The following is a 60,948-nucleotide window of genomic DNA, read 5'->3' on the forward strand; positions in this document are numbered from 1 at the left end:
ATGTGCATGAAAAAGACACCACTCAACATCTCGCCAAAAGCGGAGTGCAAACCCGGCGAAGTGATCTGACCAGAAAATGCACCAGAGAATTGGGGTGAATGATCCCAACCCCTCGCAGCTGCTTAGCTCATTGTCAATTTATATTGGAGGGAAGATATACGACACTTGAGAAGAATTAGCAACGTTCGGCAAGTCTCGATCAGCCCTTTTCTACCTTAAAACTTCTATTGCCTGAAATCAATAGCGGGGCGCCAGACATTCAAGTGGGCATTGTGTATAGTCCAAACTCTTCACAGACAGACAGACAGACAGAAGATACACAGACAGACAGACGCACAGACACAGACAGACGCACAGACAGACAGACGCACAGACAGACAGACAACAGACACAGACCCTCACTCTCAAACCGTCTCCGAAGTTAGCTCCATGCTCAAACAAACACTTCACATTTTCTCTTGATTTCTCCTTCTCTGCCTCTTTGTAATGGATCTATCCTCATCTCGATGTGCTGTTCAAAGCCCAGACATTTTACTCAATCATCGGTATAATATCATGTTTACGAAAGTGGTCAATAAGTTATGACCTTGAAATTGAGGGCACATAATATGACTGTTTGATTTTTCTGTAGCTTTTCACATCAATAAATCATATGAAATAATTCATATTAGCTTGCGTGTGACCTACAAAACACTTGCCGTACGTGAGCCCCGTGAAATTTAAGCTTTAGATGAAACTATCCTTGGTTTTCTATTTGCAGTTTTAAAATGTTTTCGCACTTATGCCATTACTGTTTGCCGTGGTTGCGAGTCTGTGTGCGCAAATCGTTCATTAAGACACGTTCGCTACACACGTTTAGGTGGAACCAGTGTGGCGCCGCAGCAGAGAAACCGAAAAGACAGATAGAGATAAAAGAAAGAGAGGGAGGGAGAGATAGATCTAGGGGACACACACACACACACACACACACACACAGATTGAGAGACAGTACTGGAGAGACTAAGGATGAGTCATCTTCTAACTTTGGAATGCTGCTATATGCGACAGAGCTACGCCCACGTAATCCGGAGCCACGTGGCAGGGGCTTTCCCTCCGCTCACCCCGCCATCAGCTAGAGAACCCATCTCTTCATTAGCATTCTGCGATGGTAATATGCGACGACTCTCTCTCTCTCCTTCGCTTCCATTCCAAAAAAGCATCATTACAGCAGGGACCTATACCAGCGCTACCCGGCTACGGACAAGTACTCAAGTAGATCCTAGTACGACACTCGTGCTTTATTAGCGTGCGTAATTAAATGCTCAGTGCCTTGTTGCGTAAACAACTGAAGGAGTCCACACACGTCGTGCATTCATGGTATGAAAGCGCAGGCCTGTCGTTGTCTCTGCGAATGACCACGAGAAGATAATGAGGTTCTCTTGGGAGGATGACCAGAGAGAAGGCATTATCAAATTTAGGCAGAAAATGCCATCCTCCATACCAAGTAAATGTATTGAAATATCTCCTTTTTTTTAGACAAAAAAAGAAGAAGAAGAAAGAAATGTACAGGCTTCTTGATCAGTTTCCTCGATTTTCATCAGTTTCAATTTCTCATCGTATAGAGCTCAGAAATACCAGTGTCAATCATTGTGATGAATATAATATTATGGTACAAAAATTGCACAACTATGACAAGCTTAAAAAAACACTCACAGCATTCTTCACTGAAAACACTGAAGTGGTAACTTTCCACAATGCATGGTGGAAAACGAAATCTTGAGTTTGGGCGTTCGTCTGATGAACATGAAGGTCTCCTCCAGCTTTCTTGATAGCGGAGGATATAGACGGAGGGCACTATTTTGGGCAAAATATCGGGCAAAGAGTGTGTATTGTGTGTTTTGATGAGCTGTTGATTAAAACTATATAAAAGAAAGAAGAAACTACATAAAACTACATGATTCTCTGTCACCACGCCGATAAGGTGTGTGTGTGTGTGTGAGTGTGTGTGTGTGTTTAAAGACGAAACACGGAGGATACTTAGACCTGGGTCTATCAGAGTACGGAGGAGACTGTGCACAACTGCAATCATTGCTCAATGCAGGCATTTGTTTGTGTATGTAAGCATAAAATAGTGTCCGTATGTGTTATTTTGTTGTGCGTGTGTGTGTGCTTGTGTGTATATGTTATCTTATATGTAATATGTTGACGTTAGTGAAGATCAAATGTACTAACACATAAAGAACAATAGTCAATCGCAATACTATACATTTAAAACCTTTGATTCCATGCGCGGATGATCGCAAATTTGTTTGATAAGAATTGGATATAACAATTTTGTTCTCATTAATTCGCGGAAGAAAGACTTGACCAACAACTTTTACATAAATCACACTTAATCACCATTTTGTTTTAAATGACAGCCTTGAGCACGATTATCTTATTAGCACTGATCTGATTGTTCAGACTGCCTGACCCACGATATGTACTGATTTTTTTTTTTGAGAGAGAGAGAGAAAGAGAGATCAATTATAGAACTATAGAACTAAATATTGGTATATACTCGGCTCGACCCCAACAATATTGTCCTCGAGGCGCCGTTTTGTTAATTGCATCCACGTGTAAGTCAATATCGCTGTATACCGTCGAGGTAGATGTATTGTATCTTAAATAATCTGTCGAACATCGATGGAATGTATACAAGTCTGACCTTTGCTTACACATCTGACATATCTACCATACCAACAATCACATCCAGGCTTCTCTCTCTCTCCCTCTCTCTCCCCTCTCCCTCTCCCACCTCCAGCTCTTTCTCTTCCTCTCTCTCCCTCGTCCTCTCTCCTATAATATATACATAAACCTTTTTGTTGTTGTTGTTGTTCAACATTCTTTAGTCAATAGACAATTTAACGTGCAAAGCCTAGGTTATCACCTAGAATAAGCAGGAGACAGAAGGCACAGACACAGACAGACAGACAGACAGACAGACAGACAGACAGACACACACATACACACACACATACACACAAATATATAACAGACTCATCATAGTATCGTCAAAAGATGTTACAGAATAACATCTGAATATACGCGTAGGCCTATTACCTTTACATGGTGAAATGTATGTATATATATATATATATATATATATATATATATATATATATTTATGTATATGTGTACGTGCGTGCGTGTGTGTGTGTGTGTGTGTGTGTGCGTGTGTGTGTGCGTGTGTGTGTGTACGTGTGTCTGTGTGTGTGTGCGTGTGTCTGTGTGTGTGTGAATGAGTGTGTTTAGAAGTCTTGATATCAGGAATTAGATAGACCTAATTATATTCGGATTCAATCTGTGAAGCACACTTGACATTTTTTTTTCCTACCCAGGTTGGGGGACAATCCTGAGCTGTGTGTTCACGCAGAAATACGCCACGACTTATCGCGACTGTAATAGCACAATCCAGTGACTTGTAAAATTCACAAGCTGAAAGCATTTTTGATATAATGGTTGGTGAGTGTGCAGGATGGAGGATTCGCCTCAAGGACAGATTCGAAATTAGCTTTACGCGGAAAGCTCATATTGGCAAGGCATTTCAATAAATACACACTGACCTCCTCAGCGATCGATCTCTGAAATGGCTGTCGTACACTTGGATGCTTTTTAAAACCAGTATAGACAGGGTTTTGCTCTTCCCATTTGGTTAGTCTGACTTTCAGGAGATTGTATGACTTTCTGTCCTCTGATTTAAGCAGAGGGAATGTGGAGAACCTGGCCAAATTTGCATGAGTCAAAACTATAGCTCTGCGAATTATTTCTCCAAAGAAATGTTATACATGTTGTCTGATTTATTTCATAAGAATTTGGAGGTAGTCGAGGTCGAGGTCAAGGGATTTTTTTTTTTTTTGTATTCTTTGGACTTGCCTCGTTTCTGTTTTGTCTTGATACCAGGGCTGGTATAGTTGCAGTTCTGCATAACAGAAATAACCCTACCACTCAATATGCTTTGAGTCAGACTATTTTCGATCACCGTTGGGGTGCCCCGGGATCGCTGGGGGAGACGGTCGGAACTCTCAAGTACATTGACCCCCGTGTGCCTGGATAAGGGTTTCTCCCGGGTGCTGAGTTGCAGCGGAGTCACTTCTCACGATGAAATGTCGTGTCCGGGGGCATACCAGAGCCAGTAGATCATATTAGATTGGAGATTGCAGCGTTCTTTACCACGTGCATGCCATCAACCGATCTAAAAAGGCCCTCTCTATGCGTTGCGTGTCCGTCCGAATTAGATTATCGGCATCAAGACAACGTTAAGCTCTTCCCGCCGAGGAAAAGTGCAGGCGGGTCGGACAGTGACATGTATTCCGCCCGTCAGCATGCATGGAACTCCGCTTGCTCCTGCCTGGCTTGTTAAACGACATGCTTTGAAGGGAGGAATCATGAATGCATGTAGATGCGCCATTTTCGGCACAATTTTCCAACATGAAGTTGCCGGCAGAAGCCGTGTAATTGAAACGTTGACAGAAACTGTGTCCCCCCCCCCCCCCAAAAAAAAAAAAAAAAAAAACCACAACAACAACAACAAACACACACAAAAAACAAGTATACGTTGCAAATTAACGAGCGACATGCACTAGTTCCTTGATTGCTTTGAAACAGAACATCGATTAGATATGTATCACAGCCCGTCCGTCGGTTTAATCGACGCTTAAGAGCTATACCTATATGAAAAACAAAAACTGTAGTAAAATTGACAGGACAATGACCTGAAAAGGATAGCTTTAGAGAGAAAGCGAGGGGAAAAGAGAGAGAAAGAGAGAAGGAGAGGGAGAAGGGAGATGGAGGGAGCAGGATGGAACTGACGTCCACTGTTCTGGAAGCACCTGGGCAGATTATGACGACATAAGATGGCTAATACGTAATGTAACCCACCCAGGTCCCAGCAAACCGCCAACAAATTTTCGCGAAAACTCCCGATTGTGAAACGCTTATCACAACAGATCTATCATCAAGCGTCTCCCGACAATTTTGGAGGGCCTCGACTTCATTCGTGTTTACATTTTCATAACTAGCAATTTCGAAATAATATATTCTCAAAATGATGTGTACAAAAGACGCACCAGACCTATTGCCAATAGTTTGCAAATATGCCTCTCGCGGAAACTGCCTGGTTCAGTGGATATGACCGTGGGCTATCAGTCAAAAGGTCCCTGATTCATGTCCCCTGGCTGCAGTGGTTACGCCCCTAGGCAAGGCACTCAATCCTGATACCTATAGTCCTTCGGTAATGGGGACGTCTAGCCCTGGGCGCTTGCTCACAATTATCGTTCACTGCTTCCTCTCGCGGCCACAACAAAAAACAACAAGACATAGTTGCGCTCATTCAATATCCGTCTTTCCTCTTGGATGTCATGACAAGAGATGATTAATAGGGGCCATATCAGAACCGGAGGGGATGTTGGGGACAGTTTCCCCGTTCACACTATACAATAAGAAAAAAAGAATAGGTTCAACTTTGCACCTTTAAAGTGCTGACTAATGTCACACTCTTTACCACTTTTACAGGTGCAACTTCGTACATTTCAGACATTTTTCAAAATGCTTTTCTTAATCAGCCTAATTCAAAGTCATCTAACTGTGTTATTTTTGTAAAGGAAACTTGAACATAATACTTTTAGCTCAACATAAGAAATGCGCTCCTAGTAATTGCATATCAAGATATAAATGCAATCAGAATACCTTGTTTTCTTCTGCATATAAGAATGTACCCACAATCATCGAATAAATATAATTTCCAACCACTATGCTTCTTACTTCATTGTCGTTTTACTAAAATCAAATCACAACTCAAATTTCATTCTGACAAACCGTGTTTGAATACAACAACAAAAGACAAACAAACGAACAAATAACATTTGCTGAATTTCATAGTAAAAGTGGATCAGTTAAAAATCGCTTCATATAATACAATGATAACACACACTTCCGAATTATGATTAGGCTCTAGCTTCTCTGATAAAAATGTCTTAAGTGGAATCAACCATCTGATATGCATTTTTACACCCCCCCCCCCATACAGTACAGATTTTTTTTACAAGTTGAAAGATATTTTCCCCTTATAGATAGGCTTTCTTGTCTCTGTCGTTCTGTGATTATCTTCACTTATTTCGTTGGAAATATAACAGAGCTTTAAAATTGTGTATAATATGCATATATATATATATATATATATATATATATATATATATGTGTGTGTGTGTGTGTGTGTGTGTGTGTGTGTGTTCCCTTTGTACGTTTATATATATGTTTACATTACCCAATCATCACCAAAATCAAAGCGGTTACCCCAGAATCACATTATACTCCACATAAACCTAGTGTTTTAACATCTACAGTAGCTAAGGGCTCAAAATTAACATCCACTTACTGTTAATTTACATTAACAGTAACATGCTGATGCCATATGTTACTGTTTTGTTTTTGTTTTGTTTGTTTTTTTTTTTGCTTTTACTTCTCTTTTCGATAAGTGTACAATATGTATATTTTTCTCTTTCAAGGCTGTCATATCTTCAAGCTATATGTTCATTTGACGACAGTCTTCTGCATTTACACTCCCAACACATGTACCATAATTCAGTCTGATCATTTGATTCCCTTTATCCCGATTGGTTCCCAATTGACGTGTTATCTTATTCTTTTCTTTAACCTGTACCCGTATATATCTCAGTTTTATATTCGCATGTACACACTGTACTATATGTTCTATTGTCTTGTAAACAAAAAGAAATGACTGTATTTCATTTGTTATATAAATGTTCGATGCAGAAAATTCCTAATAAATTCATTTGAATTTGAAAAAAAAAAATGGCAATTGCATAATTTTGTATAAAATCTGGGATTTTTGTAGATCAATGTTTACAGTTTTGCATCGACTCATTGTGACTCAAACAGTGTGTGTAATGTATAAAATCGATGTGCAATAAGTATTTTCAATGGGCTCTAACTTACCGATGCCAGGTAAAAAGGTCAAGCGTAAATAGACCATAGTAACAGTGTAAAACGAAGTTTTAATAGCGTGAGAAATGTCGGAAATACAAATGCCAAAAGTTAAAACACAAGGAGTGAACATGTCAGAGGAACAAAAAAGAACAAAAAAGGTCAAGGGTAAAATGTCAGGGGTCAAAATAGCCAAAGGTAAAAATGTCGCAGGCATACGTGTCGGGGGTAAAGGGTAAGAGGTAAACATGTCAGAAGTATACAATGTAATGGGAAAGGGTCAGAGGTAAAAATGTCAAGGTATACATGGCAGGGATAAAGGGTCAGAGTTGAACATGTCAGAGGTAGTCATGTCTGAGGTAAAGAGCCAGAGGTAGACATCAGAAGTAAATATGTCAGAGTAAAAGTGTCAGATTTAGCAATGTCACAGGAAAAATTTTCCTACGTAAAAATGCAAAATTTAAAAATTCCAGAGATAAAAGTGCCGGCGAGATTATTGTTTTTGCTTTTGTTTTTATCATTTTATTTAAATGATTTGTCTTTTCTTATCTAACACGAGAAGTAAACATGTCAGAAGAAAAATAAGTTCTGGGGTGAAATGTCAGGGGTGAAATGTCAGGGGTCGAAATTGCCAGAGGTAAACTTGTCAGAAGTATACACGTCAGGGGTAAAGGGTCAGAGGTAAAAATGTCAGAGATACACATGTCAGGGGTAAAGGGTCAGAGGTAAACATCAGAAGTGAATATGTCGGAGTGAAAGTGTCAGACTTAGCCATAATAGGCAAAACTTTCAAACGTAAAAATGCAAAAGGTAAAAATTTCAGAGCTAAAAGCACCGGCTGTATTATGTTTCTGTATTTGTTTACATCAGCTTATTTCTATGTCATTTAGACATGCCAGTGGGTAGAGTTTAGCAACATCTCTCTCTCTCTCTCTCTCTCTCTCTCTCTCTGTAGACGACAATTTCTGAGGTCAAATTTTCTTCATCAAGCGTTGGTCTCCTGTATTTCTGTTATGATTATATAGATTTGCTTTATTTGTTTCTTGAACGGCAGGTACGTGTGATTCTTAAATTTGCATATGCATGAAATGACACCTGGTCTTCTTCATTTTGCATAATTATGGAATAATGTATACTATATAATCACTAACCTGTTTCAACTGTTAGATTCAAATAATATTGCACTCAATTAGTTTGTTCTAAAAGGAATGCAGACATAAAATCAATCAATTTCGGACTACCTCTTCTGTATACGTCTCTTGGCCGCTTCTCTTGTCTACGTCTTTGTTTCATTTGTGTGCCTGTGTGTGTGTGTGTGTGTGTGTGTGCATGTGTGTATGTGTGTCTGTCTGTGTGTGCGCTTCTGTGTGCCTTATATTCATTTTTTAACTTTTCTCCTATGTAATTCAGTGAATGGCACATATATATCTCTACAGGCTAACATAGGACCCTCTTTTCCAATAACGTATTGATTTCGGACAAATAGTCTCATATTATACATTATGCACTATTTGCTCATTTTCTTTGTTTATATGCTTCAAATGTATGTTTAAACCATTATTTGGCATTACATCGACTTGTTACAGTAATATATCGGAAACAAATTTGATGATTATGAATAAAATTTGAATATATTGATGGAATGTCAGAATGAAAGTCATAATATGATTTGAATAATTAATAATATCACTTCATATATTAGAATATAAAACAATTCTCTATAAGATATATAAAATACATTGTAATACATTTTAATGTCTGTACAGGCCTGTTACAGCTTATATCATGACGTTGTGTCCTATGGTGTCATTTTTGGGAGCTGCATCTGCATGGATGTCTTAAGTCTTTGTTTAGAAGAAACTTCTACGATTTATCTATTCCGTACCCGCAGCAAAGCATCTGTTCTATTTTTTTTTTTTTTTTTTTTTGGTGATTTACAGTCTTGGAATATCTTCACAAACTACTCTTCTATATGTCAGATTGTGTAAAATGTGCTATTCCATATTTACTATGGTTATCATGCATACCCGAAATGAAAGTCAAATTTTGGTAAAAGAAAAATACATCACAAAACAAAAAACACAAACAAAGAAATCCAGTCATAACCTTAAAATTAGAAGCACAACAAAGAGAAGGGATTAGTGATATAGTCAGCATACAGGTGTAAGAATTTGGAATTCCTTGACTGTGGCATGAAAGAGACTTACTCAATTTTCGAAATTTTGTGAATAGTCTACATGTATACGATCTGTTTACTCTATTTCGCCTGTGATGTAAATATATGTACAGATGCAACAGACTCCGAACAATTATTCAACAAAAAGAGTACACGAAGGGAATGATTCCGCTCACATTGAAGCTCTATACAATGTTTATAGAACCATACTTAATTGCATATCCCTCTCCCATGTATAAATCATTTATTTTTCTCTCGCGATGTATTATTCAAAGAGGAAAAGGGTAATGAATTACAACTGAACAGTAATTTTCATCACGTTGCAGCGGTAAGGTACTGAGGCATCGTCTGCACCAAGGTCGTTGCTCTCGAGATAAACTCTATATAGCATGCGCTCTCCTCTTTCGATTTAAGAAAGCTTCGCGTGAAGCTCTTTCCGGTTGTTTACTTGGCAACGGCATGCGCGGAAGACATATGTATACGTATATATAATCTGAGGGGGAAAAACACGACTAAAGAAAGAACTCCAAAGGAAAAAAAAAATCCCCACCACAATCTCCAGTTTCGTCTAGCTTGGAACTGCTTTGCGATCATCCGTTCCACCATAACATTATACCGATAAAATTGCTTTGTGGTTATCAAGTTACATTCCTAAAGAAATCAAAAAGAAAGAAAAAAGGAACAAGGTAGATTCAAACATCGAAAGTAAAAAAAAAAATAAATAAATAAAAAAAGGAAAGAGAGTGAGATATAACACAGGTATTGGATTACAAGCTTTGTTTTGACCGCGATGAGGTGCTACACGAGCTTTTGTTTTATGATCTTTTATCTGTTATGCTAAGAAAAAAAAAACAAAGTTGAAATGTAAACGCAAAAACAGTATATTATTGTCTGTGTCTGTTTTTTTTTTCAATCTTTTTTGTTTACTCATTTTTGGAGGCAAATTTCATGAGAAATATAGTTGTGTTTACCTCTCATTTTGTGTTCCGCTTTACAATCTTTACAACAAAATTAAAAACACTATTCTTGCCTTACCACGATTCTTTAGTTGTTGTAATCCGATATTAACAATTTTTAATTGATTACAACAGTCCAACAAGAACAGTGTCAAGTTTACTGCACATAATGATAATCCAAATAAATAATCCTTCATTTTTAAAGTTACTGTATCTTTATATCATTGATATTTTTGCGGAGAAGGATCACTTTCCAGACATCAACAATATTTATTGTAACAAAGGCATGATATTGGCATTAAATCATAATATAATTATACACAGATAAGTCAGGAGGAATGCGTGCGTAACGAACGGAAAAAGAGGTTAATGATGAATATAACGTTTACCAAAGTGTTAATGAATAACCATGCTATTGCACGATGAAAATATGCTATGAAAACGAAGAAAATAAATCAGTCTATGTACGTCAGTTTGTTTTGGTGCATTCTTCTGTAGTACAAAATGGCAGTCTGGTGAGATGATAATAATAGATTTATGATATGAAGCAAAGGGGCAAATCAGTATCTGTGCGTTTAAGCGAGACGAATTTATCAGGGTCAATCGGTTGTTTGAGAGGTTAAGGTGAGAGTTAGAAATCGCGATTGCTTGCTGTAATTAACAATATAACGGGGCAAGGTTGTCATCATCATAGTGCCATAAACTATGATCCTTTATCTTTAGTTTGTTTTCTTGACTGATCCGTCCTTGCTTTCGTTCTTGTCCTTGTCATAGTCTTCTTTTTTTTCTTTCTGTTTGTTTACCTGACGTCAGGATATCAAAATTTTCATACATGGAGTTCTTGACGGATCTTGAGATGCCCTCATCTCCTAGAGTAATTCACAAATTTTACAAGCTATGCTTTTCTTGTGAATTCCTCTTTCCACATACAGAGTTACAAAATAAGATTGTATCGCTTATTATACTTGTTTATTTATCTAAAAGCCAAAGTTGATATCATAATGATATTCTATCCATGTTTTGTTGAAACTTATATGATTCAAACATGTAAGCGTTATGTATATTGCTTCGTATTACTTTATATGGAATGTAAAATCATTTGAATTGAATTGAATTTAAAACACCACCATCAAATTTCTTGTAAGATTATGAAATGCAGTTGATTAATTTTGATTACGAAAAGAGCAATAACAAATGAATAAAAAGATAGATAGATAGATAAATGAATGAATAAATAGATAGATAAATAAATAAATCAATCAATAGATAGATAAATAAATAAATAAATAAATAAATAAATAAATAAATAGATAAATAAAATGCAAATGCAAATACAATTGCGACTTAATATCTGCAGAAATGTCCGCGTCTCAATTTCAGTTCAAGTTAAGTTTAATTGTTATTCAGTTTTTTTTTCCATTGAACATACAAACTTTAATGAAATACATCTTTTTTTTTCGAAAACAATAAGGCGTACTATTAGTACATTCGAACATTACTAACATTTTACACGTACAATATATACTGATAACTGAATGAAAAAAAAATACATGTTGGTATGGAGCTGTTCGGGATAAAGGAACAAGCAGTGATCTCACTAAATCGTGGTAAAATGTATTGTGGGATAAGAATGCAGAAGGCTTTCGTTAAATAAGCTAATAGCTTGAAGATACAACCTGAAAAAAAAAAAGAAGATGAAGAAGAAGAAAAAAAAAATAAGGGTATATAGTCTCATGCGGGTCGTCTAGAGTCTTCGGGAATCTTGGTTTAAAAAGTGACTTGAAATTGACACTCCTATCGGCGTCAAATGCGAGATGGAAATATGAATAAAATTAATGTTATTAACACGATAGAACACAATGTTAAGGGCCCATTGTTCTCTATTATAGATCAGTGATGGTAGGAGGGAGGAGGTCGCGGTGTAACGACTTCAACGATGAGGGCGTTCTGCGAGGCGCCAGTGTTTGAACGAATGAATGAACATAGCAGACCTGTCAGCACAACCACAACAACTGTCTCGCTGTTATACTGTTATCATTCTTTCAGGAAATCCCGAATCAGTCTGAAGTGGAAAGCGACAATATTGCTGATCTTCTAAAATGGTCAAAGCAACAATACATCATGAGCAGAATCCATGTTGACCTCTTTCAAACACACATGCAGTGGTAACGGTGTTTGTCATAGTACATGCAGCAATGCAACAATTGTGTTTCGCATTCATGTATCATATTTCTGTACGTTGAACCTGAGGCCAATGCAGCAACCATAAAGATTTGTTACGGTTTGTCTGAGGCATACCCAACACAGAAATATAGCCATCTGAATTTCACCCATGAATTACAAATGTTGTGACAGCAAGTTCATTGCATTGGTCGTCACTCGTCACCACTTGGAAAAATGAAAGAAAGAAAAAAAAAAGGGAGGGAACAAGAAGGGGGACACAACAATATCGATTCAGTATAATTCACTCTGACATTGCCTTTTGAATTGATTTTCCAAACATTTGTTAGTTATTATTTTTTTAATCTTGTTTGTGTTCATGGGCATATTCTTAATTTGAAGGTAACAGTGCATGTTATATTATCAGGGTATTATGTTGTTGATATACATGACGCTGCAGCATTTTGTTTATCGTAATATCAATTTCCTTCATGTTACCAAAAAAGGAAATGGATATAGTTTGAATAATAGAACATGTAATAGAATGTTGGTACTGGTGTAGCAGCAGCAGCAGCAGTAGTATAGTAGTAGTAGTAGTAGTAGTAGTAGTAGTAGTAGTAGTAGTAGTAGTAGTAGTAGTAGTAGTAGTAGTAGTAGTAGTAGTAGTATAGTAGTAATAGCAGTACGAGCAGTAGCATAGTAGTAGTAGTAGTACGAGTAGAAGTAGTAGCAGATGTATAGTTATGAGTGGATATTTTCGCGTGAGTAATTATTATTTCGCGCTCGGTAGGGAAAATAAAAGCGCGCGAATACTTTTATGGCAAGCAAAAATATTCGCGCGCTTTTATTTTCGGGCTATAATAGTTTATGACTGCGCGAAATGCGTCAAAATTTCCACTTTTTCAGTAGGCCAACCTTTTATACGTACTAGATTATTTGTAATTTGATAAATTCATATCTATAGATACGAGGGTTGTTTGATTCAGGGAAAACCGTATGATGCAAGCGAATTAAGCTTATACACATACCTCACATTGAAAATTACTTTTTTCCTGTGCTCAAGAAAATAAGAAGCAAAAAGAAAAAGAGGAGTACAGTTGTAATGACAGACATGTTTGGACATGCAGTATATAGCCACATGCAAAGGCCTATAACGCTCTGAGTGCAAAATGTCCATGTTAAAGCTTTGTGTATGTACTTTTTTTCTATTGCTTGGATTGTTTGGTTTATCTCTTTCCAATGATAAAGGGGAATATTTCAAGTCCGATCTCTTACGATGTGATTAGGTATAGCTATCAGGGTCCCATTGCATAAGACAATTGTAACTTGACAATCACTGGTTACTATACCATTAGCTACATTATCAATTAGCCAATCAAAGCCAAGAATTCACTGATGGTTAATCGATAAAAACTCTGAGTTACTATCAATTGTAGAAATACTATAATTTCACGCAACAACGCCCAGAAAAATAATCAAGTCCCAAGTAAAAAAAAAAAAAAAAAAAAAAAAAAAAAGGAATTTTCCATCTCTCACAAAATTAAGACAAAGCAAAAAAATAATAATAATAATGATAAACGAACGAATTAAGGGAGTCCAGGTTGTGATACATATTGTTCTGCGGTTCTATCAACATTGAGAGATCAGCGCACAAGATCAATGAAAAAAAAATGATAGGAGCACGTAAATACGTAAGAAAATACCTTCGGAGAACCCAGTATAAAGACCCCAGGCAGTGGGGGAAAAAAAAAGGGGGGGGGGGAGAGAAAAGTGGTGATTTTCAGAGTTACGTATAGAATATGCACACGACTGCATGTTTGCTTGCCAGGAAATGGCGACCTTTGAATGATCGTCTTGGTCACATTTTGCCTTTTTTGTATGAGTTAATTCAGCTCCTACTACTTTTTTTTAGACAGTAAATTGTACTCTTATTATAAAAGTCCATATGGAGTGAAATTGCGTTGTGAGATCCTGTCACGTCGCTTGCTCTGAAATCCTTGGTGCATACAGATGGGTGATGCAGTGTTTTTCTTGATGCTGAATTTAGAGCAGACGTTTTCTCGGATGATTAGCAACAACAGATTGGGATCGTTCCCGTATCTTCGGTTCGAGTCGTCGCCTTTCAAGAAAACCTAGGAATTGGCGACATCGTCCTTTATGAGGGATGGTTTCATCTACTGACGAAGACGCTAAAAATCACCACATTAAATTGACCTACTAAAATCTATTAGTCAATGGTTGGAACACATACAATACTAGTATTTGATTTTGCCCAAACTCTGCTGCTTTCGGGGATTTGATTAAAACATACAAACACACACAAGCACACAGACAGACAGACAGACAGACAGACGCACACTCACACAAAGGAAGCAAACCCAGAGAGATTCATTTATGAACAACAGTGTCTCCATTAGGCCTATGTGAGTGTGTGTATGTGTTCGTGTGTAGAACATTCTCTCTCCTTCCTGAGTGTTCATTTAATAAAGAATTATAATTTGAACAGTGTTGGGCGAGTCATTCTTTAAACTTGATGAAAGGGAAAATAGTTGTGTATTTTCCATGCGTAGTTGAAATATTCCTAAACGACCGTTATTTGCATGGTGTCATCCTTGGACAGGTGGTCCAAGAGAAGGGGCTTTTTGTTGCACACCAGCAACCCATTTTGGTCCCCACCATTATAACGATTGAACCACATCTCTCCTTCATCCAGAATTTCACTTTGCACGCATTGTGCTTTTCGCATACCACTGTGTTCGTTTCTCCGGATGGCAGTCAATTTTCTTTATTCTCGCAACCAACACGAGGACACTCGCTGGGCTGGCACGATTTGCACGCACGTGTCACTAGGCCCCGCCCCTCGCGTGGCAAGAGGTCATTACCATGACGCAATTTGCGGACAGTCCAATGAAAAGCCTTGTTTCATGTGCCGTCTAGTGCTTGTTTACTACGGTAGTCGTGTGAATTATGCCTTTCGGACTGGTCGAATGCACAATTTCTCGTGTTCGTTCTTGCGCTCCCTGGCCCCCTGTACTCGTACAGTACTTCCTCCGTGCGTGTGTGTCACCCTTGCTCGCTGTGTGTAGCTAGCGCGCTAGTAGCAGGAGGAATAGCATGCAACAAAGACATTACTCCGATCCGATCTGTTGTCGTTCTTAGCTGTGCCGCCTGTCGTCCACACGCATATCGGAGGAGCATCTCCGCCGAAGACGAGCTGAACTGCCTTCTGACAGTGAATGTGGCCGTGTAAATTTCTATAGTCTGCTGCTGCTGTTCATGTTGCAGCTAGCAGGAGGAGTACACGGGATCGGAGGAGTAACATTAGATGCACAGTGGTTTGTACATGATTGAGCGGAAGTTGACCACTGTACTGATGTCTCAGAAATATCCAGATAAGAGCAAAACAAACTCTGTGTCTGAGCAAAATCAGGCACATGAACGCTCAAAATGAAATAGAAAGAGGATCAAGAGGAAAGGAGTCTTTCGGGAGTACGTGACCAAGCCAGAAGTGCGGGCCACATCCACACGATTATAATCTCTGATCAGCTGAGTTCAGCGGACCTGTTGTTCATGCACGGTCCTCACTTGGTAGCTTGGAGGATATAAAACAGGGTTTAACGATTCTCTGGTCAGCAGCTCATCATCACTCTCTGGAAATGATGATTAGATTTTTAACCCAAAAATTTCGAGCTCAATCTCTGAATGACGTTCAACCGTTTGAAGCGAAGGTAAGTTTACAAATTCAGTTTCAGTTCCTTTTGTGACTGAGTTGTCACTCATGTGACTAAACACTTTGTCTTGTTGGAAAAGGTTTTTTTTTTTAACTTTTAACCTGGTTACATTTTTTTTTTTTTTTTTTACTGGAGAGGAAGAAAGGATGCATAACACCGTTCGAGGGGTCTCGTCTAACGTTAGACAAAAATACCTCTAATTTTTCCATCTTTTAACCATAGGGTAATGACAAAATTTGGCTACAAAATTAAACACCATAATTTAAAGCACATATTTACGTAGATGCTCTAGATGTAAGTTACATATTAGTACATCTGTGATCATAAACACCAGAGTCCAAGAAACCACTAACCAATGGCAGTGCTACCAGGCAGTGGCTGTGCAGTGGGCATTGCAGCATCCTGTGGAAAACATGCTGATCATGGTGATGATGGAGTCGGGATCTAACTACTAATGAATGCTATGAATGATAATGTCATTTCCATCATGGTGGTTGCATTTTTAGGAATCATTGACCTATGGATTCTAATTATTGTGTTAAGTGTTAACTAACATGGATTACATGTAATTGTGCTACTTGCCATCATACCTTCTTCCCTGTTTTTAGAGGTGTAAAACAGTATACCAAGCATATTGTGCAGCAGCAATGTTTGTAGTCTAACAATAATAATATTCATGGGTAAACTCCTGGGCCCTATGATCTCATTACATTGAGGCTGAGTTTACCCGTAAGTACGGTACCGGTACTGCAATTTCTATAAATCAAATGTCTCCCCTTCACTAGCACCAAATAGTTCGCTATAACTTTGCGTGCACAAACACAAGGTAGACCCATCCCACCCCCCTCTCTGGGCTGGATTAACAATACACTGTACCAACAGCTGTCAGAGATGGCTTGCTTCCAGAAAATTTAGATATTTGAGACTGGGAATCATTTGTGTGTACGAGTTTTCATATCTGACCTTGACATTCCCATTGTATCATATTCACATATTGGGGCAGTCGGAAACTACAGTGTACATACATGTATGTACAATCCTAGCGATGGTTCAGTAAGCCTCCTGCTACTAGACCCTATACTGTACTCTATAGCAATAAAGGCATGCCAGGGCCAGGAATGACAGCCATTTACATGTGTGCAAAGGCAGACTGGAGAAACAACCACCTGCCCGATCCCCGATTCAAAAGGAATCAGTTTATGGAACAGCGGAGAGGCCCATGACGTGTGAGCCATCTACCAACAAAGACCTGTGGTCGTGAAATGTGTGTCTGTGTGTTGACTTTGGAAAATTGGTCAGCAAACATGCGGCTTTTCATCATGTTTTGTGTTCATCATCAAATATTGCCCTTTCTATTTTTTTTTTCTTTTACTAGTTGTGGGGTACACATACAATGTAATGTAGGCATACGTAGATGTACAATGTATTCATGTATATTGTGGTAGATTTTAATGCTGAGTTTTGATCATTTAAATCACAATTCTTGTTCTGTTCTTCATTTTTACTTCAATTTTACTTCAATTAAGGTAAAATCAGAATTGTGTGGGTAGCCAACATGAACCAACACTTCTATACCTGTAGAGCCTATCTGTAAGGCCATAATACAGTGCTGAAATTTTCCAAAGAAATTTTATCTTGCTTTGTATTAGTATTCATAACCTACATGTAAGGAGAGCTCATATTAGAAGTGCTGTAGTGATGTGTTGAATTTTGTCAGTTTTTGTTTTTTTTTATGTAATATCCTGTTTTTTCTATACCTCACCTGTCTTTCATTGAATGTGTGGAAGGACTAAGATATTACCTATGATGCCATAAAGCAAAGGCTGTTCAATGCTGTTCCTATTAATTTCTACCAGTTGCCATGAACGGCTTGGTGTTTGCTCCCACTGGGATGCTATGTAAATGAGATCTACTGTAGTACAATGGTATGCAGCTACAATGCATTGTTAGCATGCAGCCTAGATACCCGAGACTTCGACTTGTCTATTGATTTTTTTCCCCCCTCCTCTTTCAACATGCTCACTGTTCATGCAAACCCATGTAGTGTGGCTTGAATGCACCCAGTGAAGCTTTTCTGCAAGGGTTTTGGTTTTAGGGACCTATTGTATGGTACTCGATCAATGTTTTCTTTTTTCTTTTTTTTTTCTTTTTATAGAAACTGGTAAATTACTGTATGCATTCAATCACTATCATCTACACAACTTAGAGTGCATGAATGCCATCACCAACTATGAAAGACTTTTGCAAATTAATATGCAACAAAAGTGTGTGACATTTGCCTTTAATAGTTAAAAAGAAAGATTTGCATGGTGCAGAGGTCATCTGGATTAGGAACTGCTGAATAACATTTCCTGTTTAACAAAGCTGCAGCGGAATATCATCTTACCAACAATATCATTCAAAAGACAAACGCATTACATTGAGAATGATGATAGAGAATCAGTGCCTACAAACTCCCTGTGAAGCTTGAAACATCAGTGATTTAAAATAGCATTGTAATTATTGATAGCAGGAAGTATGCTCACAACCAAGGGTAAATTTTGTCTCCATGCCTGAGATGCCAAGGAGCTCTATCTCAGAGAAGAGGCCTGTTTTGATCTCTTTTCATCAGCAGTTGATTTACAGAGGTCAGATCTTGGCAAGGAAAGAGACTTTTACTTCAGCCCCATCAAAAAACAAGTGCCATGGACCTCGAAGTTATTCATTCAGTCCATGCTTCATGCAATCCACAGAGCTACTATAAATCTGCAATAAGCTGCTCTTCGGAGATAGAGTGGGGAAAGCGGAAAACGGGAGTGTATATTGTAGACATGAAAAGCTGCCACACTTTCCACAGTGCCATTAAATCCCTTTGCATCGGCTTGAGTTAAGGGGGAATTGTATGCAGTCGCTGAATTTAAAGCGAGGGAGTAATATTATGCATACAAACTCATCACTTGGGAATTTTGTATTGTTGTTTTGTTCTATGTAGGGCTTGGTATCCACTTTGAGAGTATTAAAGCTTATGAAACAGACAATAGTTTGTACCCCATTCTCTATCCTTTTCTTTTGTACAAAAGTATACCCCTCTTGGTCTGTTTATTTCTTCATAAAGATCGCAGTTGTTAGGGCTGTGACTTGTTTACAAGACAGGTACAAGCTGCTTGGCATCCTGTAATTTGCCTCTGTTGGCAAAGGCCTTTAAAATTGCTCCTTGGCCCCATAATGGACCTACGGTGCTGTTACTCTAGGGCAGTTGATGCCTCTCAAAAAAAGTGACCCTTTTGATCACGTCCTTTGTTGTGAGGTTGATGGGAGGGAAGGCGGGCAGGCGCTGGTGGTGCCATTGCCACTGTGGTCAGAAAAGCATTTCCTTGTATTGTGAAACTGGTGATTATGATGCTCTAATGCTGAATAAATTCCCCACAAATGATGCAGGTAGTGATGCGTGGTTCTCTATTACCCTACGTGCACAATTTTTCGGATCCGGAGGGCATGACAACTCCTCCACAGTGTTATGCTGTAATTAGTATAAAACTTGCTGTTGTAACTTCAACATTTAATTTTACAGACTTTTATGGTTTCTAATGATTGACCTAATATTACTGTTTTTGTTATCGTTTTTCTGCCCAAACAGATCCCAGCAGAAGAGACGGAAAATACTGATTCTGAAGAGGAAAACCAAGAAGTTGAACAACTTTTCAAAGGTACATTATCTGTTCCTCTGCATTGTAATCTAGATTGACAAGTGATCTTACTATTTTAAACTAGACAAAATGATGTGCACATTCACGATCATTCATCATTTCCTCCTAGTTATTGTAAATTGATTAATCCCAAATTTTGCTGACAATATCATGATTGAGGTTCAGGGCCACAGTGGCATGTATTGCTGCATTTGGCACAGCCCCCTGTTGTTTCGAGCAAATGATGTACTATACACACTGGATCCATGAGGCTCACTGTTCTTCCAGCCAATTGAATGTGTATTCAATGATGAGAGTTTACTGATTAAAGGGTGAAATTCCATACAGTGTTTCAAATTGGCATTAATGAATTATAGAAGTATTAAATTAGACATGTATATGGAATAGCAGAAATTCCATCAACATTTGGAAAAAACAAACAGTCGTCTTGATGGATTGTGTGTGTGACTGCTGAGTGTTGTCAATATCACTGTTGAGGGAAGATTGAACTATATAAGAACTTTCTGACTGTAAGACCAGTTGTGGTGAAACCTCAACCATTTGGGGGTTTTCTTTTGTTTTTGTTTTGTTTGTTTTTTGTTTATTTTACTCTGGTCATCAAAACCAAATTGAACTGGTGTGGAATTGCTCTCATAACCAAATTTCAGCGGCCATGAAGCTTCAATAAGTGTTTGACACGCCCACTCACTCATAGAATCTGTAATACATAGAAGCTGTATGTCCTTTCAAAAGATATGTGCTTTTTCCTAATTCTTTTGTGTAGAGAGAAGAACGTGCATTGGCACCATGGCCCCGAACTCCGGCCTCCTGCACCACCAGTACCCATCGCTTGCCACAAAACCGAGACCGCTGGAGGACAATTCCTCAGAGAACATCCTCGTTTCTGCACCAGACAGGCACAGCTCGGAGGAGGAGCTGGCCTGCATAGAGAGACAGTTGCCGGAGAAACGGAAGTGGTCTCAGGTGAACCACTGGAACAGGAACGGGGAAGTGTCCAGCTCCAGTGACGAGGAGGTTAAGGAGTTATTCACAAAGGCGTCGTCGCCTCTACAGTTTAGTACTTCACCGCCAAAGCACCTCTGCAGACTCTCCCCAAAGAGAATAGACAATAAAATCCACTTTGTTGCCAACGTTGGCCCCGCCGGGGACTATACGTCGCCTCGGAAGAGGCACAGGCACGTTCACTACGACGGTCACATCCAGAGCGGGAGGCGAATAGACTTCGAGAAGATGCAGCAGGTAAATTATGCACATTTCCTTGTTTATCTCTGTGAACCACTAAAGGGCCTGAGAATGGAATACTGTAGGACCTACGTGTACTTAGGGGTTACGCAGTGCAAATTGCCAAAACAGCATCTGGCCTCAGTTGTAAGTTTGTGCTGGCAGCGGAGAACAAGAGCAAGGAGAAAAGTAACAAAACAAACAAAGAACCGACATGTGTATGGGGGTGGTAAGCCTATATTTTAGGAATCAGAACTTGTAAAGCAGTTTTGCAAATGTTTCAATTCACAGTCGAGAACCTCAGTGATGGAAGGAGAGATAAGTATCATTTCTTTCAGAGAAGCAAACTGATTTGCCACTTACAAGCATGTGGGATATGTTATCCACTGCATAGACAGTATCTTAGCATGTTGAAAGTTTGCAAATATAACATTATCAGTTGACTCTTGGCTTTAAAAAAATAAAAAATAAAAAAATAAAACCCCCTTTAAATGCATAATGTATACATTACCCGGTACCATGAATAGATGAAGTGTCTTTAATGTCCAAAGTGTCATAAAATGGGTATCAAAAATAAAAGGCTTAAAAAAAAAGGAAAGGATGTGGTCTCATTATATGGACAGTATGGTGAGATATTACTGACCAGAGTTATAAATAGCTGCTTACAGTTCAAGAGACTACTGGTACAGTTGTAAGTGTGTACGGTGTAACCCTCCCATGCTGTGCTGTGGGCTATACAGCAATGTCCATTTTGTCCCTGTGCCTAGCTGAACACAGGAAATAACTGATAGGTGGGGCAGGAACATTGCCATAAATTCGAGCTGTTTCATATTATTGCCAGAGATTGCCATTTTGATGCGATAATGCCTTTGACATAAACCAGCCCTCTGCCTGTTTTTTACCCATGTGGCAATGTGAGGGATTGACAGATATTGCAGTCTAGATGTAATATACACACAGTATTTACTGCTGTATGTGTGTGTGTGTTTTGCATAGGCTTAAAAGAGAATTATTCAGAGAGAACTGCTGCTTATTTTTTCTTGCAAAGCAAAGAAACACATACCAAAGCAACTGAATGTGAGCGTGATTTATCAGCAGATCCATGAAAACGTAGGTAAAAGTTGACTGCAGTACACTGTCCCAATAAAAGCCGAATACCAGTACTGTGATTTATCTTCACCACATTGGAATGTGTGGTAATTAAGGACACAGAAAAAAAAAATTGTTCCATAAGACTGTTACCTCAGCATACAGTATGCACAGCACCTTTAAGGCCTTTAGACTGAGGACAGAATGCAGAAAATTTTCCTGATACCACCCTTTCCTTAGAATCTGATTATTTTATTGTAACACTCCTCCAGTGCCCAAACAATGAATTTATAATTATATGTCTCTAAGTTTGTTTGATCATTTGGCGCCATATCATTGGGCGCAGTACGAAACCACAGAATGCATCGTAGGATGGGAGGTTTTGTGCCTCTACAGTACATATAAGGACAAAGCCATGTTTATTGTTGTGTGTTTATCGATACTCACGTACTTGCGTCATTTTGGAATATAGATAAGGTATATTATGTGTATGTGTATGTGTATGTAAATTTGTGTGTTTGTTTGCTCAGGGAGGTGAGCCTGCAAACCTCTGAGGGGGAATTAAGTACTAGTACCTTACTTTTTGCTGCTTGGGCAGTGAAGCATTTTCCCCTGGGTGGCCAGTGCTTGCTCACCATGGCAAGATTTCAGATGAAAACACATGAGAACCATGAAAGGGGGGGGGGGGGGTGGGAGTTTAGAATTCCTAAAAAATTCAATGGGAAGGTCATGCATGCTTGACCAATTAGATCAATTTACCTATGACCTACTTGCGTCCTTGCTTCTTGCAAAACTTTGATATTCAGTGCTAGTTCTGGTGTCATGCTATTCTTTTAGCCTTTTGTCATGATTTGTTCATTTAACTTTTCTTTTGGACCCAAAATGAATTTAAGAGAACTTTTCAATGTTTGTGTAGGAAAAAAAAAAGGGGGGGGGGGGGGAAAGGGAATTACCAGTAAAGTCATACTGATCTACAGTGTATGAAGGTTTCTATGAATTTTGTTTTTCTTCTATAATACAAGTAAAATTTAAGAGCATCAGTTCAGGAGAAGCTCCATTGTAGAATAAAAAAACAAACAGATCAAAGTATTGGAGTAATGGAAACATTTGTTAATGCTATGGCCTTCATTTGAGAGCTTTTTTAACCTAATAAGATCTGAACTACAGTGAGGGTTGTTACACCCACACTAGCAGCTGTAATGTAGGCCACCAATGCAGATTGTCATTTTTATACCCAACTCATTTGTTTTTTTCTACCAGGTACACATGTATTTGTATGACTGTTTTTTTTTTTTTTTCATTCAAGTGTTTTAATTTATTAAAATTTCCAATTTCAACTCAGAGAGAGAGAGAGAGAGAGAGCTTTTCAAGTAAAAAAAAAAAAAAGAAAAAAAAATTGTTTGCAGTGTACCAATGCTGATCACCACTGGATACTGCTGCTAATTCAAAATGTATGCCTACATTTTAGTATGCTACCATACGTAGCTGTAGCTTGTCATTATAAAGCACAAATGTGTATATTTTCATCTGTAGGCCTACTAAAGTTGTCTACTCGGTCATCATGCAGGTTTTTTGACAGTTTTTATTTGCCACTTGCTGGGAGTTACATTGGTAGTGTTCAAAACAAATTCAGGCCCTTCCATTCGTATGATATTTAACGGTCACATTAAAAAAAAAAAATGCCCCCCAATGCCACGTGTACCTTCCTTTCTAATTGCGTCCCAAGAGCCACTTCCCTGTGGTGATAATGTCATAAAGTTGAGAACGCATGTACTGTAACTCACAGTGGCAGGGAAACCCAGTTTGTACATTGCGCAGGATGTGGGTTTAATGTTAGAAATTCCCATTCGCACAACTGTAGCTTGCAATGCAAGTCAGTGCCGTGTTGACTGTGGTGCTTTGTACACTGTGGTTTGTGGTTTGTACAGTTTTTGCCATTGTACACACCTACAAGCTTAATAATATGTAGGAATGTGCATTCTGGTTTTTTGTTTTTTGTACATTGTGTGCACTACCATTCAATTAGGCTGACATAATACACAAGTAGAATATGTAGGGCCTATGATTTGTATTACGCAAAATGTATGTGTGTTGTTGGAAAAGATCAAATCAATTTGTTTGTGATGTTCTTGCATCATTGATTACTTAGCAACAATGTTGTTTCCACATTTATTATCCTCAGCAAATGTGCATTGTCAGATAGTGGGCTACTGATCACACCTTGGTGTGTATTTGCTGCAATTTATAGTGATAGCCCAAGGCAAGCAGTGGAAATATGAAGTGTGCAATTTACCTTGTACATCATTGTGTATCATTCATATTCCTATTAATGTACAAGAAACAGCATGCTTTCTCCCCACCGGGGTGTCACCTTCAACTCTTACTGTAGGAGTCGATGAACAGTCTGTCCCGTTTGAAATAATTTCCATTTATATTTCTGTTCTCTATGTTTGTGTATTTTGAATGCAATATATGCATTTAACATACTAAAGTATTGGTACATACAAGTATGTAGGCCTACATTTGGATGATATTCCCTCCAATCTCCTATTGTAACTGTGATTTAAACTGCATGCTCTGAAGACATAATTGGTATGTTTACAAAGCCTTCACTTGTGTCGGCTAATAGCATGAAGACACAAACACACTCTCTCTCTTCCCGAAATGACACAGAATTTTCTTCTAAGGGGCATATTTGACTAGTGCATTTGACAATCCAATTCTCACTTCCTGAATTTCATACCCTGGCCGTTCTGCATGGCAACGTCCGTCCGTGTAGAGGCATTCCTTTGTTTGGTCCGTGAGGATGAAGGTGGTGGTGTGGGGGGGGGGGGGGGGGTGGATGGGATCACTGAAGTGCCCTGTGACGTTGACCTGGGTCATAGAAAATGGGTCTTCCCTTATATCCTAAGCAGCCAGCCCCCCTAGATGCACAAGTGGGAGTCAGGGTGAGGGAGTATAATCACATTGCACTGCGTGCATGCAGGGTAGTGGACAATGGGTTCCAAACTAGAGAGGATATATGATAATGTACAGAGAGAGAGACGGACTGACGGACAGACATTCGGATAAAGATAGAGTGTGACAGAGAAGGAGGGAGGAGAAAGAGAAAGATGCAGTATACTTACAAAGAGACAGAGAAACATGTGGAGGCAAAAACAGACACAAGGGGGGGGGGGGGGAGAAGAGGGAGGGTGAGATGGAAAGGCCCGCCAGTGGCATGAGCGCAAGTATTGTCAAAATCAATTTCACTTACAATGTACTTCCCTTCTCTCACTGATAGAGATGAATAAGAAAGGTGGTTCATTGCACCCGAGTACAAGGGGTTGTTTGTGAGAAGAAACCTGGAGGCATGCTGCAATTTTACAGCAATTTCACCTTCAAGTACAGAGTGGAGAGAGCAGTGAACTTCATGCAGTAATTTGTTTACACGACGTTTAAGCAATTATCTACAAGCTGTTAATGTATCCTTACCCCATCTGAGTTATTCCTGATGGAACTTAGAGATGTAAGAAGTGGTCTGGTAATAGACGGCCGTGGGCAGATGTACACTACTTATACTGGTCCCTGAAATTGTTATGGCGCAAGAGCTGCAATGATTTATTACTGCTTGTCTTAGTGAGGTGTGAGGTGTAGATGCACGTACATAAACTTCATTTAGAATGCTATTTCATCTATAGATGAGTACACATGTGCATGAATTATTACCAGGGACATGGAAGTATAAATAGCTTCTAGTTTTGATTACATAATTTACTTTAGTCCCTCATTATCATATGTTTCCATTTTTAGAATCCAACAGAATCAACAGTACCGTACCCAATCAGTTATATGAATTTGTTCAGTTGTATGAATGTTTTCTACGCATGATATGATGAAAATGAATGTACAGTGACATCCAGATTTAACAATCTACTGATACAGTCTATTACAGAGGGGTAATCTGGTTTTGTTGAATGGAAATCCAATGTGTTAGTCAGCTCTTAGTGCACACTTCCTGTTTTGCAAATACAATGTACACTGTAGCTGCAATCCCATTTTTAGAGCTTGAAACGTCTGTATTTGTACATATTCATACAAGATAGAATTGTTGATCAATAAAACGCTATCTGCATACATGTAGGCCTTCATAGAGATACATGTCTGTTCCAATGCAACACACATTGTAAATATTATGGATATTTTTTGTTTTGTGTTTGTTTGTTTGTTTGGGTTTTTTTTTAACAAAGTATGGATTAGGCAACATGTACTATTAGGCCTACAATTCATGAACTGTAGATAATGCTACACAGAAAAAGCAGTATTGATGAAGCAAATGTTGTTCCTGGATGATACAGTTTAAATAATTACTTTTCAAACCACATATAATAGCCCTCTGAAGATGTGCTACAGCTAAGGGTGCTTTGAGTACCGTAATGCACATTAAGAAGGAATTAGGTACCGGTACTGTATTTGTACACGATATGACACTGTTCAAAACCAGAGATATACATGTGTATTACCGGTACACATTCTACGTATAGACAGTAGGACCTACAATGTATGTGAGAGCCAGTATTGATAAAAACATGGTGGAATACAAACTCGGTGAAAAATGTGTGTTCCATGTACACAGATACCTGTCCCATTAGTTCATGTTTACAGTGTGGCGCTTGGCACATCTGCGAGTGTTATTAATTGTGACACACCACAACTTTGCCACTACTGGGATCAGTGCCAAGCACTGTCCTTTACTCTCTCGCTATAAAGGAAGTGTGCAGTATTAATGACCTGCTTGGCGCAAAGCCAAGCTGTACCCTGCCGTACACCCCCTACGAGTAGCATACATATATAGTAGATTGATATTGACGACTATACTTTCTCCTCTCCTCTGGCATAATTTCTGCTGGAGGTTTTGGCAGCAGCATTGTCTTTGAGCAGCTTCCATAGTTGTATCCACATGTGCTGTGTGTTGTTTGCAATTGTGGGTGTACAATTGTATAATGATTCATCGCAGGAGCAAAATGGTTAGGACAACTGCAGAAGAAAGTGTTTTCTCTGTCAACTGTAACATGCAGCCGTCACTGTCTATGGATTTTTAGTTATTGTGGTTGTTGGACATATTAAAAAAAAACACCAAACTTTGCGCAAACAATTAGTTTCAAATGAGAATTTGAGGGTTGTATGCACCCATGCAGCAGCATGGCTTGTCCAATGTTTTCGATGTGTGAAATAACCTACACAACACATCGTCGAATTTCCTCATTCTTGTATCGTGAGGGGAATTTCTGTGCCAAAGCCTACAAACCCTCCTCGGTGGCCCATTTGACGAGGGTGTGAACTTCAGCGGGAGAGTTTTTCAAGCAGATTTAGTGGAGTGAAAACAGATTACCAGTGCAGATTCTAAACCAAGATTTGTCCATTAACATGTGTACACGAAGACTGCATTTGGCATAATACTGTAGAACTGTATTCTGCATTGTGAAGGCACTTGGTAGATGTTATGTGGAGAAAGTGCCTGATATAAGCTCTTTATAGATAGTTTAAAACAGAAAATCACCATTTCTTGTTGTGAACAAAATAAACTGAGGCATGCTACAGACTTTGAGTGTACAGCATGAGTTCATGTCCAGAAAAAAAGTGGACAATACGAGTTCGCACGTACAGTACATAATTGTATGCAGTAACAGAAAGCCCCAGGCAATGAAATCACATGGAATAGGATTTTGATATCCTAATTTTTGCGCCATTGTATTGACTAAATATTAAAGAAGAGGATGTGTCATTCTGCTGGGAAATTTACATCATTCAAGATCATAAGTTTGACTTCCAAGTTGCAGATAAGAAAACAAAATCAACACAAAAACAATGATACAATATAGTCCTCACATGTACACACTATGATGGTACTCTTTAATTGTTTAGTAGGCCTACATGCATGCATAGTGTAGTCATGTAGAAGAAGAAAGTGGAATTGTTACATTATGTTCTTGTAATAAATCAATTTCTGTAATTCCATAATTTTGTGATATCACAGTAAATTGCAATAGTGAATCATTCAGAACGAACAAGTCAGAACTTTCCTATTTAGAAACAAATCGCTAGGTAATGAAAGGGTTGTTTGATAATTTGATTGGATATGCATTATGGGTATATATTTGATTGTAGCAATTATAAATTGTTGTTTGTCCATTCTTGCCACCCACCCCCTGTTAATCTGTCCCTCTTAATCAGATTAATGTATATTAAAACATACACGTACACTGTAACCTTTCAAACTGTGGAGGATAGCTGTAGTTTGGCATTTGTTATTCAGTAGGCTATCGCTCTCACTACACTGTATGATTATTAGCCTGATTGAATGAAAATGGGCTAATGTTACGGAAGAGTAGTTTGTCCTTTTTGTAATCATTGCAGAAAGCATTTTGTATCCTCTGTCATATTTCAGTGGCGCTTGCCATCATACGGCGAGACTATGCGATGTGCATCGAAAGTACTGTGGATGCATAAATTTACAGACCAAATGTTTGATTTGTAACCCTGTCTGGACTGTGGAGCTCTTGGAAAAAATAACTGTCCTTGTTTATGCTGAACACTCAAGGTTTGATGCATGGCCATGACAAGCTCATGTTACTTGGGATCGTTGACTTTTAGAGAAGTACTTCAGCTTAAGTGTGACAAAGCTGTTTTTCTAATGTGAGCTTTTTCCTCTTTTATTTTCCCTTCCTCCCTTTGCAGAAAATGTTGGCGAAGCGGCATTCAATGCACGGGCGAGGAATGAAGTCAGCCAAGCTGGTGAGAATAAAGGTAAAAAAAAACCGATTGGATTGGACTACACTCTCATCATAATTTGTTTGCTCATGCATTTCTTGGAGATTCAGTCTCTCTTCTCACGATGGCTGGGGGAAATTACTTTGTTATTTCTCCCAGGCTGTTCATCTGAGTATTTATGCAGATGAAAAAAAAAAAAGAAAAAAAGAATTAGGGAAGCATTACTGTAAAAGCTGTGTGAAAATTCAAGCTGTGAGGCAAAAATGGCGATGGAAACGAACTGGATGTGTAAAATTCAACATTTGCACTGAAGTGAAAGAGGAGATTAAACTGCAAGGGTGATAGTTGTAGGTATTTCCAACTGATTGATATCAAAAAAATAGCATTGCCAACCTGATTTTTATTTAGGGCATTTGCCAGATATCAAAGCCACTGATTAGTATTTGGAATGTTTAGAAAAGAGATATGTTGAAAGAAAGGCCCAAGATGTGTTTTGTGTGGTATTGTGTGCTTACGCTATCAAAATGCTTCCATCTGTATACTGTATTGTGTGTTGGAGATGGGGACAATTTGAGTCGGGGACTTCAAGGCTGGAATGCCAACCTCAGGTTCACAACGAGGGCAACGAGCATGAAGGCCGAGAAATGAGCGCCACTTTTGTGGAGCGCCATTCTTAAACATGAAAGCCAGACAGGCGTTAAATGATGATATTTATAGCAATGCTGGGGTTAGTGCCCGGTTGTGATTTCCAGACGGCCAATCACATCATATTGATGAGACCAAGGCTTTGTGAATGTTGGTCCATGATAGTAGGACAAGGACCGGGTGCTCAATATGGCTGTCTGGCCTGTCAGACACCCCAACATGAGGACGACTTTGTGTGAATGAGTTGTCACATGCAATATGTGAGAGCTGATGAGCAGTTCATCCAAGAACTGAAAGTAAATGAATCATATAAATATTTATTCTATTCTCTCTGCTGTGTCTGTGCAGTGCACCAACATATTCTCTCTGTGGACTTAATGTGCACATCCTCTTTAAAGTATGCCTGTGAACACCTGACTATTTTCCGTTGGCTCATTTTTCTGCCCATGTGAAGGCTGTGAATTTGGCAATAAAAGCATTCCTGGGCATCTGCTGCTGCCAAATGAATGAACCAACATGTCAAGTGCCCGAAAAGAGTGAAATGGGCTTGTATGGATTTTGGAAAAATGCAAACGCATACAAAAAACAAACAAACAACAAAAACAGCGACAAAGAGTGGGCGGGGACCCTGACCTCCCGAGCTCCATGCAGTTTGCATCAGATGTCTTTCTTCCTCCTCCCGTGATTGACAAACAAGTTGATGTTGCCCTTGTGACACCATCCCCTGTCATCAGGGGTGATGGATATAGTTGTGCGGGTGCCTGGCTCTGGGGGTCTCTTGCCAGGTTCATGATATTCCATCCCAACTAACAGGAGGCAGCTGGCGAGGAGGCCCAAGTGATACACGCTGCTCACTCACAAACAAAGTCTTAAAGACCCTATGGTGTTGGGATCCGTGGAGCAGGAAGGCTGGCCCGACTTTGATATGTATTCGAGAATCCCCCGTACAAAACTGTGTACAGCTTTATCACTTATCTTTTCCGAAGTACTCACACAGTCAAAGAATCTCCACTGGAGTGGACCGTTACCAATGAGTGTATAAAGCTTTGGTGCACGTATTTGCTGACCAGTGCTATTCATAGTTTTCTAATGTACCCCAGTGAGCAGCGAATGAATCGGGCCACCCATGAATCCCCACACTATCGGGTCTTTATAAGAACCAATAGTGTGGGGAGAGAAAGGTGGTCCGGCTGAAATTGATCTTCTTTCGCTGCCCTCTGGGCACATTCGAAGACCATTAATAATGCAGATCTGCTAGAATAGAATTGCCCATCAGCGAATAGGCCCATATGCATTGAAGCATATATGCTCATTGGTAAAGTTTGACTCCAGTCAATATTCTTAGGCTGTGTATGTACCTGCATAAAGATCAATGATATGGCTGTACACAATTTGTTATGGGGATTCCCGAATGTATCCGAGTCAGGCCAGCCTTCCAATTGCATGGTATCACCATGGACCTACTAGGTCCGTGGTATCACCATGTAGCTTCCAGGTCTTTAATTCAAAGGGAGGAGGGAGCGAGGGGGGGGGGGGGGGGTTGGTGGAGATGGAGTGGGAACAGGAATAATGGAGCAGATATTTGAGTGAAAGAAGGTCAAAGCTATGATACCATACTACAGACTGATGAAAGCCGGCAATATTTTTTTCAGAGATGCAGTAAGTTGTGCATCTGCTAGAGGGGCTTTAACTCATTGAGGACGAGTCCCCCCCCCCCCCCCCCCCCCCCATACTCCGGCATGTGTCTATGCGAAATGCATGTTGTTGCAAAAACAGCTTGTCCTCAACGGGTTAATGTGTGCTCGAGTAAAGCTGAAGATTGGATGACATTCATTACTATAAAATGTGTTGGGAAACTGGGATAGAATATGGAAAAAACTTGATTTGAATGAAACTGATTAAAGCATACAGTGTAGTAACAAATTTATCAGTGAAGGTATATAATCAGAGTGACTCTCTATACTGGTGACAGTAGTAGAAAAGTCCCTGCATCATTTTAGTGAGCATCCATAGGGATCTTGGAATAGCGGTCTCACTCGGTATGACCTTGACGTCACTTGTAAGGAAGGAATTTACCACTTGATGCATGCACAAAAGATACCAGCCTTCATGTATGCTCCTGCATGAATTTTCATGAAGGAATCATGTCAGTTAGTGTGGAGAAGGTATGATAATGTATCTTCGGTGATATAGGACTTATATTTTATGTTGTGAAAGAGTCACCATTTTGAAGAATGGATGTCTTCTATAGAACATGGACAGTAGTGGTACCAAAGGTACTTCATAAGCAAAGCAAAATGTACATAGCCATTATGCATTATGTTTGTGAGACTCTCTATATACTACTAAAGTAGACTCTTTTGAGGGCCCCAATTAAAGCCTCATTACAAATGTACAGAGGACTTATTGTCGTAAGTAACAATCAAATCGACAAACTGTTGTCTGTGTTTTTGCCTGTTTGCTTGAATTTTTTTTTTTTGGCCCTTCCTGTGCTATTCTCTTCGCTGCATTTCCATTCTTGATTTCCTCTTCTCTGTCATACTCTCCCATTGCTGAGGGAAGTTGGTTGTGCAGGTCAAGCTTTTCAACCTCTTGTTATTGTAGCAAGAAGCATTCTCCTGTGTGCAAAACAGCATATCCAGAAGCCCACTTTGATATGCCCCCATTTCATAAATTTGAGTTTCGAGCGTTTTTCGTTGCTCTGTGTGCGTGAATGAATAGGTCTGCGCTTCCGTCAGTCCATGGGCTTCCCCTTTAAGGGAGTTAGAAATGGATAATTTTCCTTTTATTTCCTAGGTGACTGTTTTTAAAAATACCCTCCAGTAGTCTCGAGAGAAGGATGTATTTTTCAAAATGGAATTGTCGAGTGATGATCACGGCTCTTTAGGTTGAATATATGTATTACATATATGAGTCATCAATTTTGGGCGGCAATTCTGGCTATGTCATATCATTTTGTGGTAGAAGTTTCCATGGCTGTATTGCCTTAGGTACCCTATCATTCCATCAAGTGTGCAAAGGGATAAATGTATGATGATTGCTTTGTGATGATTGCTTTTGGAATTTCTTGCTGTGTCAGATTTCAGAGCTGTATAACAGTTCAGTCAACTACCAGACAGATGAAAAAGAAAAAAATGTTTCCGCACATGATTAAGTGCCTACATTACCGGTTTATTTGTTTGCCTGTGTCGGCATCCATTTCCTTCCTGCATCATTGCACAGTGTTCCTTGGGCCCTCAATTTACATGTACTAGACAGAGGACATGTGGATATACAAATTATATGTGGATTGTTGTGCACAAAGTACTGAGAGTTTATAGGATCAGGTATGGTACACATGTACATATGGAAGAAACAGGTACAGGGAAATGCTTTGCAGAAATGATTGATTCAGAACACTCAAAAGTATGTAATAAATCAGGATTTAATTGCTGGTTGACTATCTTTTGTATTAACCACGTGGTAGCCTTTGAAGACATGAACTTTACAGAGTGTAAACATACTTTTAAGTTTGCAGAATATATTTACATTCTGATTTAGTTGCCTGGTTTATAGTATTCATTCTCTTGTATCGTCTTATTTATCAACATATTGCCTGGCATGTGTCAGGGCTGTGTGATATCATGATAGCCACTCTACTCTCCCATACATGAATTTCTCTGGAATTTGTTGCTGTTGTTTTTTGTTCTTTTAACTTGGATTTTCTCCCTCATAAAAATTACTCATGGAATTTTTTTATATGATAGTTCTGTGATATTGCATCAGGAAAAAGTAGGGGAAATTGTGGAGATACAAAGTTGCGGATAAGAAAATACTACACACACACGAAAAAAAAAAACCAACAACAAACCCAGTAATTTGTCGCAGTCACATTCAGAGATATCCAATTCTGGCTCCCACTGTGCACAACAGTGCTCAATTCAGTACTAGCAAGAAATCACCCACGCAGAACCATATCATCATATCCTGTATGTATCCATTCTCCTTTGCTGCCATGCCTTTTAATTGATTTTTTTTTTTTATTAAAGTAGTAGAGGCTACATTGATGCATGACGTATTACACACACACACACACACACACACACAAAGAAAAAAACATTTACACTGTATGTAATGAGTGAACACCTTCTTGTCAAATAAAGGAGCGTTCAATAGGTAGACGGTCAAATTGTGTTGAATGTTTCTAAAGGAAATCGGGCAAACATTAGTAGAAGGAGGCAGTGCTCTTGTAGAAGTGATGGTTTAAAAAAAAAAAAAGTATAAGAAATAATAAAACACGCTGGTATGCCACATTCTGCTAGACGTGACTGGCCAGGCACTGAAAACGGATGTTCAGACGTGACTAAAGCTCGCTTTTGACAGCCCACGGTTTGTGCCTTTTGAGTGGAAATGTGCTTCCAGGAGAATGTACAACCGCATGCCAAGACCCTTTGACCCTGTTCACACCAGAAAATTGATCTTGCAGATCTTTGTCACCAAAACTGACTGGGCATGGTAAGACTGCATTTGTAATGAGTCTATGATCTATACAAAACATTGCTCTCTTCTCCTTGCCAAAGAGTTTAGGTCAGAATGCCTCATAGCAGTGAACTCCAAGAAAAGTGTTGATCCTGTACAGACCACCCTTTGTCAGTGTGAATGGGGTATTGGGTATCTTGGTTCAATAGGAAAGGAGGAGATGGGAGGGGGGCTTGCTGTAACCCTTCCTGTCAAGATAACGCCTCCCAATGAGCTCTTTCACATCATCATAACAATATGTCTGTCAACGTGAAGATTTGCTTGTAGGCCTGTGCAGTTTCTCAGTAGCTCATTTCACGCTACATATAGCTAATGAAGTAGTTTTTGCCTCAAAGTCTGAAAGTGAACTTGCATGATGAATGTCGTTTGCACTTATTGGTCAGTGTGGGGACTCCTGTCAGTTTCTACATGCAATGATATGAATGTGTGTAGGAATGCAGTAAAAAACGTGATTACAAATCTTTGATCAGTCTGAAAACCCTCTCACTATGCTTGGGAGCAGATTACAACCTGTGTTGTATGGTGCAGTGAATCAATGATTCATGGTTGGGGCAAACACAATGGGGGGGGGGGGGGGGGAATGGCTCCTACTTCTTCACTCTGTTTCTTCACCCACCCTATCCCCTGATGTACTGATGTACTGCCACAACAAGTTGACTATACCTTGTTTGTCTACCTTCCTAAGGTGTAAAGATGACTTACCTTGGAGCACTAATGCCTAAGGTTAGTGGGGTCGTACGTAATAATGAATAAGATGTTGCTGCTGATATGCCTCATAAACTCAAACTGAGAATGGACGTCTAAAGTCTGACTGACGTGCCAAATTTCGTAATCTGCAGAAAGGAGAATGCTGTGCAAGTTAAGCCCCAAAGACTGAACAGCATCCAGGTCTTTTGCATTAATTTGTCATGAAGGATGCTTGATTGATCATAGAGAAGTTCCAGTACGTGTACCAGTTCTTGTTCACCTTTCTTCGTCGCTGAATTCATAAGGGGCAGAGATCGATTTTGGCTTCTTCGCTCATACTGATATGTATCTGTCTCTTCTGAGACGGCGCTAGTCTAAGATCCCTTCTGGCCATCAGTCATTTAGTACCCAAATATATCTTTGCCATGAATTTACGGATGTAGATGATGATTCTCATTTGTTGTTAGTAGTGCTATTTTCCAGCTCGCCCTGATATAACTTCAGGTGGTTTGGTAATGGTATGGCAAAGGGGGGAGTGTTACACGTGAATGCATTTGCCTCCTTTGTCGTTTTCATTTCCTCCTCCAAGCAGCGCATGCAGCAGGTAATGGATTTTGGTTGTCAAACAGTTAGCAACTCTCTCTGCGGTAGTCTTGTATTCCAACATCCACAGGATGTGACAAACCTAAATTATATTTTCCTGCATCCTTTTTTAGAGTGTTATTAGAGTCTCCTGCTATGAATGTTTCTGTGTGGTTCAGTTTTTCAGTAAAATGTATACAAAGTACATGTATGTAATTGCTGGCTGAACAAACCCCCTCAGTGTTAGGTGGGGGTATGAGTGATAGTTCTAGTTTTTTGTTGTTTTCATTGTTGATTTTGAGGTAATCATTGCCATCATAATCATTATTATCAATGCTAGTTATTACTCTGTGGGTGGTATTGTCATTGCTATTGCTTCTACTTGTATTATAACCTCTGTGTATGCCCAGGGGAGTCGTTTCATATTTTGATGAAGTTTCCTGGTGCTGTGGGTGTTGTAATGATATTGATCTATAATGCATGGAGCTTTCCAGGAAATGCCCGAAGGTTGTAATGATGCATCTCTATGCCCTATTTAGATTAAAATTATGTGTTGCAAATGTGGAATATGTTAATGGCAACCACGCAGTCATCTCATTTATCATTCGTTAAGAGCATTCAAGAGTGTATTTTACTTCATTGAATGCCAACTTGTTTCCAGATTGTACAACTTACAAGAAAAAAAAAAATCCTCAGAATGCTTTGTGACAAATTGTTGCTTCTTTTATCGTAGATACAATGGCTTGAAATGATTGTCTATAGCATATCTATACCATGACATATCTCAGGAGGTGATGTAATCTACAAGTTTGCAAACACTTTCGTTGTACCCTGATCCGTAACATCTAGTGAGCCATTTACTTGCGGGACCTACCTGCATGAATTAAGTATGATAGGTGTGGGTGCAGAAGAACAAGGCAGAACCTCATTAGTCCCTCGATGCCCAGGGCTACGTAACACCGGGAACGTAGCTATCGACTCACTGGCACCGTGTGCGAAGTCCTTATGTGTTTGTATTATATTTTTACACCGATAACACTTACAGGATGTGTGACAGGTCGCACGCATGCATCAGAAACAGATTATGACATCATTGGATCTAGTACCTGTAGGTTTACATTTTTTACTGCATTTGTTACTGTGGTTGCACTGATGGCCCGTGTCTGAGACACTTGCATAAGCGTATCTCCATAATTAGAATTTGACTCTGACCTGTTTTCTACTTTATAAGCAGTTGGCCATGACGACTGCAAATACAGTTCTTTTCTTTAGTTTTACCCTCCGCTTCTTTCTCCCCTTCCTCCCCTCCCTCCCTCCAACGTGTCCATTAGCAGCGTACTGTGGGCTGGCCTTGGCTGCTCGATCCAGGGTCTCACTCGGCTGTGTAGCAGAGGCATACAATAGATCTTTATACCCACTTATAGATTTTACGCTTGCTTTGTGGGCGCAAAAATAAAGACAGAATGCCCGCTTTGTCTGAAATGTGGCTGGAGTGAAAAACACTCATTCACTGCACCTGTGTGTGTGTGACAGGCATTCAGGTAAAAGTCGATATTTCGGTCATTGTTGTGGGGCTGTTTATGTAGCTATTGAAAGCAATGTTTTTGCTTGAAACTTGTGTTTCTATAGATAGTCTTTCTTTCTTTCTTTCTTTCTCCCTGCACTAGGTACAAACAATTTTAGCAGTTTTATGGCGTACAAAGTCCATTTCATATATTTTGGGTTATCGTCCAACAACTAGTCAAACAAATCACATTGCATAACATCATAAGTATAGTCTATTGGTGGGTATAATTATGAAGACAGAATAAGGTAGTGGAGGTAATAATGTAGACATGGCCCCAATCAGGAACAGTCTCAGTACATGTTTATTCCTGTGCACCAGCATGGCCTCCTAGTCTGCTCTCAAGGCCAACACAGTGATTATTTTAGCAACCAGGCTAGGGAAGGGTAAGGAGAGATAAGCCATTAAGGTTATTCAGGGACTGATCTGGGATTGATATAGCATGGGCAGAAGGCACAACCTGTCTTATGCACTTTTTCACTCATCCTCTGTGGCCTCCAATGAATGATGCAAAAAGCATTACAGTACGTATGCATCAAAGCCACCTCATTTTTTCACCTCGCCACGTGTTCTCTATGAAATTCCAACGGCAGAACCAATAAACTGTAAACGTTGATATTTTTCGCACAATTATTATTTTTTTTTGCGCTGAGTGGCTCAGAAACATATTTGCGAGTTCTTGCATTCGCGCTGTGCAGTTGTCATCCCATTTAACATGTGCTGATTCCAGTAGTGGTCAGTGCATCCAATTTTGTTGTACTCATGAGTTTACCAGTGACAAGGATTACCTCCCTTGGTAGCTTTCTGTCTAAACATGATTATGCGATATAGGAGGGGGATTGAATATCTGTCACCTTTGTTGCAACGTAGCATTCATTGTGAACGTGAAATGCCTGTTGGTAATTCTCACACCCAGTCTTCTCACGCTGGTATCAAATGTTGGTATTGCCAGGTAGTAAACAGTTAAGTAAAGTAATTACAGCCTCCCGGGCAACTGCTTGAAATCCTGACAGCAAATTGGTTCTTGTTGCTAAGATACATGTGGTCACACCCTTTGCTGATTGTGGGCTACCATTATACTTTGTAGTCTTCAGTGTGATGGGGGACACTTGCATTGAGTGGCCTTTTTTTGGCTGCTCCCTTTTTTCCTCCCTTGTGACTCCGGTGAGTCTTCAGTAAAGAATCATACTCCTGGAAATGTCATCTGTGTTGCATTGTGCGTGCACAGGTCACATTCGGTACAGTTTGGGGGTCGAGTGTGAACGCAACCCCAGAGCAGGAAGAGCCCAAACCTTGGCATTAAAGAGAGTGAAATACTACAGATAGTGGGCAGCGTCAATCACTCCCCTGGGTGCCAGTCATCCTGCCTGCCTCCCCATGCTCTAGCCAGAAATGTTTGGGTACATGCCCAGCGTGTTTCCTCGCGTAATAAATGACAAGATGTCCATATTTTCGACACTGTGTGCAGATTCCATTTTTTTCCCTCTCTCTCTCTCCAACTCATTCAATACGAGTGTGTTTTAAGATGGCAGCACCAAAATTTGAAATACTGATAACTTCTGAATGGATTTTCCTACTTTCTTCAAACTTTCACTGATGTGTTCTATGAATACTGCTGCATTTATTTGATCTACATGTATTTTTTTGGGTTGCATTCCCCCTTTAATTAAGATACCCACAGGCAGCTGGTTTTTATTTCAGTGCTCCTATGTGTGGGTGGTTGATTTTTGTTCTTTGTCCAGGGTAAACTGAGAGAAATTGATCACTGGTGCCGATAATCATCTTTCGTGTCTCCTTTTGTGTCTCTTTCTCTTGCTCTGTGTCATTTCTCTCTTTCTTTAATACACTTGTCCCTGTCTCTGTCTGTCTGTCTGTCTATCTGTCTCTCTCTCGCTCTAAATCCCTCTACTTTCTTATTGACGTGTATGACCCCTAAACAAAACATCGCTATAGCAAGATGTAAAAAGGAGAGTTTGCCATTCATGTACAAACAAGCCAGCCTGACAATAGTGGCTGTATGTATTACAGATAAGTGATCCCTCCCTGGCAATTTGCCAGCTTGTATTAGAGCCGAGAAGGTTTCGTTTGTCATTGGAAATTGCTGAGAGGATTCGGATCAAAGTCTTTTTCTTTTCAGTCTCCTCTCTCTGTCTCTTTTTGTGGGTATGAAAAGTAAGCAAATACTTAGGAATTTGTTTTTCCTGGACGACAGGACAGGTCCTCAAGAGGATAGAAATGATCTATTTTGAAGCTCGATGTTTCTGTTGGGGCTTTTTGAGGTCCTTTTTTTTTTCTTTAAAGCTGCACCTCATGTCAAAATGGAGTATAGTTGCAGGAAATATTAGTTCTGATGACTGGCAGGTGAAAAACAAAGCCTGGGAACGAGTGCGGGTCATGTATTGTTTTCATATCAACTCTCTGTTGCCTATCTTGACTGACAATGGCACGCACAGGCAAGTCATTAAATGATATTGGCTGTATGTGTGTGATTTCAGTTGAGATAATATGTGCACGTACTAAAGTGCTTTTCCTCCTTTCATGTGTTCACAAAAGCAATGCGACCGCACTGCCTAGCTTTTAGTATACACACTCTGTACAGCACATTTTTCCAAGGGTTCTTGAAAATGGAGACATCTTTCGAAAAATGCTCCATCCACAAGTAAAATCACTTATTTGGCAAGTGATGTCAGAGTAAGCCACATGATCTGTCTCATGAGCAGTTTCTCATACCCCCAAGAGATTTCAGGCGATCAAAATGAAAGTCTGAAAAACATGCCAAGGTTGTACGGTACACATGTTTGTTGACATCAGTGTAATCTTGTGCATACTCATGATGTGATTTTTCACATTACCTTTAGGATCGCAGAAAACCGCAAAAGTTGATCTTGGAAGAAGTCTTGGAGATGTGAGCATAACATCTTCGTAGGAAATAATTGGAGTGCTGCGATTGTGTTCAGTTCTCCCCTTCCCTATTTCACTTTATAGGGCCAATCATTTTTCTTTATTCTCTTGTCTATTTTGTATTTGATTGTGTTGCTGTTATCTTTTTTGAGAGGAACAGACTTTATAGAAACTTTCAGCCACAACTTAAATGTTTAGTGGTTAATGGTTCATTTCTTCTTGGCCTCTTGGCCATGCTAGTTTTTAAAATAGCACAATGTGTGGCAGTGCATGATCATTATGTGATTGTTTTCTGTTTTTGACCAGGATAAAGTGGGGGGGGGGGGAGGGGTATGAAAAAAAAAAGAAATTTGTGTCTCATTCAGTGATCAGCAGTCCTGCTAGGCGGTAAGAGTGTAGGAGGTTTCCAAGAGGCAACAAGGTGGTGCCAAGTGTAAAGGATGGTCAAGCATCGTGGTTCGTAAGGACTGTGATAGCTGGCTAAAAAAAAAGATGACCCAGAACAGTGGGTCAAGCTGTCACACAACATCCTCTAAATTCAGCATGCTTGATGGAGCAGAGCAGTTAGAAAAAAAAGCAAGCAGACAACTACTGATTTTTTAACATCGTAGGGATCCGGACAGTGGAGGATTATGCGCTAATGTTAATTTCAATCACGAGATGGCAACGTGGTGTTTGTTTTTCGCGCACCCATGCAGAAGGCGCCAAGATTCGGGGAAAGGGCCTCTATTGATCATCATCAGAGAAGGATTTCTCCGTCAAAGCAGGTCACTTCTCTCTCCCTCTTTCTCCTTCTCTTGCTCCTCTCTCACTCTCTCTCTCTCGCTCTCCATCTCTCTTACATGCTCCTCTTGTGCTCCAAGCAGCCCTAATCACGTCATATTGTGCAGGCAGCTGCCCCTAGCCGCAGCAGCGCCGCCCGTTCAAGCTGCCAAGCTGCCGGTGGGAAGCAATCTGTGCCACATCCAGAGTGCTGAAATATTTATCAATTTGGCCCGGAATGCCGGGTGGAGATGTGTATAAAACCTGTCAGCTGAAGTATAGACAAAACTTCCAAACATTTCGCGACTCGAGTGCATTACTGTAACAAGATCAACGTTCCATGGCTGGGCACCCGCCCCGCGGTTTGTTGCCCAGAAATCCAAACAGCTTTATTTTCATTGGGAGATGGGCACCGGGCTGCGAACTATCAGGCCCAACCTGCAATTAATCAGGCCTGACATGTTGACAACAAGATGAGCACCTAATGATATATCCTTCTGCTCGAAAACAACGTGTGACTCCTTCCAAAGATATGTCTAAATCTGCAGAAAGCCCGCGCGCGCCATCTTCCGAAGGGGGCTGGCTGCTGAGAATGTGGCAGGACGGGGTAGTCCATGCCCTGCAATTATGGCTGAGGGGGGCATAGAAAGTGATTGATGAGGCCAATAATGCTGATAATGTGTGAATTGGTGCATCTCTTCCAGGGAGATGAGGACAGTAGCCTCTTCCAGTTCAGCTGTGGATGCCTTTGTGCATGTACAAAAGTGTGTGAGATGTGTTTTTCACCTTGGCATGTGTGTGTATGTGTGTGTGTGCTGAAGTGTCTGCATTTTCACATATAGCTTGAAGATTCATTCAAATTTAGACGAAAGCAATTAATACATCCATGCAATCTGTTGACACCAGTCAACTGGGGACCAACCATACCATAGTTGTTGCATACACTGTGTAAATCATGACCCCATTGCAGAAAAGACTTCCCCGTTCAACATGTACGTATGTACATGCAGCTGAGTAGTGGTCTCTCTAAATATAGCGAGAGCCCATCAATCCTTGCATTTCTGCCAGTTGCCATGGAAACCACCATTGTCATAAGCTGCCTTTATTATCATACTCAAAAATGTCAGTTGACCAATTGAATCACATCAAACCATTCATGTCAGGGTTTAGGGGTCAAAGGTGTGGTATACTAAAGAGTGGCAGGGCATGTAGTGTCAAGGTCTCACAATGGTAGACAACATGACACGCACCTGTAACTGACAGTAGCCAATCAGAGTGCAGGAATCTGCCACAGATTGCTGTGGGGTTTTTTTTGGAAAGTGTCTTTTTCTGCCAAAATCTGTAGATATTGTGAAGATATGATTTGTCAAGGGGGGGGGGGATCCTCGCCAGGGAGTCATTATCTCCAGCGCTATGTAATGTGTATTGCTCATAACCAATGGTAAACATTCCACTTTCTTCCAAAATGGCACACATTCAAGGAGATAGCTAGTGAGATAAGTAGCACTACACAATGTTTGCACAGTACAGCGTGTGTACTGCAGTGCTCAGTGATTTCTTGATACCGGTTTTCCTGTGCTCTCTTTAACCCAATCAGGATGAGTCCCGAGTATACTCGGGCAGGTGTCTATGGGAAATGCATGTTGTGGCAAAATCAGTCTGTCCTCAATGGGTTAAAGCTGTACCAAGGAGTTGGCCATACACAGTTGCAACACAATGGGCCATGCATGCTGAGAGAGCAATAAAACGAAATATTAATGCACTTGTAGACGATTGTATCAAATGTTCAGGCATCAGTGCCTTGAGATTCTGTGAGAAAATGATCTGACAATGGACTTGATTCAGAATTTTCTTTTTATTCTGTTGGAAAAAGGCAAGCATAACTGCAAACAGGATTTCAAGGGCATCCATTTCTTGCTGCTTTGCTGCCTTGCCACTATTGGCAGAACTGGAACAACTTGGTATACATTGACCACTTAACTGCATGTTTGGTAATTTACCCTGTAGAATGGTGAATTGCATTTCCTTAGTCAATTGGAAATATTCAATGACACAAGGTTGATTTCTGGAAAATTCTAAATGTGAGGGGGAAAAAATTCATCTTTCCCTTTTTCATAGTGATAAAGACACCATTGCAGTTTCTCCCAAGGTTATCTGCAGAAATGTGGCAGTGAAGCCATTCTAGTAGTATTCATACTCATGCAGAGAAGAGGAAAACTATAATGATCATGCACTTGCGATGTGAAACAATGAAACCTGAGTCTTTCCGTCTCACACGCAGTGGCTGATTAGCCACGACAAAATATGGATTCAAGAGTTTGAAATACACAAAGCCAATCTTTGAATAGTGTGACAATTCGAAATATATAATTTATGCTCCAATATAATGACCATTTTGACATTTGGGGTCGAGCAGCCCCCCCCCCCCCAAAAAAAAAAAAAAAAAAAAAAAAAAAAAAAAATCAATCACTAACCTTAACCAATTCTTTGACCAGGCCTGTATTATTCTATTAAAGCAGTGTGAGTGACATGATAGTCTCATACTATCTGTAAAGGTAGTAGTAGAATGTATGGGGTGCCTAGCGCCAATTGTAGTGACTCAGCTGGCAAGCATTCGAATAGCATTTGACGCTCCCACTCTCGCCAGAAGCATGCTTGTGGGCTGTCCCGCAATAGATTACCCAGTTAATTGATCAATGTTCGTAAAATGATATGCGTGACGTCTGTGACTGAGATGCCTCGATCTGTGGGGAACACTCTTGTGCTCTGCTCCGCATATAGATCGGCGAAGGATCTGTGTGACTTCAAGTTTGGGAAGTGGTGACATAACTGAATGTTGCTTTCATGACACCAGTAATGTCAGTGGTAAAAGGTCACTAGAGCCATTGATCATGTATGAAGGTAACCTGTCCATCAGAGATGCGTTCATCAACATCATTAGCAATATTGTGTCATTGCGTTTGTGAATCAATTACTGGTGAGTATCGGCAAGGACGACATTCCATCACCTTAACTGGGTCTTTGAGGGCTATGTACATTTCATGCATGTTTGCCGTTAGATGATGCTTTGTATTATGGGAATGCAAATTTTGTTACAAACGCTGAACATTTCTGTTACTTCTGACCATGCAGTAATTACTGCCCCCACACACTACAGAAATGGAAAGCGTACATGATTTTTTCTGCTTTGCAGAAGTCATATAAAAGCCAGAATATGACATCTGTGAAGCTAAGCGTATCAGGCATTCCTTGCTCCCAAGTGGTCAACTTAAATGTGTGTGTATGTGTGTGTGTGTGTGGGGGGGGGGGGGGGTGGAGGTGATATTTGTCATTTTATCTTCGGTTGTGTATTTAAGTGTGTGACAAAGGGGCCTGTCTCCCCTTTTCTGCCAGTGTGTTTTTCCACCGGCATGACACAAAGACGGCCGCAATTCTCTTGTCACAGATATCGTATTAGGGCCAATTTCTGCTTCCTTTCACTAATTCTGCCACATGTCCGCACCAGACCAGTCGTGTGGCTCGCAGTTTAAAGGGGGAGAAAAAAAAAAGGAGAAGTGAAAAGGAAAAGAAAAAAAATATATGGGCCGCTTTTGTTGAGAAGTGTGACCTGGACTTTGATTCGCCCACTAGGCCAGAGCCTGTTCCTCTGGCAATGCCCAATTGGCTTTTTCTTTATCCCTCATACGTCGCCAGGCTCCCGTTTTTTTTTTGGCAAATAGAGCCTCATTTACATACAGGTGGATACATCTTCGCCATGTACTCAATTACTGAGCAGGTACACAGCTTTCTGCTCAGTCCAACGTGACCCTTGGGAATAGTGGATTTTAAAAATTCTTTTTGTTGTCCTTTTTTCCTCACCCAGCTTCCACTCTTTAAAGGGCCGTAATTTAGGGCTTTCCGGAATCTATAAGGCTGCCATTTAAATATCCTTTTGTGTGTGTGTGCGTGTGTGTGTGTGTGTGCTTGTGTATGTTTCAATGTGACTGTGTGGTTAATACTCGTGTGCCAGTTATCTCACATTCTTGAATACGCCCGGGGCATTTGGCCAAACATGTGCACACACTGCAGATTGAACTCGGGTCCAACATCGGCATTTCTTTTTGGGATGAAAAAGGGATATAATTTGGTAAAGCCAGATAAATGACAAAGCATTTATAAGTTTCATTTAAAAGTTTGCGCTTCTGTTAGAAACTTGCCTGTATTCTGTACATGCTGAAGTGCATGCTAAGGTATGCCCTACTGTACATGAAAAATTTCTTTGTTATCAACTGTACACTAAACTTTTTTTTTTTGTGTGTGTGTGTGTGTCCCAGGTGTTTTACAGTTTTCTTTTTTCCCGAGGGAAGCTTTGTTTTGATAGAAACCTTTAATTTAAGACTTTGAACAAGTGCAAACGTTGATAAAGGGGTAGCCGTGATGTAAAGCTATGTGCCACATTTCAGCCGTGATGTAATTTTATAAAGACAGCATGAGCACAGTGTAAACAACACCAAGGACATACATATCACAGGGTGTTCCACAGAATCTCTTTTATATACATTTGCTGAACTAAAAGCCCTGCATCCATTAGTAAAAACAAAAGTCAACCAAATTTTTGTATGCTGTAGTGAGTCCCAGATTTCATAGGGCGTTACAGAAAATGAACAATCCAATGAGGAAGTTGTTTCAAACATTGCTGCCCTGTAACAGAAGGAAGCTTTGTCTTTTCTGTCATGTGATGTGTGCATACTTGTACAAGTATGATTTGATGGTCCTCGCCATTGATCTCGGATTTACTGGGACTACCGCAGAGTATTGGATGTACATCAAATGGATATTATTGTGGTCATTGTCATTATTATTATCATTTCTGTTGGTGTTATGACGATGATTCTTATTATCATAATGTCAAAATACACACAGGGTGCCTATTAAATGGTCTGTAGAGGGTAAAAAAAAGTACAACATTCTGCAAATACCTGATGACTATCTGCTTTGGCTTTTGCCGAGCTATTTCTTTCCTTTCAATGCAATTGCTCAAATTATTGTTAGTATTGTTATTTTTTCATTGGGCTGTCAATCTTACTGTCAATCCATCTATCTCTCTATCCCCATTACAGGCTCTGTTCTGTTCTATTTTCCCGTTTTTGATTTACAAGAGAATTTACTCATCCTTGGTGTGATGTGAGTGTTTTGAAATACTATATATGCCATATATTGACAGCGAGTCTAAATTTTCTAGAATGGGGACCTCTCGACGATATCGCAAGAGGTTAAATTCGCAGTCATGGAGTACTATACTGACTGGAGAAATGTATACCAGCTATGTGTGCGTCACATTCATATCGGGATCAGAGTAATTATTTTGGCGTGTCTTTAATTTCGCAAATAGCATCTGACTCGCGCGGAAATCGTGAAAAGAAAAACCTTGCAAAATATTCAGCATATACAGGAACATGCTGTACAACTGAATAATATTTGAATGTGACCCTTAAAAATGATTTCATTTTTGCCAAGGATGGGTGTTACTGGCCGACATTTTGCAGCAAGGCTCTGAAGTTATTTTCTCTTTTCTATTCTTTTTTTTTTTTTTTTGCCTTCTTCTGGGTAGTCAAAGGTGGTTGTAGTAATCAGATTTGCTATCTCTTTGTCTATTGGCCTGTTCAGCCCAGGCTCCCCAGCCATTAGGAGCTTTGAGAGAGGGGCCACATGGACATCAAATTGCTTTGTGCTCCTATGAGTGCTGTTTGCCACTCCATCTTATTAGCCTTTTCCTCCCTACCATCATGGTTTGTCGCTTTTACCGTTCCTTCCCCGTCCCCTCCCCCCACTTTTCCTTTCTTTTCCTCTGTCTTCCTTTAGAGGCTTTGGTAAACCTCCTGGTCTTGTATAAATCAATAGTCACAATTGATGCTTGCCCAATGCCAGTGTGAGAAGCAGAAGTGCTAAGCAACTCCTTCATTGTACCGAGTACTTTACTGTACGAAGCACAGCAAGTGTGTATGTGTGTGCATGTGTGTTTAACGGGGGGGGGGGGGGGGGGGGGGGGATTCATTTCTCTTTATGCTTTTAAATTGAGTGTGTGTGTGTGTGTGTGTGTGTGTGTGTGTGTGCTGTATGTGTGTAAGGGGAGGGATGTGCAGCAATTGAAAAGCAGCTAAAGTGCACTCCTGTGCCCTCCGGCTCACTGGTGGAGTGTGCCTTTAATCTCCCTCGTCCCTCGATTATCCCATGGGGGGAGCTGCATGCAAGCAGAAAGCACTGCAGAGATAAAGAAGTAAACATTATGCCCAGGGCCATAATTATTGATAGTGCATCATGAGCCAGGCATCACGTACTCATCCACTGCTAGCTTGTGTATGAGTGTGCGTGTGTGTGTGTGCGTGTGTGTGTGCATGTGTGTTCACAATTCTTCCATTTCCTGTATATGACTCCTTTCTCAACCCAGGCACATTAAAAGTAATAGCCAAATAAAACTTGGCAGTTGATGAAGTAGTGTCTTTTCCTGTCATCCTTTGGCTGTTTAAACCACTGTGCTTTTCAGCAGTGTGAAATGGTTTGCAGTAAAGTCAGCTGTATGTTCTCATATAGGCCTACACTGCATGTTTGTTATGGTGTTTTTTTCTTTGTGTGTGTGTGTGTGTGTTTGTGTGTAGGACATAGTCATAGTGTGTCCCTATATTACATTGTGGGTCAATTCTTTTTGTGCTTTTAATATGGTATTCCGTACATGCACTATATAGGCTTTCAGCAATTCATATTCACCAGGGAGGGATTATTATCTACATCTTGCCATTTAAGTCATACTCTGATTAGGCCTAAAACATAAGTGAGACAAAATGACCCCTAAAGACAAAAACAAAAACAACAAATCATTCATAACCTTCCCCCCCCCCCCAAATAATAATACCAAGAAAAGAAAGAGAAAGGACAGGTACAGTGGAGCAGAATTTTCAACAGGCATCACACAGTACCCACCTTTAGTGAGGCTAGTATGTCTTAACCCTTTGAAGACTAGTCCCTCTTATTTTCAGGTAGGTGTCTATAGGAAATGTGTGTTGTAGCAAAGTCTGCTAGTCCTCAGCGGGTTAAATGCATTCATTTCCATTAATACTATGAGCCACTGACTGGCCTCCAAGGGATTATGTCGTACTGCTACGCCTGTGACTGCATATATGCTTTAAGCCACCCTAGGTTAAACATAGCAGGTAACTGCCATACTGATACTTCCTGTACTCACTGTAATCTTTGCCAGTTTTTGTATTTGCTTGAAAGATTCAGTCTTTGTAGTTTGAGTTGAGTTTCGTGACCTTTTTTTTTTCTTTTTTTTTGGGGGGGGGGGGGTAAGACGGAGGAACAATTATATGCCACCACAAACAATTTGCATTCTTCTCATCTTTTTTCAATGTTTCCACTGAAAAAAAGAAAAAGCTGTATGTGAGTCACATACATTCATGTATATGGCAAGCATTTCAGTATGTTCAAAATGAATCCCGGATTTAATTCTTAGCAGCATTGATCATAAACATGTATATGATTTGATGCGGTGCCCCTCTTTATGATGGCATCTAAGATTATGGCATCTTAAAATGCACAAAAGGCAGGTAGAATGGGCATGGGTGCCGTGACATGGCAGTGCATTGTGTTGTGGCTGGGGAGGGGATCAGTGGGTGCCCTGACAACTTGCTTTACAATTGGCACATCCTGGCCTTTGTCCTCCAAAGACTTGTTTAAAGGAGACCACCACTGACAGAACTAGTCTTTCTTCCAGGTGTTGGATGCTGCTCTTCTTCGAAGACGTGCCTGCCCGTTCCTGCTATAAATTTACAGTATTCTTGACTTGGTGCCTGAAAAGGAGGTTACATTCCACAACTTAAACAGATATGAGGAGGTCTATCTGTATTCTGTTTTCCTTGTGAGCATAGATTGAATGAACAATTTGCAGTCTGTATGTAAAATTTTGCTGTTGCCTCGACAGGAGGCTATCCATATGAATTGCTGAAGTGAAAGCTTGGTCAACTTCAAAAGAACTAACTTTTGTGCTGCACGCAATGATTGATCAGAGCAAAACATGTCAATGAAAGACATGCGACCTACAAAGATGCAGTCAGTTGAGATAGAGGTGAATCGGTGAGGCAGATTTAGATAATTTCCCAGGAAGTTAGATCTACAGCATGACTCGGACAGATCGTATGAAAACTAGGCCACGCAAAGATATATTGACCAGCACATTCTAAAGCAAACACACAAACGCAGACCTGTACAGGCTGTACGCACATTTGAAATCACATCTCAGATGCAATTTACACAAGCATAAGGCTTTACAATACAAAGAAGCAGAAACCCTTGTACACACTTATACACAGATGCACACAGAGGCAAACATACAAGTCTGTGTGTATTCTCGTGTACACACAGACACCCACACAGACATATGTAATAGCCCTTTATCAATTATCATTTTCCCTTACCCCCCCCCCCCCCAATACATATACACACACCCCTACTACCACTCTCATCTCCTTGATAAACTTGGCACAGAGCTATCTCCCAGGTCCCCCCTTCCTATCCCTGCTACATTCTCTTCTTGGCAGCCTGGCAGCAGCCCAGGGATAGTAGGTAATCCTAGCAACCTATTTTCATTGTGCTCTTCTTGGGTGCCATTATGTGTGTATGTATGTATGTGTGTAAGTGTGTGTTTCTGTATGTGTGTAGGTTTATGTGTATTTGAGTGTATGTAAGTGTGTGTGTGTGTGTGTGTGTACACTGTGGTGATTGAGTGGCAAGTGTGGAAGCAACAGCTTGAATGAATGGTCAGCTGCCAGAATTATAGTGAGTGTGTGTGTGTGTGTGTGTTTTAGAGGGGGGGGGGGTTTACAGTAGGTCCTTTTTTTTTTAGTTGTTATGAAGTGCATAGCAAATATTTCACTCGCGATGCCCGAATCTTGTCATTATGCGAAGCAGAGCAGAGCTCTCTCCCTCGGTGCTGTTTCGTGCGAGTGAATGCAAACACTGCTTCCTGCATGCAATTAAAATCCCTTCGATGTTTGTTATCAGTTTTGATTGCCAGTTTCAACAGCCTCGCACACAGTGCAAGCATGTCAGGAAGGAGGAACAATACCCTTGCAATGCTATAGTACTTCAAAGATATGTGTACCATGTACATGTTGAAACATTTAACCTACTGGCTTTACATTCTGTGGTATAATGTAGCAATATGATTATGGTGACGTGCACTGAGGGAACTTTTTTCTATCATCAATGTTAAGGCATTTCTTTGTCATGTGTAACAATTTAGCATGAAAAAGTTGATTGATGATAAAAGGTACCGTAGAGCCTTGTATCCATGACAATGCTCATCTTTGAGAAATGTGTATTATGTGCAAATTAATGAGGTTTCCAGGCAAAATTCATTCTATGTATAGAAATTGCATAAAAATTGCTACATTAGTAGCAGCATGTTGTTGTATACCAATTCCATTTGACTAACATTTGGTGATAATAATAATAATAATAATAGTGGCTACTTGTATAGCGCACAGGTCCACTTTTCAGTGCTCATGGCGCTTCAAAAATGAAAAAAATATCATATATTTACATGCATATACATATTCAAACATTTCAACAAAGAAGAAAATGGTAAACAAAAGCAAATATATACCAAATAAAGAATACAACATATATCAATTAAAAATACAATATTGATCCAATATTAATGACATACAGCAATTACAGTCCTCAGTATGAAAGGAACAGATAAGTTTTAAGTTTGGATTTGAATAACTCTGTAGATGACAGTTCCCTTAACTGAAGAGGTAACTGATTCCACAATTTTGGTCCCATAACGGAAAAAGCACGATCACCATACCCATGTTTTACTCTGGGTGTTTGGAGTAAGAATGCATCTGATGATGAACGTAGCCTTCGTGTCGGATTGTATTTTTGAACAGAATTACTTATGTATATCGGGGAAAAGAATGAACTGAATGATGTACTAATATGATAGTATGATTATGATGTCAGTAAGTATGGGGGAGAGGGAAGAGGAGTGGGTGGCTATGGAGTGGGATGAGGGGGGTGGAGATAAAGTGGGAGGGATAAGGGGTGAGGGGAAGGGAGGAGTAATGTAGTGAATGGAGGAGGGAGAGAGATGAAGGTGGAAGGGTAAGGGATGAGGGTAGAGGGGATGAATGAGGGGTAAGGGATGAGGGAAAGGTATGATAAAGAGATTTAGAGGGGTACAAAAGATCAATGCTCCATTCAAAGAAAAAAGCTCTTGTTTATAAACCATGATTTTACCTTTATCTGTGTCACAGTTGCTTCATATGGGGCAGTGTTCCTTTAAAAAAAAAAAAAAAAAAAAAAAAAAAACCTTGACAGTTTTGCCCACAATATTTTTTTAGTATTGTGTGTGGCCCCTTCTTGTATCCACAAACCATTAAATACCAGGTAATAGACAAAACATGATACATCATGTTATTGCCAACAGACCAACTTACTGGTACTTCCCCAGATCCAGTAACTGAAACATATGCGATTGTCCGTACAGCATCCGCTTTTATTCTTTATTTATTTTTTTTTTTTTTGGTCTGATTTACAAGCTAGAAATAAGCTGCAAATCATGACCACTTGTGGTAGAATGTTTCTGCCTGAGGTGCTTTGAAAAGGTGCATTGCACTTTCCCCAGAACTTTCTACACTAAGGTATTTGTTCAAATTTTCAGTTTGTACAACATTTTTTTTTTCTTCTTCAAAACAACAGGATGGAGACTAATTCCTTGCGTGGTGGCTGTGTATATTTGGGCACAATCCATACTAGGCAAAGTATGAGAAGGCAAAATACTGTGTTCTGTGTCAGTGTGTTTGCCAAGGACTTGGGGAAGATCATTGCCTTGAAATTAGTTGCCATGATAAACCAAGAGATTGGCTTTGACTCTGCCTCAAGCACGCGGCAAAGCTTCAGCACCGGAAACATGGGTGCTTAAAGTTATGAGATCAGGTTGCCATATTGTTTTGCAATGTTTCACTGAAAAAAAAAAGAAGAAAAGAAATAGTTTTAAGGAAATATCTTTTAAGTTGAACTTATGCCATTTCCATGGAAAAAGCAAAACAAAACAAGTTTCCTTTGATGACAATGTTTCAGAGTTCTGGGGGGAAAATGGAATTGAAATGATTACCGTTAGGAGATATATTTGAGAAGTGACTTCAGTATTTTTGTATGAGAGTGCTCCCCCTCCCCACATTAACAAAGATTTGATTAGCCTGTGTATATCACCACTGTATCAGGCATCTTCTTTTCCATCCTCTGTATTTTGTCGGGGTAAGAATGAAAATGTTTGGAAATATCACTTATTTTTGCAGTGAATAGCATATTTGTGTTTAACTCCTGTAGACGATTTCTGGACTGTACACACATGCGATGCATAAAAAATGGTCTGACGCCATTGTTTTCCTGGTTGGTTTGGCATATCAGAACACTATTATGTTCATGCCATTGCCCTATTGTTGGAAAAGGTGAAAGAAAAGGGGGGGGGGTAGGGAAGAGATCTGTTATGTATTCATTATCGTGAGTGGGGCCATATGCTGATGATGACATCAAGTGGTAATGTGATACAAGCAGACCTTTTCACAGGGATTGAATTTTGTCCGCTGGGCAGAGGATGGAAACGGCCTCATTCTGGGTGGTTTCCATTTGCAATTCAGGACGTGGACAGGGCAGGGAATCGCCTATTGTCTTGTGCCTGCCCGAGAGTGTTGTCTCGGCACTACGTATATAGGCCTGGCGTGGCTGTACAGTTTTTGTAGTAGGGACAGGCAGTGCAGAATCGTGAGTGTTCACTGCCTTCTTCCCCCACCCCAATTGCTGCCTCAAATATGGAATATAACAAAATATAAATTGAAACAAAATGAGAGGGCCGGAAAACATTGTGACATTAAATTTCATGTGTTTGTCAGCTGAGACCCAATCATGTACCACACTCTCATTAATGTTAGTTTCTATTCTGAAGACAAAGGACATATTAAAGTGAACCTTTGTTGTCTAGATGGAGAGCCAATCTTAATCAAAATTGCTAACTTGTGATTACTCTGATAATCAGAATTTTTACATCTAGGGGCCTACATATCTGACCAAAAAAAATGATAAGCATAACAAAAATTGTTTATTTTCACTTCAGTGAAAATAGTAACTACTGATGGTTCAAAATTGGGACTTCTTTTTCAAACAAGTGCCATTAGGGCCTATATCTAAGTATAGGACTCTGTTTGTGTGAGGGAAAGAAGGTCATCAGGCACTGTCTATTTACTGACATAGCCATATTGGAAGGAGATGGTTTCTGTACTGGTTGTTGACTGTCATTGAGATATTTAGCATGTCAGGTTAACCATTCTCACTCTTGCAATGGGACTACTTGCAAAAAAAAAGTGTAATTTTTGCCTGTTTAAGTAAATGCCTGGACTGCATGGATACCTCAGATTTTTTTTTCTGCATCTGCATTCGAACAATCTGAGGGGGAAGTTGCAATCGAGCAAATTTCAGGAGTTGCAAGAGCCCTTTATGTGTCCCTTTAAACCTAAAACTATATTCTATTCCTGGGTGCAGGTTGTCATATACTTTTACTGGGATTCACCTTCCTGTGTCTGTTATTTAATCAGAGGGCCCCCAGTGGAGAGCACGTAGTCCAAACAGGTTCACTTGCTCATTCAAGAGCCAATGAGAGCAGAATTAGAGGTAGGGCGAGTGCAACGAAAGTAACACTGACCTTGTTCAACCTGAGGATTGTATACCTGCAGTTCCTGTGATGACCCTCCAGGGATGTAAATGGAGAAGAAGTTTGTGGCAGTTTGAAGGGTGAACAGCCTTACACTGACACCCGGCTTTCCCCTCGTCAAATTTTGTCGCTGGACTGATTGCTGTATTGAGAAGTTATTAAAAAGAGTGCAATTGATAACAACTGCAATGTGAGTGAGGACTTTAATGAGAGATGCACAGATCTTTAATATCATTATAGTCTTGAACATACTCCACTCACCACACATGTGTGTCAATGCACATTCTGTGTGTGTGTGTGTGTGTGTGTGTGTGTATGACAGACAATTTGAATACACTATAGTGGTGTTGGTAGTGCAGAACCCTATAAAGCCTGTGATTTTCATTCTTTTCTTTTTTTGCTTTTATTTATCTTTTTTTTTTTTTGGTACATTTGTATGAATGTGCCTTCATCTTTATACAACTCGCATACCATGTCCTTGCTATGACAGGAAGTATGCATCCGGTACAGTAAGCATGTTTGTATTTGAAAATCACATTGTCTACATTACAGTTGTTTGGGTGTGTTTATGTCTTTTTGGTTAAATTGTCCAAACATGTTTGAACCTGATCAGCGATCAAAAACGTGAGCATCATTCCAAGGTAGCACTTATGCTACCATATACTGTGTATATTTTGATTTGTAGCATTTTGTTCATGTATAGGTATGATGTCGTCCCTGGGGTGAAAAGACCTTGAATCTCAATTGGTATGTCTTCAAGATCCTCCCAACTCAAGTGTGAATATTAAATGTAATGAGTTTGAATATGTATGTTTTGTGTTTTTTTTGGTCTGACTGTTGCGATATTTTTCCTATTTCACTTTCCACCCTGTGCAGAGCATCGCGCTCAACAACAATCGAGGTCCCCCGCGGCTCCTGAGTGATCCCACCATCTGCTCCTTCCGGTCCATCAGCAGCATCAACCCGATGACGCCAGTGGAGGATCCCTCGCTGGCCGCATACTGAGGTTTGGCTGCTGGCTCCGGCCCCGATCTCCTGGAAGGAGGAGCTGTCCCCCTCGTCTCCCGTGGTCCTTTGATGCAAACGCCAAGTTGCCGCTAAAGCCAGATGGAGCTCCCATCCCACTCCATTGCATTGGACGCACGAAGAGACGCAGTGGTGCTGCTATTTCCAGGTGGCGCGGTACGGAGGACATCCTTGGTGTGGCTGCATCGCGAATGGCGTGCATGAGATGTGGTCACCTCTTCTGTCACTCGCGAGCGCTGTGGTCGACGACGCATCGCAGCAACTACGAGACGCAGTTGACCTTTTCAACTACCTCTTTTTTTGTCGTAACAGGAGAATCTTTTTACAATGTACTCTGGAATGATGCACCTGTATTGTGGCGAAAGCGACAGCCGCATATTTCAAAATGTGGCTTGTGTATTTGATTGCTTTGTGGTTTTATTTTTGTTCCTCTTCTTCTTCGTCTTGACTATGATTTACAGAGCTTTCATCGAGAGAGTCTCTCTCAGGTATATCTGAGTGATATTGGTAGTTCTTCCATCAGACCTCTTAATCATTTATTGACAATCGGGTTCATGTCATTGTGTAGATTGTGTCACGTCTTCATTCAGAGCACTCCTGAGTAGCGCCCCTCCTCCCCCCCCCCCCCCCAACATTTGGAATATCCTAGATCTTGACTCTTTTGCTTGACCTCTGTCCCTAACCCCCTGCTCCCATCCCCACCACCCATCTCCTGAAAATCCTTCGCTGTTTTCTTTTCCCTTTGTAATGGGAGAGGGTAAATTGATGCCAACATCCTGAAGGAGACAGATTAGATGCATAACCGAGATGGTACAATCCTTTGCCATGCTAAGCCTGTTCTTCAGATGGACAGGGATCAGAAAGAGAGAGAAAGAACGAAAAACAGGAAGAGAGATGGTGGGAACGAGCAAGAGAGCGGGAGAGAGAGAGACGAACTGGTTTCCGAGGGGATTCGTGAAATGCAATCTGGAATGTCCTTTCTGTCCTGGGAAGTACAAGGAATTTTTGTTTGGATTGAAGGGTAACGACCAACGTTTCTCAGTCCCGATAAATCACTGCAAATCCTGGCCAAAACCTGGGCAATAGAACAAAGCAAATTGGAAATACGATCTTTACTCCTCTATAATAGTCCTTTGTAGCCAGCAATACATAGATACTGCTTTGTTTTAACTTTCGTAAAATGATATCATATGCACATTTCTTGAATGCAAACATGTATCCCGAACTAGTGAAAATGTAAAAGGCTAATAGAGCCCAGACACCATACATTACATCTGCCCACACATGCTCACATGTCACTACTTCTGGAAGGGGCATAATTGCAAAAGTGATGATTTTTCATATTTTATCTGTTGCAAAACAAGATGCAAGGCTTTCTCAGGAGACCACATAGGACTCAGGCTTGCCTAGAATGGGTGCTCCAAGTTTCTACCAACTTAACTCTTTAAACATTCATTAGAAGGCATTCCACTGCGATTGAGCAAATGCAAGTCGATGGCATGGACTAGTTAAATGCTGGGGAGTGTGGAAAGACTGGGTAATGTTGGACAAGAAATTATGAAAGTGTCAGCAGATTTGGAAAGGAAAATGATCCTGAAAAGAATCCCCAAAGTAATCTCCAAAGAATCCCTAAAGACCTATAATGTGCAAAATTTGGTTTTTGTTGCCTGTGTTGGCCTGTAAAATAGTTCTGAGGCACTTCACAAACTTTTGAGACGGCCTCTCTAGTCACACCAATCTCCATGGCTTTGCTTGGGTCCTGTTCACATCATGACTGATGCAGGAAGTGTGCTATCTAGAACAAAACCAAATGTGTGGCAGAAAGAATGTTTGTATTAGGCCCTGTGTTATAGAAGTTGTGATTAAAATCAATTTCAAATATCATAAAAACTTGCGATTGATTTCAACTTGCGATTTATTGCAAATATCCATCAGAATATTATAATCAAACTCAAATTATGATCAGACTGAAGGAATTGCATTAATGTTATAATGCTGACACAAAATTAAACCTAATTTTGGTATCTTTATATTTCAAATCTGAATTCCCAGTGGCCTTAAAATTACTACGGTGGTAAAGAGTCATCTCTATCTAATGATACCCTGTTCATTAGTTCAATGTAAAGAAATATGACCTCTTACTTGCAAATTCCATGGTAACCTAATATTTGTGATAAATTTTAATTTTTTTAACTATTGATTTAGAATCAATGGCAAATTTTGACAGATTTGAAATCAGTTCGGTCCTAAGAGTTGTAATCCATATCAGTCACAGCTTTATTATAAGATGGATTTGAAATCAATGGCAAAGTTGTGATTAAGGGATTGATTACAACTTTTTATACAGCGAGGAGAGTGTGTGTTTGATGCAATCATCAAAAGTATGAGAAGTACCGACAAGGAGAAAGGTGGCAGGGAGTGTCGTATTGTGAAACCTGTTGAAGGGCGATACATTGATGGGGCACGGTGTGTGGTGTGTAAAGGCTGGAATGAGGCATGCTTCCTGTGTAGATGTGGAATGATGGGAACATTCTCTTGGATTTCAAAGTCTACAACAACCACTTCCAAGTAGCACACAAAGCACACGTTCCATTATGCTGACTACTTCGCAGGTGTATGGAAAGGCACAGCATGCATTCTGCTAGGGTTGGACACCTTTTGTATGCATATGAGTGTCAGCGTAATCCTAGTGTAACACAGCTCACAGACACATTTTTGCTGTTTATTTCTCTCAGAGGGAAGGGCATTAATGGTCTCGGTAGATTCCAGCCAAGTCCTTGTTAATTACATTTGTGTGTGTTTCTATCACTTTACATATCATACTCAATAGCATCAAAGCATACTAGGAATTACAGTGTGAGAAACTGCATCCCACTATTCTGTATTTGCCCCTTTGTTTGTCGAAACTTTTTACACTGGATTGAGTTCTTTGTTAATTCGCTCTGTTTATTTGGCTGCTTTTCCCATACCCGGAAAGAGCCAAACGGGACACTAAAGAAATTGCTCAATCCTGAATTGTTGTGGTAGAGCACATTGTAAAGATGAGTGGGTAATGGTGTCCTGTTGATTGTATTAGTAACTTCCATCGGGGATTCTGTTTTCTGGTGTTCTCCATATTGTATGGATCATTATTATGGTGCATTGAGATTTTAGCACCCCCTCCCCCCGAAACAATAAAACAAAGACAGAAAATGGAGAAGTTAAAAAAGAGAACAGAAAGCAAAAAAGTAGAGCATGACGAAAAGCATTAAAAAATATCTTATCTCACCAAAATGGGAGTTTTTCCCATGGGGAAGAAGAGGTATTACCAATAGACAAGGGCCAAAATCCTGTTGTGCCTATTGTGCTGAATTTGTATTTTTTGTTCTTTTTTTTTTTTTTTTCACTGTGTCTGTGCTTCTGTTTTGCTCTTGGGAGAGTGGACTGCAGCAATACAGCCAGTATTCTGCACCGCTGTACCTGCACACGATTCTCATTCCACTGCTGCACAGCAAACATGGCTTGTAAAGTGATCTCGGTGGTGCTTTGCGTTTCTTGTACAGTGTATTTCCCCAAATTTTACGTACCATTGTGCCTGAAGATGAAATGGTAGTGCCCCTATTGAGTAGTTATCAAGCAGGAGATAGCCATTTCGAAGATGGAAATGTGATATTCCGTGGCATCGCGGAATCGATGTCATGATTTTCTAGCTTTTTGACTTGTCGAAGTTGAGTTCTCTGAAGATGAAATGATGCGTTACACTACACATGGCTTGCTATATATGCAGATGTTAGAACAAATATATTTAAGTAATGCATGGGGGTTCTGTGCACATAATAGCAGGCAATGTTCCTTGTTTTCTTTTTAACCCCCATGGATATATGTATGTCAAAATGCATGTGGCAATGCAAAGATTCCATGCCAATGATGTTTCCAGTTGGGTTTTTTTTTTTTGTTTTCTTTTGTAATGTTTGAAGAATTATTTTACAAATTTTTGCAAGACATGATTTGACCATGAGTGGTGTCCTACGTATTGAATCTGTGAGGCTGATGTATAGTGAGAGGGGGAGAGAGAGAGAGCTAGAGAGAAAGGTAGAGAGAAAGGGAGAGAGAAAGCGAGGATGAAGGGTCATCGAATACTATTATGTAGATGCAAGTGAGCAAGGACCAACTATTAAGTTTTGTTTCTGTGTTGAGTAGATTACCGATGCTTTGCATACTTTCCTTTGATGTTTGAAATATGTTAAAAAAATAATAATATCAGTGTGAGTTGAGTATAAGAAGCCTCAAAAGAAAGCAGCAAAATATTTATTTAATTTGCAAATGTGGATGCACGCACCTCCCGTTGCCGTCGGCGATGATGCAAGCTGGCGACGGCCCTCTGATCGGGTGGTCTCTGACGGTGTGAGTTGGGTGTGGTTTTGTTGATGTATTTTGCTGTTGAATTTAGTCACTTTGTGTTGGTGTCTGATGTGCACAGTTTTGTTTGAGGCCACACTCCTGGTCTACAGCTGATGTACTGTAAATTCATCTTGTCTGACAGGAGACAGTATTCACTCTAAATGCCGCAAGAGAATATGCGTAATGCATGTTCTCTGTAGGAAAGCTATTACTATGTAGAACCTGCAGCTGTTATGTTATCTCTTAATTTGGCAATGTCATTTTTTTCCCCCATTTTTTTTTCTCTTCTTAAACCTGTGCTTATTTCTGATTGAATTATGATGTAGGTAAAGTGTTTTGCAAGACATCTGTATTTTTTTTTTATAATTACCTAGGTTTTTAAGAGAAATCTTTACAAATCATTTAATTGGCTATGTACAAGAGTAAATTTACTGTGTGAGAAGGGAGTGCCTGTTCTTTCTCTCAGCCTCACATGATATTCCTATTATAATTATACTTAATTGCAGATCTTGTAAGAAGTGTACATTCAGTATGTATCCGCTGTACAAAGATTAACTTTATCTGGCTCTGTTCAAGTGAACTAATTCATGTCAAAGAGTTTGCTGTGCGTTATACAGACTTATTTTGTCGATTTTGTATGACTGAAGGCGACAGACACACATGGGTTTGATTACGCCCAAGCTTTCCATTTTTTGAGGCAGTTGCTTTAATACCGAGCACAAGGCTTTGCAATTTGTATTTATGCCAGCAGCAATGCATTGTTTGGAGTTTCAGCTCCCCTTGTACTTGGGAGAGACTGGTACTATTTTTCTTCACACATCTTGGCAATTTCCAAGTCTTCGTAGTCACAGAAATGTGCGGTTTTACCTGCCCAATTGTGGGATTGTGGTCCAATTTGACCAGTGCAAATTGGGTGATGTATGTTTTTGTTTCTTAATATCACATTTCTTGGCAAGTTTTTTTGGCACATTCTTGTGATACTGAAAACATGTTGAATCATATATTTATTGTACTAGTTGAAATTTGCATAACTTTTTTTTTTTTCAATCAAGGTTTTGAAGGAAGGGAGAAAATGGTGTTCCGAGTTGACTAACAATCAAATGTATGTGTGAGTGTCATTGGTGCCAATTTCTGAAGATTTTTGAGAGTGCTCCTTGCACACAGTGTATTCTAACAAACAATCCATTTGAATTGACTACATGAGCTACATGTGGTATAGGTCTGTTAATACCTACATTGCATTTTACATTGTGAATGATGTTTGTATACTGCCATTGGATGAGAAAATCTTATTTATTTGTGTAGTTTCTCCCTTCTAAACTGATTGACCATGGAGTGACAGTGGATCAGTCTGGAGCTGAAATTTTTTATGAAAGAAGAAAAAAAAATGAATTTGCATTCATATTTTTTATGTCACTTCTTTGGAGGGAGATTGTTATTGGAGATATATAATGCATATCTTGTTCTTTGTTTTTATCTTGTCTTTGCCGGTGAGAATATTTTGCGTTTGATATCGGCGGAGATGTCGTAGAACAACGCTTTACAGTGCCTGAACTCGAGAGGGCGACACAAGAGGGTGTGTGATAGTGTGTGAGGGAAAGCAGTTGTGTATTGATTTTGATGGCGGAGAGCCGAAGAATGATCGAGATGTTTCATAATCGTTACTTCAGGTTTTACAAAAAAAAAAGTAAATAAAAGATGAAAGAAGTTTTCTATGGTACTGAGATGTCATTTGGTGTAGCTGATGACGGTCACTTGGGCGTGGGTACAGTGATTTGTCACTATATCAACCTATTTTTCCAGATATGTTTGAACTGTGACACAAGTCACGAATAAAGAAAGAAATATTTAATGAAATTTTTTTCTCATCTGGTCTGTGATATCTCTCTGTCGTAGTGTCTGGTCGTGATCTGTGGGAACAGGGTGCATGGTTGGTGATTGGATTACATGCTGGATAGTATCACTGCGGAACGATCAGTAGCCAGTTCTAAAGACAGTATTCAGAGCGTGAATGGCTGTTGATAGTGTTGGGTGTATTGGGTGTTATACAGGCCATCATAACTTACTTTAAAGATAGTTCAACCCTCCTTACCCCTTCCTTCTTCCATCAGCACCTGAAAATCCTTTTTACTATAGCAGCACAACAAGCGTGAAGGAAGAACGACAAAAATAGATTTCATTTCAAAGCTATGAAATTTGAACTATATCTCCTCACAAACATGTAACTAAGGTGCTGTGTTTTTTTCCTCTCTCCCTTCCTTACTTCATCTCTCTCTCTCTTTCTCTCTCTCTCTCTCTCTTTCTGTGGTAGGCGATTTATAGATTTGAAGTACAGCCATTTCCCATCTGAATTACTAAAACCACAATTCTATGGTACGCCCAACGACAGAATACGACGCAAGA

At 39.9% G+C, this 60,948-nt stretch overlaps 1 pseudogene; it reads left to right on the top strand.

Annotated features, from left to right (window-relative positions):
* The first annotated feature begins 15,398 nt into the window (after positions 1–15,398).
* Positions 15,399–60,385, top strand: LOC140235965 (uncharacterized; annotated as a pseudogene).
* The last annotated feature ends 563 nt before the right edge of the window (positions 60,386–60,948 follow it).

The sequence above is a fragment of the Diadema setosum genome, chromosome 1 (genome assembly GCF_964275005.1).
Source record: "Diadema setosum chromosome 1, eeDiaSeto1, whole genome shotgun sequence".
NCBI lineage: Eukaryota > Metazoa > Echinodermata > Echinoidea > Diadematoida > Diadematidae > Diadema > Diadema setosum.